Genomic DNA, 72,089 nt, shown 5'->3' on the forward strand with positions numbered 1-72,089 from the left:
TAAAAGCACATCAATTATATTGTATCAGCATATTACTAAGAAAATGTGGAAGATATTTTTATAAGTCCATATTCAAATAAATAAGACATTCTAATAATCTGAATACAAAACAAATTTATCAACTTGCCAAATAAATTGCTTTCAAAATCCCAAAAGCATTACTGATCAAAACAATAAAAAATATATTTAAATGTTTATAGGATAAAGATAATTGAAAGCACTTCTGAAAAAGAACTTGAAGCAGTAAAGTTTACTTCATTCTACATGATACAAGGAATAATACTAATAAATAATAATTGAGGAAGCAAAATATTGCTTCAGAAATAACTATGACACAAGTAGACTGAGTGGATATAGTTTTTCACATGACAGGTGGGTATATGACAGAATAGCTATGTCATATAAATGAAGAAATGCAGGGTCATAAGAAAAATATTAGGGAACACAAAGCAGCACTTACAATACACTTAAAGCTGTTTTCTGCTTTTCAAACATCACTGATCTTTTTGCTGTCACATTACTGTGGCTCTCTGTCTTCCCTTCTGCTTCTACGCTCTGGCTACACAGTGCAGCCTTGAACTGCTGGTCCACAGCAGCAACATGATTCATTCTCAGGGTCAAAGCTCTGGTCCACTATCGTCTCCACTTAGAAAGTACAATGCTTGTGGAAGAGTTTCAACAAATCAGGACTCCCAAGATGGACAGCTCCAGCAGGATGGGTTGGAAAGTAGCAGCCTGTTGGTTGTCACTTTTCTAGATATTGAATGGAGAATTATTTGACTTTTTTCCAGTCTGCCCTTGGAACATTCCAACTGGTCTTGTTGCTCTCCTAGCAATTCTGTGATTTCTGAGCCAATCTGGTCAGTCTTCGTGGTAATCCGATAAGAACGTTCAATATTTTCAGTGGCCGGGTTCAGACTTTCAGGGCCTTTAAGAAGCAATGCCCTGTGAGACTGAAGCCGATTCATACGTCCGTTCTCTAAGGTATATGTACCATATTTCAAGTTTCCTTGGCCCCCAGGTGTTGCTTACAAAGGTGAGATCCTCCCTTCCTGAGTTGGGCAAGGTCCTTCCACTAATTTTGAAGTTTAGACATCAAGGGGTTACAGAAAGACAAGGATGCATAACATAATTCCTCTTTCATCTCTGCCAGGGTTTCATCTGCTTCTTGTTTCTTTTCATCAAAATCTCTGATCGACTTTTTCTTCTCTTATCCATCGGGAGCCTTGGGGGCCAGTCAGCCCCAGGGGTCATGTTGATGAGGGCCAGAGAAGCAAGCACCAGGTCTTTAGTACTATGGGAGTACCATACTCATGTGCAGGGTTTTGCACTGCCTATGGTCTGTCCTGCCCCTGCCTCAGGGGTCACTGCATCCGCAGCAGCTGCTCGGACACCCCTACCAGCTCTTCATGGAGACCTCAGAAGATCTTATGCAAGTTCTCGAAATATTCTGAGGAGGTGGTTGAGGTGGCCACCGAGATTCTGCTCTCTGAGTTTGCTCCTAGCCTGGTGGTCAGCCACCGGGCCCCATGGCCATCACAGCGACCATCATGCACCCACCATCACTGACCTCCTCCTCTTGCATTTAAAGTTTTCTGCTGATGTGCATCTGGAAGGCAGCCTTGAAGGCTCAAGCTGTATAAAACAGCATTTCTTAATAAATTTAATCATCTCTGTTGGACAAAATACAAAAACACTTTAGGAAAACAAATGGAGAAAGTAACCCATAACCCATCCCCCCTGAAAAAATTACTAAAAGACTGTGTATTTTCTTAAGGAACTCTGCCAGAATAACCTTTGTGAACATTTCTTAGTTAGACATGACTTGAGGGAGAGGAAGCTTTCATTTGTGTGCCAGTAGTGCCAGTAGCTGATGATGTGATGGGTTAGCAATACACACTTCCTTGCAGATGCACTGTGATTTACTGTGAACTAATGACTGCTCTTTTCCTTGTAGCTATTCTTTTCAAAAATCAATTCTATCAAAGTAAGCTCAGCTTGTTGCCTTAGGAGATTTCCTTCATTTGTAACTAGGAAAGTCAAGTGAAATCTTTGCATTGCTGTGTTCATTACTGTAAGAGGATCTTGTGAAAGAATGACATGGAACTTTAATCAAGCATGCATATTCACATTTTCTCTTTCTATTTTTTTGAGTTTTTTATCGTTCTTTTTTTTTTCTTAATTCTCTTAAATATTGGTTAAAGCCACATTGATATATAAGAGATATCTGTGAACCAACGATGCCTTTCACTGGAAGTTAACAGAGAACTTTTTCAGCTTCTTGACATTCCTGACCTTTCTAGAAGACATTGTATTACTGCACATTCATAACCTAGAACAGATTTTACTTTGGAGTATTGAATATAGGTTCAAAATTTAAAATACCAATGATTCTGTTTATCTTTCATTTAACAAATACAGGAAAACAAGAAAGAATATATTTAGTGACATTAAAATATGCTGAAGCCAGATTGGAATTCTGAGGGTGTTTCATATTGTATCAGAATTAAAAAGTGAAAATTATGTATTTATATTTGAAGCTTCTTTATGGAATAAAACTCTTTCTATGACTTTGAAGTATACAAAGATTACTTGCATACAAAGGTTATTTTGTAAAACAAAAGAATGAGTATACATACATAAATACATACATACACATATTTACATATGTATTTAGTAGAGTTCATTGGCTACAACACAAATCATCTTAGGGCACTAAAAATAGTGAATGTTTTGGACACGTACTTTATAGAAAAAAGGAAAATCAGTGAAATGAACAAATCAGGGCAACTTTTGTGAAATCAGAGAGAAACTCATGATTGGGTATTTTTGTACTGTAGCAGCAGAAAATACAACACACAAAGACACACACAGGGTGTTCACAAAGTCTTGGTGCTGATTTGGTTTGTAGAATATTTATATAGCGATTTAATTCCTAGGAAATATATTAATATGATTTAAATTAAAATATCTTACCCAACACTATGATTAACAATGGCATCAGAAAAAAATAGCAGTGAAGGTCATTTCTTCAAGAAAAATGGGAAGAATTATTACCATAACAAGGTTTAGGATTTTCTCACAAGTAATTTCAAAAGAAAGCTGTCATGTCCCACTCATGAAAACTGCCTGACAACTATCATATAGAACCATTCTAATTTTGTTTTATTGATTTGAAATGCAGAAAAACAGAGACAGACACAGGTTTTCTATTGATTCACTCCTCAGATGTCAACAACAGTCAGCAATAGGCCAGGCGGAAGCCAGGAGTTCAAAACTTAATCTGGGTTTCCCATGTGGGTGGCAGGGACCTAAGCATCAACCTCTGCCTCCAAGACTGTCTTCCATCAGGAAGCTGGAATTGGATCCTGACTGGAACTTAAACCTGGATATTCCAAATGGATGTGTGCTTAAGTGCAGAATCCTAACCACTTCATCATGCATCCATTCCCCAAATAGGCACATTATTCCATTCAGATATATACATATATATATATAATTTTATCATATTTTCACTAAACTTTATATAGATTATATATTATATTATAGATTATACATTATATAGATCATATTTATATATAGATTATATAATACACATTATAATGGAAATATAAGAAAGAATTTATTCTAGCTCTCTATTCATAGAGGGGAGGATGGTTGCCCAATTGAGTCCCATGGGTTCTTTTCCTAAGCTCAGTATAGAAATTAAAAGCCAAGAAACAATTTGCAAAGAAGCAGAAAGTTTTATTTGATTGGCAAATGACAGAAAAATGTCTGGTTTGAGAGGAGACCAGGCAGAGTGCCCGAATGGGGCACTGGTTTTCAGAAAGTGGCCAGTGTTTTTAAGGCTTTTCTATCTCTTCACTGAGTCATTCTATGGGGGTGCTCATTGGATGAGGGGTTTCACCTACTGTATATTGATTGGCTTGGGGCTCATGGAGATAGTGGGGGTCTCTTGGAGACAGCCTGATTCTCCTTAGGGGCTCAGCCTCCTCCTCTGCTAGTTCTAGCTGAATGATTGCAATTAACTTACAGACTGATATAAAACCTCAAAGTCACGCATGCAGCACAAGAAGCTATAATGTGGGGCCAGTGCTGTGGTGTCGTGGGTTAACGTCCAAGAAGCAGTGCCAGCATCCCATGTGATGACCTGTTGGAGTGGCAGCTGCTCCACTTCTGATCCAGCTGCCTGATAATGTGCCTGAGAAAGCAGAGGAAGATGGCCTAAGTGCTGGGGCCCCTTTACCCATGTGGGTGACCCAGAAAAAGCTCTTTTATCCCAGCTTTGGATTTGCTCAGCTCTGGTGCCATTGTGGCCATTTGGGGAGTGAACCAGCAGATAGAAGATTGCTCTTTCTGTCTCTCTGCCTCTACTTCTGTAAATCTGTCTTTCAAATAAAATAATTATTTAAAAAAAGAAGCTATAGTGTGGGAGATGTTGGCAGGTCTGGAAACAAGCCAGCCTGTGAACAACATTCTGTGTATGTCTGAGGAAGCCACATCCCTCAATATATATAGAAAGTTTCTGTTATATGGCATTTAAGCAGAAGTATAACACAGTAGAATAATTAATTAAAAATGAATGTTTTATTGTTACTAGAAATGTTAAGCTTGACATTATTTGTAAGTTTTAGATAAGTAAGAATTTTAGAAGCAAATGTACATAAGTACCCTGTCCATAAATGCAATTTCATTATGTATAATATACCTAGGAAAAGGGTAATTATAACAGATGAGACTGGTAGGGACACCTTTGAACATATGAGAGAACAAATTGTATCAGATAAATTAAACATTTTGTGGTTAAGTATTTAAAATGCTTGAAATCTAAAAATGAATCATGATACTATAATGTGAAAACACTGTCATTGTACTAAGAAAATTACATTTTACCCATGCTGTCTCCATTTAATAGCTATAGTTCTTATAGAGAATTAGTTAAATTCTCTAAATTTAAGATAATAAATCCAACCCTATAATTTTTTCTTGAAGTAGAAAATAAAGGATGGATATGTATTAAAGAATGGAGTGATTTAAGCGATGAAAAAAAACTTTAGAATTGTATATTTTTTAAAAAATTCAAAATAATAATAAAAGGTGAATTGTGGTATGTTATATTAAATCAGTAGAAGCACAGACATGTGATTAAGATTTATTTATTTATTTATTTTTTATTTATTCAAGACAGGCAGAGTTAGACAGTGAGAGAGAGAGAGACAGAGAAAAAGGTCTTCCTTCTGTTGGTTCACCCCCCAAATGGCAGCTACAGCCGGCGCGCTGCACCGACCCGAAGCCAGGAGCCAGGTGCTTCCGCCTGGTCTCCCATGAGGGTGCAGGGCCCAAGCACTTGGGCCATCCTCCACTGCCTTCCCAGGCCACAGCAGAGAGCTGGACTGGAGAGGAGCAACCGGAACAGAATCTGGCGCCCCAACTGGGACTAGAACCCAGGGTGCCAGTGCTGCAGGCAGAGAATTAGCCAAGTTAGCCACAGCGCTAGTCAAGATTTGAGGTGGGTGTTTTAGTTTTGAATCTCTTTGCTAATCAAATGGTATCAGCATAAAATCTGCCTACCTGAAGAGTGTTAAAAACACATCTATTTTATAATAATAAATACTTAACAGAATAATATTACTATATTAATTACATCATTGTAATTATATGAATATTTAATATGTCCCAAACCACATAAATATTGATATTTATGTGGTATACATTATTACTTTATGCCTTGATTTACAGGATGTAAATATTTGCGAAAGTATCATTTAATTTGTTTAATATTTTGAAAATCTGTAATGCTCCAGCAGTCTGCCTTTTTCTGTTGATTAAGCACTTATGATATACAAGATACATTTTCTGATATTTAAACACATGAAACAACGCAGCAGGAAACCTTGCCCTCTTGGTGTTTTCATTTGATTGGAAAGCAAAACACATGGGCATAATAAATAATAAGAGACAAACAATAAGGCATATTTTAATAAGAGTGAAAATTTGTAATTTCTAAAAACAATAAAATAGGAAGGGACAAGAAACACAGTTTTTATTTGGGAAAAGAGTGTGATTTTCAATACAATGGTAACTGTAGCACTTATTGAAGAAATGTTAGCTGATTAGAGACTAGAAGAAATTGAAATTAATCATCACTGTGTGTTTCTAGATGAAGTAGATGTCCAGCAGAATAAGCCAAAGACTTTAAAACCTACCAAAGAATTACATAACAGAAAAAAAAACACTGAAAATACACATAATTTCATTTAATGGAATTGAAGGAAAGACTGAATTTATGTAACACAAACATGTCTAACTCAAAATTATTCTATTTACATTTCTTCTTGAAAAAAGTTCCCTCTGAACTTGACAAAGCAGTGTTATGACTTGGAAATAAGCAAATTTGTTAACTGTGATACATTATCTTTTTTGAATATAGCAAATATCTTCAAATCACTTGATAGAGATGTTGAAGTAATTCACAAATATATTGGTTTTACTCAACATACACATGTAGATAAAACAAGAGCAACAGTCCACTAACGTATAAATATTTTTTCCTAAAATACATAGTAAACAGTAAAAATGAGTATGAATTTTATATCTTCTTTTTTTAAAATTTTTATTTATTCATTTGAAAGCAGTGTTACCAAAACTGTGGAGAGAAACAGAAAGAGATCTTCCATCTACCTGGTTTACTCCTCAAATGGTCAAAGTAGCCAAGGCTGAACCAGGCCAGTGCCAAGGACTTGGAACTTCAATTGGGTTTTCCACATGTTTCTGCTAACTTCCTAGGCCCATTAGCAGGGAGCTGGATTGGAAGTGAAGCAGCTGGGATTCAAACAAGTACTTCAATATCAGATGCTGGCTTTGCAGGCAACGTATTAACCCACTACACCCAACGCTGGCCAAGTTTTGTCAATTCTAAAGGAAAATTAAGATTAGAAAGCCTACTTCACTAATTATTCCTAAATCACTTTTGACTTCTGTAAAAATCATAATTGTGGAGTATTTCAATAAATTTAGGACATTCAAAGATGAAAGAAATAATTTTATATGGAAGTTCTAAGTGCTTCCTGTACTTAGACATTCCTTTCTTTCCTAGGTTAGGGAAGTTCCCTGTAATTATTTCACTAAATAGGCCTTCTAATCCATTCTCTATTTCCACTTATTCAGGACTTCCTAAGAATTGTATGTTTGGTTGTTTCATAGTATCCCATAAATTTCCAATACTGTTCATAATTTGTAAAATTTCTTCCTTTTTTTTTATCTGACTGAAAAAATTCCAAAGATTTGTCTTCTAGTTCAAATATTATTTCTTCTCCTTCACCACATCTGTCTGTATGGCTTTCCAACACATTTAGTAATTATTAATTTGATCTGTTGAATTCTTCATTTCTAATATTTCATTTTGAATTCTCTTTAAAGTATCAATTTCAGGGAAAATTTTCAATCATGTCATGTGCAGATTTCTTGAATTAGTGGATTTGCTTCTGAATGCTTCTGAGTAATCCTATAATTACTGCTTTGGACTCTGTTTAGGGCATTTCATCAATTTTTTCATCTTCACATCTAATATTGAAGTGTTGTGTTTCTTTCAGGGTATAATTTTTCTCCCTTGTTATTGTTTCTCAAATTTCTGCATTAATTTTTAGGCATTTGTGGACATTCTTGTTGGTTTTTTCCTCTGATGGCTTTTATCTTTGAACTATGACTCTGTGGTTTAGTGGAATGTCTTCAGTTTCAGTGAATATCCAGAGAGCTCTGGTTAGACTCCATGCTGGGGGGGAGTATCCAGGTGACACCAAAGTTGGGCATGGTAGATCTCTTGTTGAGAGAAGTTGGGGGAGGAGTATGGTCACCTCTATCAGTGTGGTCATACCTTTACCTCCACCCTTTCAAGGTGTTCCAAGCCCAGGTGTCAGCCATCACTGCCATATGAACTGCACAAAGGATCTGTGAAGTCCTCAGTGTCAGCATCATCCTGCTTCAATGATCCACCCTAAGCCATCCTGTGGAGCCCCACACAGTGATTTCCCAGATACCCAGCTACACCCTTCACCTTCTCATTCAGTCAAGAGTCTCCGTACACAAGGCCCCCACCATCATGTGGTGCAGAGGATATGCTCTGCCTTGCTAGACTGTCAGGTCCACAGAGAGGTGGATGTTCCCAAAGTCAGCTGCCTGTGGTTGCTCCTCCTAGGCAGTTTGAGGCTCTGAGCCTGTGGTATGTTTGGAGCCCAGGGTTACCACCAAGTCCTACATGGTTGCCCAGCTCCCTGTTAATCGCCCCAGCCAGACTCAAAGTCAATGGGGAACACAGGTTTTGACTGATGCTAGAATATCTGGATCACACATGTGACAAGTAACTCTGGCTAAATGTTGCCTTCCCCAGCTCCATTGCACTTGGAGCTACTGACGCCTGTACTGCTGAGAAAATGGTGGCTTGTCTCAGACAGTTGCAATGTAAGCACACAAGGGCTACTATGGCTGCTGCTTATGCCCAAAATGGTATCACCTCTCTTTTAGCTGGTTGCTGGAGGCCATTGTAGGATGGATGGGATGAGAGAAAACCTATTCTTTATTTTACTGGGTCCACATGTGCCCTCTGTCTCTTAGGACTCCAGGCTGGACTCACACCATTCTCTTCCTCTGGCTATATCACCAGTGGTGTGGGTTGATGCAGTTTGATCTAATCTCTGTCTCTAAAGCTGGCACTTTCTTTGGTTGTTGGATGCTGGGGTAATGTGTTTTGTTCCTGTTCATCCTGGGACCCCACACCTTGCATACAGATCCCTGGTGTTCGTATTCCTTCAAGAGAATTCCATGGTGGTTTTCCAACTCTGTCCTGAGAAGGTACTTCCTACACTTTTTTAAACTACTTTTCCCTAACACAGTACATCATTCCCTGTCCCACCATCTTGGAATCAAGAAAACACTTTTTTTGCAATATATTTTTAAAATAGTTATTTTAGGTCAACATGCACATCAATTTTTAATTTTTTTTAAAAAGCCTATTTCACAAAGGTAACAGATCTCATTTATCTAATATATACATTTTAAAAACATAGTTATACTTCCCATCCTCTCCCTCAATCACACCCTCCCTTCTCCTTCCTTTCTTATTTTTCTTTTAATTTTTTGATGATATACTCTCAATTTACTTTACAGTCATAAGCTTAATGTCCACCAAATAAAGAATTCAAGAAGAGCAATTTGATTTTTCTGCACCTCAGAAGTATAGATATGGACTCTAAACAATAATCAAATCTCAAGATGTCAATGTCAATCATACACACTGCATTTTTCTTTGCGCTCTATATTATACTTACAGTTATGATATCAACCCATATTACTATAAGAGTTACAGCAAGTAGAATCTTTGCCCTCACATGTCTAGTGTTGGTCCCAAATTAATATGAAAGTATTTTAAAAGTATGTGGAAAATGTTTATTATGAAGAAAACAGTGCATGAATTTCAAAAAAATTTTTTTTTTTAGTTTAAGATTTATTCATTTATTTGAAAAGCAGAGCTACAGAAATGGAGAGACAAATATTCTGTCTGCTGGTTCACTCCCCAGATGGCCATAGCAGCCTGGGCAGGCTGAAGCAGGAGCTTCTTCTGGATCTCCCACATGGGTAGAGGGGACCCAGTCATCTACTTTTCCCAGGCCATTAGCAGGGGGCTGGATCAGAAGTGGAGCTGTTGGGACTCAGACTGGTACTCATGGGATGCAGGCATTGCGGAGAGTGGCTTTACCTGCTACGCCAAATGCTGCCCCACAAGTGGTGGTTTCTATAACTTTCATTGAATTGTAGAATCTGAATCCCTTTCAACAACTTTATAGTCTGTTTTATTACAACCCAATGGTCTGACATTCACTTTATTTTTTTTTAACTTTTATTTAATGAATATAAATTTCCAAAGTACGGCTTATGGATTACAATGGCTTCCCCCCCCCCATAACATCTCTCCCACCTGCATCTCTCCCCTTTCCCACTCCCTCTCCCCTTCCATTCACATGAGGATTCATTTTCGATTCTCTTTATATACAGAAGATCAGTTTAGCATACATTAAGTAAAGATTTCAACAGTTAGCTCCCACACAGAAACATAAAGTGAAAAATAATAGATTATTTTTAAATGATGATGAAATCAGATCAGACCTATTGTCATGTTTAATCCCAGTGAGAGTCAAGTTGGGAATTAATAATTTCTTCATTTTTTTTTTTTTACAGAAGATCAGTTTAGTGTACATTAAGTAAAGATTTCAAGTTTGCACCCCCATAGAAACACAAAGCGAAATATAATGTTTGAGTACTCATTATAGCATTAAGTCTCAATGTACAGCACATTAAGGACACAGATCCTACATGAGGAGTAAGTGCACAGTGACTCCTGTTGTTGACTTTACAAATTGACACTCCTGTTTATGGCATCAGTAATCTCCCTATGCACCAGTCATGAGTTTCCAAGGCTATGGAAGCCCCTTGAGTTCACTGACTCTTATCTTGTTTAGACAAGGTCATATTCAAAGTGGAGGTTCTCTCCTCCCTTCAGAGAAAGGTACCTCCCTCTTTGAAGACCTGTTCTTTCCACTGGGATCTCACTCACAGAGATCTTTCATTTAGGGTTTATTTATTTATTTATTTATTTTTTTTTCCCAGAGTGTCTTGGCTTTCCATGCCTGAAATACTCTCATGGACTTTTCAGCCAGATCGGAATGCCTTTAGGGCTGATTCTGAGGCCAGAGTGCTGTTTAGGACATTCGCCATTCTATGAGTCTGCTGAGTATCTCGCTTCCCATGTTGGGTCACTCTCCCCTTTATTTATTCTATCGGTTAGTATTAGCAGGTACTAGACTTGTTTATGTGCTCCCTTTGACTCTTAGAATTTCAAAAATTTTTACATTAAAGCAAACATCTTTAAATTCAATTCTCCATAAAATTTTTGAAAGGTCTGTTCACCATCATAGTTTTAATTTTCAGTGACAATTTTAAAGTTTACTGCATATGAGTTCAATTGAACATTTTTTATTTAATTATTGTTTTTAATTCTTGCCTACATTCTTTCTGAACTATGGTCTTTTTACATTTTATTTATTGAACACTGTATTTATTAGAGCATTAAGCCTATGAATATAATGTAAGTCAAAAATATGTTACCTCAGGCCCAACATTGCGGCATAATGCTTAAACAATGAGGTCATCCCCTGTGAGCACCAGTTCAAGTCTCTGCTGCTGCTCTACTTCCGATCCAGCTCCCCACTAACATGCCTAGGAAAACAGAAGATGATAGCCAAATTCTGTGTGGGAATCCCAGATGAAGCTCATGGCTCTGGCTTCTGCCTGGCTCAGCTCCATTGCAGCCATTTAGGGAGTGAACCAGCAGATGGAAGATTTCTCAGTCTCTCTCTCTCTCTTTCTCTCTCTCTCTGTATAACTCTACCTTTCAAATTGAAAAAAAAAAAGGTTAACTCAAACATAATAAAATATTAAGTAAAAAAAATCCTAAAGAAGTTAAATATGTCTTAAGATATGTTTTGACTTATAAATATAAAAGTCTAAACTTTAGGGTTTTGTAATTACTCTTTGATTAAAAGTGACATCCTTGAAACATCCACAAAAATCTAATTCAGTCTATCTTAAAATTAGAGTTGGATGGTTGGCACTGCGGCTCACTAGGCTAATCCTCTACCTGCGGCGCTGGCACCCCCGGTTCTAGTCCCTGTCAGGGTGCCGGATTCTGTCCTGGTTGCTCCTCTTCCAGGCCAGCCCTCTGCTGTGGCCCGGGAGTGCAGTGGAGGATGACCCAGGTCCTTGGGCCCTGCACCCCCATGGGAGACCAGGATAAGTACCTGGCTCCTGGCTTCGGATCAGCGCGGTGCGCCAGCCACAGCGCACCAGCCACAGTGGCCATTGTGGGGTGAACCAACAGAAAAGGAAGACCTTTCTCTCTGTCTCTCTCTCTCACTGTCCACTCTGCCTGTCCAAAAAAAAAAAAATAGAGTTGGATGTATATGTATAATTATTACCACAGTCACAATGATAACTACTTATTTTTTTACATTTATAAAGTCATTATATATGGTAATACATTTTTTGAATAAAATTTAAAATCACTTATTGGAATAAATACATGAATATTTTAAAATAATAACTTTTTAATAACTTTTAGGAGAAATTGTATGTTTTTTTTTTCTAATGAAGATTACAATGGTTTTTGGGAATGATACTAAGAAAATCAAAAAGAAAACAAGCACTGGGCCACACCGTGGCTCATTAGGTTAATCTTCCGCCTGCGGCAAAGGCATCCCATATGGGTGCTGGTTCCAGTCCCCACTGCTCCTCTTCCAGTCTAGCTCTCTGCTGTGGCTCAGGAGAGCAGTGGAGGATGGCCCAAGTACTTGGGCCCCTGCACCCACATGGGAGACCAGGAAGAAGCACCTGGCTCCTGGCTTCGCATCACTGCAGCGCTGGCTGTGGCGGCCACTTGAGGGGGGGTGAACCAACTGAAGGAAGACCTTTCTCTCTGTCTCTCTCTCTCACTGTCTGTAACTCTACCTGTCAAATTAAAAACAGAAGAACAAGCACTGACTGAATGCTCTGCCAATTCAATTCTATTTAATTCAATATTCATGCATGAAGTATTTGTTGAGATTTTGATATACAGATAACGGGTTATGTTTATTTGGTGCTCATACTGTTATGCTTAGAATTGTACAAACATGATTTTATTTCATTTTCACAGCAATATTATATGCATTTTCCCTAGCAGCTTCATTTTACAGAAAAGAAACTGAAGAATTAGAAGGGAAAATAATTTGCTCAAGGTTACTGAACTAATCATTAGGCTAAGGTGTTAACCTCTCATCTGATTCTAGGGGCTTTGTTTGGCTTTGAAGAAAGCAATTCAATGACCTCATTTTTTTGTTGTTGTTAGAAATATTAGTTTGAAATCTAGAAATCACAAACGTAGTTCCATGTTTAGTACTTTTTTAGGTGGGGACGATCATTTGATGAATGCATTTAAGTAGAATTTAACATAAGTTTGAGAATGAAAGAGAGGAAAGAGAGTCTAATACTTTGGACTTTTGGGTTAGGCTGCTCCAGACAATGTTGCCATCCTCTATGGGAATGCCAATTCCAGTCCCAGTTGCTCTTCTTCTGAGCCAGCTTCCTGGTAATGCTCCTAGGAAGCCAGTGTAAGATGGTTGAATTACTTGGCCCCCTGCCACATATGTGGTAGACCTGGACACTTTCATGCTCCTGGATTTGGACTGGCCACCATGTGGCTATTGCAGCCATTTGGGGAGTGAATCAGCTGCTGGAAGATGTATCTGTCTCTCTCTTTCTCTCTCTCGCTCTCGCTCTCACTCTCACTCTCCGTCTCTCTGTGTGCATGTGTATATTTGTCACACCTCTCTCACTCTGCCTTTCAAATAAATTAAACAATCTTTTTATTTAAAAAGAGGAAGAGATTAAAACTTTAAACAAAGTTTAGTGTTCAAGAGCCCAGGAAATAGGTTCATCAGAGAAGATCCACATTCTTCATGATTGAAAGGTTTACGTGTGCAACTGATGATAAAGTATTACCAGACACTAGGAAAAATCAAAAGAAAAACAATTCAAAACGTATTTCAGATACATATACCATCAGACAGACAGAAAGAAACACATTTAACATGTGTAGTTGTTTTGAGAGACAAAAGATTGAACTGACACTGTGTTATAGTGGGCTAAGCCTACTGTGGCTAAGCCTATCTGTGGCACTGGCATCCCATGTGGATGCTGGTTCAGGTCCTGGCTGCTCCTCTTCCGATCCAGTTCTCTGCTGATGGCCTGGGAAAGCAGTGGAGGATGGCCCAAGTGCTGGGGCCCCTGCTCCAATGAAGAAGCTCATGGCTCCTTGCTTCACGTCAGCTCCACTCCAGCCTTTGCAGCCATTTTGGGAGTGAACCAGTGAATGAAAACCTTTCTCTCTGTCTCTCCCTTTCTCTGTAACTCCAACTTTCAATTAAATAGAATCTTAGAAAAAGCAAAAGACTAAACAAATGCTTTGCAGAAAATTTGGTTAAATTTTTTAATTTTATTTTAATTAATGGTCTTTTTTTTTTTACTTTTATTTAATGAATATAAATTTCCAAAGTACAGCTTATGGATTACAATGGCTTTCCCCCCATAACGTCACTCCCACCCGCAACCCTCCCCTTTCCCACTCTCTCTCCCCTTCCATTCACATGAGATTTCATTTTTGATTATCTTGATATACAGAAGATCAGTTTAGCATACATTAAGTAAATATTTCAACAGTTTGCTCCCACAAAGAAACATAAAGTGTAAAATACTGTTTGAGCCGGCGCCGTGGCTCAATAGGCTAATCCTCCACCTTGCGGCGCCGGCACACCGGGTTCTAGTCCCGGTTGGGGCGCCGGATTCTGTCCCGGTTGCCCCTCTTCCAGGCCAGCTCTCTGCTATGGCCAGGGAGTGCAGTGGAGGATGGCCCAGGTGCTTGGGCCCTGCACCCCATGGGAGACCAGGAAAAGCACCTGGCTCCTGGCTCCTGCCAGGATCAGCGCGGTGCGCCGGCTGCAGCGGCGGCCATTGGAGGGTGAACCAACGGCAAAGGAAGACCTTTCTCTCTCTGTCTCTCTCTCTCACTGTCCACTCTGCCTGTCAAAAAAAAAAAAAATACTGTTTGAGTACTAGTTATAGCATTAAATCACAATGTACAGCACACTAAGGACAGAGATCCTACATGAGGAGTAAGTGCACAGTGACTCCTGTTGTTGACTTAACAAATTGACACTCTTGTTTATGACTTCAGTAATCACCCTAGGCTCTTGTCATGAGCTGCCAAGGCTATGGAAGCCCCCTGAGTTCATCGTCTCTGATCATATTTAGACAAGGCCATGGTCAAAGTGGAAGTTCTCTCCTCCCTTCAGAGAAAGGTACCTCCTTCTTTGATGACCCGTTCTTTCCACTGGGATCTCACTTGTGGAGATCTTTCATTTAGGTTTTTTTTTTTTTTTTTTTTTTTTTTTTTTTTTGCCAGAGTGTCTTGGCTTTCCATGCCTGAAATACTCTCATGGGCTTTTCAGCCAGATCCGCATGCCTTAAGGGCTGATTATGAGGCCAGAGTGCTGTTTAGGACATCTGCCATTCTATGGGTCTGCTGTGTATCTCACTTCCCATGTTGGATCATTCTCTCCATTTTTTATTCTATCAGTTAGCATTAGCAGACACTATTTTTGTTTATGTGATCCCTTTGGCTCTTAGTACTACCATTATGATCAATTGTGAACAGAAATTGATCACTGGGACTAGTAAGATGGCATTGGGTACATGCCACCTTGATGGGATTGAATTGGAATCCCCTGGTATGTTTCTAACTCTACCGTTTGGGGCAAGTCAGCTTGAGCATGTCCCAAATTGTACATCTCTTTCCCTCTCTTATTCCCACTCTTATATTTAACAGAAATCACTTTTCAGTTAAGTTTCAACAATTAAGAATAATTGTCTATTGAGTACAGTATTCAACCAAAAGTATTAAGTAGAACAAACAAACAAAAAATACTAAGAGGGATAACATATTAAGTTGCTCATCAGCAGTCAGTGCAAGGGCTGATCAAGTTAACGTTTCTCATAGTGTTCATTTCACTTTAACAGGTTTCCTTTTTGGTGTCAGTTAGTTGTCACCGATCAGGGAGAACATATGGTATTTGTCCCTTTGGGATTGGCTTATTTCACTCAGCATAATGTTTTCCATATTCCTAACAGGGATCACTTTAGTTAAAATTTAAACACCTAAGAATAATTGTGTGTTAATTACAAAGTTCAACCAATGGTACTAGAAAAAAAATGCTAAAATGGATAAAGTATTACATTGTACATCAACCGTCGGGACAAGAGCTGATCAAGTCACTGTTTCTCATAGTGTCCATTTCACTTCAACAAGTTTCCCCTTTGGTGCTCAGTTACTTGTCGCTGATCAGCGAGAACATATGATATTTGTCCCTTTTGGACTGGCTTAATTCACTCAGCATGATGTTTTCCAAATTCCTCCATCTTGTTGCAAATGACCGGGTTTCATTGTTTTCATAATTAGTGGTCTTTTAAAAATTTTTTTTAAGTTATACAAGTTTCATGTTTTTCATTTATACAGATTTAGGAACATAGTGATACTTTCCATCTTACCTTCCTCCTGTCTGTGCTGCAACCATTTTTCCTCCTCCCTCTCCCATTCTGACTCAATTTTTTTAAAGATTTTTTTTTAATTTGTTTTAGAGGCGGAGTCAGACAGTGAGAAGGAGAAACAGAGAGAAAAATCTTCTATCCACTGGTTCACTCCCCAAATGGCCGCAATGCCTGGAGCTGTGCCGATCTGAAGCTGGGAGCCAGGAGCGGTTTCCCATGTGGGTGCAGGGACCCAAGGACTTGGGTCATCCTCCACTGCTTTCCCAGGGTATAGCAGAGAGCTGGATGGGAAGAGGAGTAGCCGAGAATAGAACCAGCGCCCACATGGGATTCCGGCGCTCCAGGCAGAGGATTAACCTTCTGCGCCACAGCACTGGCCTCCTATTCAATTTTTACAAAGATCTGCTTTCAGTTTACTTAATGACCATAAAGTTAAGCCTACACCAAGTAAAAGAGCTCAACAAAATATATGAAGAAAAAAACCACTGTTTTTCAACAGAAGAGGCAATGTTTATAAACAATCTTCGTATCTTAATGATTTTTAAGCACTCGATGGTTTCCATTTAGTTACAGATTAAACAGAACTGAAGAAAAAATTAGGGAATCTCAAGATAGCTGAAATAAACTCTCCAGTCTGGAATGAAAATATTAAAAAAAGAAAATAAAGTGTAAAGAAATATACATAGACTCAGCAGAGTGGTAAGTCCTAACAGACTTTAATTTTTTGATTCAACATCACTAAATTCAGCCCCAAGCAAGACATAAAGAATGTACATCCAGTTAAAGAATAATGGAACTGAAAATAACAATTATAAAAACTTAAAAGCAAGTAAAATATAAAGAACAAATATTCTTGAGTAATGAAAATTAGGCTAAAAAATAGCATCCTAATGACTGATATTGTGATCCAGTGTGTTGAGAAAGGCCCATTTTGAGGTTCTGGCATCCCATTTAAGAGGGTTGATTCTAATCCTGACTGCTCCATTTCCAATCCAGCTTCCTAAAGTGCCTGAGAAGGCAATGGAAGATAGTCCATGTCCTTGAATTCCTGCCACTCACAAATGAGACCTAGATGGAGTTCCTAGCTCCTAGCTCTTGGCTTAAGCCTAACCTAGACCTGGCTGGTACAGCCATTTGAGGTGTGGACCAGAAAATGGAATATCTCTCTCATTCTGTCTCCTCCTTTCTTCTTTCACTCTTTATTGTTATTCAAATAAATAAGTAAATCTTCAAAAATTGTATACTGGAAATTTGTGCAAAGGATACACATTAAGTGCTATCAGCAAACATGAACAAAAATTGGAAACTAGGTAAGATAATGGAAAGATAATTAGCTTTATTGTGGGATATGTTAAAGATATATAAATGTTTATGATCTAGCTTATCATGCTTACAATTTCTTTTGCATATATTATAATTAAATAAATCAGAGAGGGAAGAAAGAAAAGCCTAACTTGATCATTATAGAAACCTAAAAAAGTAGCAGATCTTTGACTCAGCGATTAAACCACAGCTCAGGCTACCCAAATCCTGTATCAGAAAGTCTGATTTAAGTCCTGGCTGTTTAGCTTTCAATGCAAGTTCCTGGTATTTCACACCCTTGGAGGCAGCAAGATGATGGCTGAAGTACTAGGGTCCCCTGCCATCCATATTGAGTTTCTAGTTGTTTGCTTGACGTAGAACACCCCTAGCTATTGGGAGCATTTGAGGGTTGAACTAGCCAATGAAACTTCTCTCTCTCTCTAATAAGTAAGTAAATAAATAAGTTTTTTGAAATAAATAATTCCATATTCAATAACATTATTTCATTATTATATTTATGTTTATAATTACAAAATTTTAGAAATATGATTTATATACTCACACTGCATATAGCATGAGTCTATAGCTATCTATGTATTTACTTTTTTAAAAATTTTTTTAAACTTTTATTTAATAAATATAAATTTCCAAAGTACAGCTTATGGATTACAATGGCTTTTTAACCCCCATAACTTCCCTCCCACCTGCAACCCTCCCATCTCCCACTCCCTCTCCAATTTCATATGCATCAGGGTTCATTTTCAATTATCTTTATATACAGAAGATCAATGTAGTATATATTAGGTAAAGATTTCAACAGTTTGCACCCACACAGAAACATAAAGTGTAAAATACTGTTTCAGTACTAGTTATAGCATTAATTCATATTGTACAACACATTAAGGTCAGAGATCCTACATGAGGAGTAAGTGCACAGTGATTCCTGTTGTTGACTTAACAAATTGACACTCTTGTTTATGGTGTCAGTAATCACCCTAGGCTCCTGTCATGAGTTGCCAAGGCTATGGAAGCCTTATGAGTTCACTACCTCTGATCTTATTTAGACAAGGTCATAGTCAAAGTGAAAGTTCTCTCCTCCTTTCAGAGGAAGGTACTCCTGCTTTGATGGCCCATTCTTTCCACTGGGATCTCACTCACTGAGATCTATAATTTAGGTGTTTTTTTTTTTTTTCTTTTTTTTCCGGAGTGTCTTGGCTTTCCTTGCCTAAAATACTCTCATGGGCTCTTCAAACAGATCTGAATGCCTTAAGGGCTGATTCTGTGGCCAGAGTGCTGTTTAGCACATCTGCCATTCTGAGTCTGCTGTGTATCCTGCTTCCCATGTTGGATTGTTCTCTCCCCTTTTAATTCTATCAGTTAGTATTAGCAGACACTAGTCTTGTTTATGTGATCCCTTTGACTCTTAGACCTATCATTATGGTCAATTGTGAACTGAAATTGATCACTTGGACTAATGAGGTAGCATTGACACATGCCACCTTGATGGGATTGAATTGGAATCCCCTAGCACGTTTGTAACCCTACCATTTGGGGCAAGTCAGATTGAGTGTGTCCCAATTTGTACATCTCCTCCCTCTCTTATTCCCACTGTTATATTTAACAGAGATCACTTTTAAGTTAAGTTTACACACCTAAGAATAATTTTGTGTTAATTACAGAGTTCAACCAATATTTACTTTACCAGAGTTTTATTTTTTGTGTGTTCTTTATGCTGTTTCCTAAAGTTTTTTTTTTCATTTCATCTTGAAGTGCTCCCATTAGAAATTCTCACACAGTAAATTTAATTTTGATAAACCTCCTTATTTTGTAATGCTTTGAGTATCTCTTTATTTCTCATTTATTTTTGAAAGACAATTTTACAGAAGATAGTATTCTTGATCAGTTTTCCTTTCAGTACTTTGACCATATTATCCCATTCCCTCCAACTGTTTCTGCTGAGAAACATATTGTTAATTCCATGGGATTCCATTTGTGTATAATGATTTACTTTTCTGTTGCTGTTTTCAAGATTGTCTCTTTTTCTTTGACTTTTAATTAATTAATTAATTGTTTAAAGATTTATTTTTTTTTAACTTTTATTTAATGAATATAAATTTCCAAAGTGCGGCTTATGGATTACAATGGCTTCCCCCCCATAATGTCCCTCCCACCCGCAACCCTCCCTTTTCCCCCTCCCTCTCCCCTTCCATTCACATCAAGATTCATTTTCGATTCTTAAAGATTTATTTGAAAGTCAGAGTTAAACAGAGAGAGAAGTTCAGGCAGAGGAAGGGAGAGAGAGGTCTTTCATCCATTGGTTTACTCTCAATTGGCCACAAAGGCCGGAGCTGAGCCGATCCAAAGCCAGGAGAAGGAGCTTTCTTCTGGGTCTCCCACATGGATGCAGGTGCCCAAGCACTTGGGCCATCTTGCGCTGCTTTCCTAGGCCATAGCAGAGAGCTGGATCGGAAGAGGAGCATCCAGGATTAGAACTGGTGCCCAAATGGGATGCCTGCACTTCCAGCAACAGCTTTACCCAGTACTGAAGAGCATTGTCCCCATTCTTTGACTTTTTAAAGTTTGGTTATTATGTACTTCATGGAGATCTATTTGCATTCATATTAGTTGGACATTTTTAAGCTTCTTGAATTTTGATGCTCATTTCTGTCATCAGATTTGGTAAGTTTCGTAACATTGTTTCTTAAAATAAATTATCTTTCCTTTTATGTCTTCTTTTTCTTGTATTTCTAAACTGTATACAGTGATCTCCTTATTGTTGCTCAATAAGGTATGTACCCTTTCTTCATATAACTTCATTTGTTTTCTTTTCAGCCCTCTACTTATCAATAACTTGTCTTTTAGCAAGTTGTTTCTTCTATTTCATCAACTATCCTCTTGAGTACCTATTATTCTTTTTAAATTATCTCAATTTTATTACTCTAGAGTTTCTAATTTGTTCTCTTTTATTGTTTCTGTCCCTGTTGAAATTCCATTCAGTTCATGTTTTATTTCTGATTTATGTTTTTGTTCCTATCAGTATTCTCTTAGAGTACATTGAACTTCTTTGCAATGTTTTATTTTGTTACTTATTTTAAAAATTCTTGGCCAGGTATTTCATAAGTTTCTGTTCATTAGCATGGGTTTTCAGAGATTAGACCTTGATTGGGGCATGTTTCCACATTTCTTTGTGTGAATTATAATTTATTTATTTTGTTGCTATGCATGCACTTGAAGAAAGAAACACTTCTTGTCGCTCCCCCATTCGCGGAGGAGAGACACTGGACCATGCGCTGTTCTTTTGGCCCGGCCCTTCCTGGGTTAGCTGCCGTTCCCTCACTCACGGAGGAACGACACCATCCCCGGTTAGCTGCCAGCCCCCCGCCTCCGCAGAGGGGGGGCACCCCCGCCGCTTTCCCCGCTTCCACGGAGGAGCGGCACACCGCCGGCCGGCTCTCTCAGGGGCTGCTCAGATGTTCCTCAGGTGTTTCTGGTGCATGTTGTCTCTCTCTTCCTTTATAGTCCTCTTCCACCAATCCATGCTCTGCTGCCCACACGCCGAGCACGCTGCTCTCCTCCAATCAGGAGCAGGATCAGCTCCTGCAGTTTATCAGTCGAATTGGTGAGGCAGCTGCGTGGAAGTTGTTTGCTCTCTCTCAGCGCCATATTGTGGGAGATCAGATGCGTAGTGTTAGTCTTAGCAGTTCCAGTAATTTAGTCTAGTCTCAGTTGCTCCCCACAACTTCTGATATCATACAGTGAAAGGCCTCCCCCAATTAGCCCAGCTAGATATTGGTGTCGGGGGGAGCTCTGAAACCTTTGGCGGGGATACTAGATTTTTTTGGTTTCTCTTTCAGGATCTTGTAATCTCTCGCTCTATTTGATGTCTATTTTTAGTACTTAGGATCTTCAGATTTTCAGATATTCCAACAGTATTCCATGTTTTCTTTTATTCCCTGCAGTTTTGCAGACACACACACACACACTCAGCCTACTCTTTTAGTGCTGTTTGATAGGCAACATAGAACCCACTTCCCCAGGAAGCCATATTAAAAGTTAGACTTGGATACACGTTTCCCCCTTTTCCTTCCCTGGAGGGAGAAGCTGCAAGTTAGGCTTTTTTATGTTGCACTTAGCTGTGACACTTGAAGGAAGCTTGCCATACTTGATAGGAAATTTTATTTCCTACCAGATCAAGATGTGTACTCTGTTTTGAGCTTGCCTGGTGTTCTGTGACTTAAAGACATTGGTTTATGAAGTTCTTATAAAAGTTTTCTAGACCGTAAATGATTATTAAGTCAGCATCTCTATGGTGGAAAGAGATCTGGGGATAACCATTCTGACATTCTGCTGATATAACTCTAGGTTATTTGTAGTTTAATTGGTGAGTTGTAACATCATTTCATTTTTTGCTCTGTATAATATTTTATTCAGAATATTTTCTCACAACCTTTCCCTGTTCCTAAGCTTTGTGTACACATAGAATGATTTATGCTAAACGGTAGGTTTTTGTTAAATACACTAGAATTTTGATGTATACTTGTTAGAGGATAACTATTTGATTAGTATCCAATAAATAAAAAACTCCAAGCATTAAGTCTTTACTACATGTCCATCACTGGCAAGAGTTATCACAGTTCATTGCTGGATAATATATTTTGTTATCTATGTGCTATTCCAAAACATCTATTTGAGTTATTTCAGCTCTAAATATTTCAAATAAATGCTACTGAGGACATTTGTATTGTGTAAATAATGTAGGGCTCTTATTCATTTGTACCTTATGATTGAATATCCAAAATTAGGGTTTTTAGGTCATGAAACTATAGTGTTAATTTATTTATACATATATTAAGTTATAAAGACGTATTTTCAATTGTTTAAAAGCTATTATATTAATTTATATTGGATTTTAAGATTCTAATTCATCCATTCAAATATACTGTCTCTCCATTTTTCTTACATAATTGTTGATTTTTTTTTTTTTCCAGACATGTGTACTTTATTTGCGAATGCAGGAGTAAGTTTTAATTCTGTGATCCTCTTAGACAGATAAGCTGGAAACATAAAAACATCTCAATGAAGAAGTTATTATGTTCTCCTAATAAATTATTTAAAAGAGTGAGGCTGGCCCATTAATGGCTTTAGAAGTTGATAAACAGAGAGCTCTGAGGCTGAAAACCTCTTGCAGTTCAAATGGAAATCTGGAACTCATTTGTTTTATAGTACACTGGGATTGCTTGGTTAGTTACATGAACTCAATCATAAGTAGCATGTGGTTTTCTTTTACTTCATCTTTCTTCAATTAGTCAGACGATTGTAACTATTGACCACCTTACCAATAAATGATGTTTATTTATTTATTTTTTTATTTTTTGACAGGCAGAGTGGACAGTAAGAGAGACAGAGAGAAAGGTCTTCCTTTGCTGTTGGTGCACCCTCCAATGGCCGCCGCAGCTGGCGCGCTGCAGCTGGCGCACCGCGCTGATCTGAAGCCAGGAGCCAGGTACTTATCCTGGTCTCCCATGGGGTGCAGGGCCCAAGGACTTGGGCCATCCTCCACTGCACTCCCGGGCCACAGCAGAGAGCTGGCCTGGAAGAGGGGCAACCGGTACAGAATCCGGCGCCCCAACCGGGACTAGAACCCGGTGTGCCGGCGCCGCAAGGTGGAGGATTAGCCTAGTGAGCCACGGTGCCGACCTCAATAAATGATGTTGAGAACTTTTTTGTTTATAGCTTACCATGTTTGATATTACTAAATTATCATTACTGATAAATGCTAGACACTGAGGAATGGTGGCCTATCGTATAAATATAGTAATTTATTTGTTTTTCACAGTGAGGTTGGAAATAGATCATTAAATGAAGACTATGGCTGCATACTGTCATCTAACAAAGATCTTTGTTTTACACAGAAAGAAGCATTTTATTCTCTATAATTTTATTAGAAAATATTGTATGAACATAAAATTCTAAATAATATGGGGGTATTTGAAGAGAACAACGCAAATTCTCCCTTAAGGGCCTGCACTATGCCCTGCAATGCTGGCATCCCATGTGGGTGCCAGCTTAATTCCCAGTTTCTCCACTTCCAATTTTATATTAATTTTTATATTATATTTTATATTAATTTTTAATATTAATTTATATGAATCTTTGGTATGATTTATTCTTGGCTAATTAACTCAGAGAAGAAATGAAAAAGAAAAGTGTTTTGATATCTAGGAACGTAATTAAGCCCACTGGAGATAATAGGTCTTCTTTAATAGTCACAATTTTCAGTGAAAATGTTAACTAAAAGCAATTTTTCCTTATCCTTGAGTTCCTCATCCAAGTATCAAAATAATTTTCACTGATATTAAGAGTATGAGTAATAAGCAAGTGAAATGAGGACAAATTTTCACCTTTTGAATAAAAAATCTATTTTAGACCTGATTTTACTCAGCTTAGCAATTATTTCTGGGATGCCTGTTCTAAGTATATATAACACTTTATTTTTAGAATTTAAAAAATTGTCTGTTGCTATATTTTTTGCTACCCAAATACTAATCCTGAAGAGAAAACAGAATTGTTATTCAGTCTCAATCCATGCTGAAAAGCTATGACGTAAATAAATACTTATGGAAATAAGATATTATTGGGGTCTAATAAGTTATGATAGTCTTCAACCCAGGTCATATGCCAGATTGTTTAACATCTGTCACACTTCTCTTCCCCAGGAATTTTTCATGTTTTAATTTCTATCAGGGTGTAAAATACACTACAAAAAGAATATATATATATATATATATATATATATATATACACACACTTCGGTCTGAGATTCCTGATGAATGTCTCGCATTCTAAGTCAGTTTTTAAATTAATTTACCATAGCAGTTTTAGTCCTTCAGTTCTTATAATTACCCAAATCAGAGGGTTGTAAAGCAAAATGTTAAGAATAGAACACACTTGTATAAAAAGAATGCTGCCTGCTTCTTTGTATTAAATTGCCCCAATAAAGAATGAATTGGTACTTCATAGTCATTTAATTAGAAACAGAGTATTTTACTTTTATCTCTTATATCACATCTCACTAAATAGTGACTTTAATGGTTCTTATCACTTAATTATGTCAACAATTAAGAGATTGTTAAATACTAAGCTATAACTTGTCTTGTTGAGTTTGATTCATTTTACTGCCCTTCTTGGTTTTCTATAGATTCATTTAAGTATTGAAATGCAAGCATTGATATAATGAAATAATGATATAGAGATGCTACAAATTTGAATGGATAGGGTATAATCTAATTTAAAATAAGTAAAAATAAAATGCAATATGTAATTTAAGTATATCTAATTAATTCTGTTTATATTATATTTTGATGGTTCAGAACTTGTTCTTTGTGTTTTGATAGTCATCATTTGAGTTCTATGTCTGGAATTGATGAACACATGCCCTGGAGGTTTTTTTTTTTTTTTTTTTTTTTAAATCTCTAAATGAATAAAATGTCATTATTAAAAGAGGACATAATCATATAATGGGAGATATGGTTTAAAATTATGTCCCAACCTAACACGATCTAAATGCATTAATGAGATTAAACTCATAAAATTCTAATCATTGATCAGTTAATTACTCAATAAAAGTTAAATTAATTGTATAATATAATCTCTATCTTACCAGTATTTAGCTGCCTCCTTGCCTCCACAGTATCTTAGCATTCCCTAAATTATTACATTTTCTGTAAACCTGGAAAATTCTGATTCTTATTGAACATCCTTCTGTTTGAAAATATTATCCATAGATTCCTATCTACTCTTTGTATATTAGTATGTCATTCAATGTAATTAAATTTTAGTCAAGGTACTATAACAAAATTAATTTTCACAAATTTATACCTATATACTGTGCTACTGTTTTGAAGTTTTCACACACATGCAAGTGCAGATATTACTGTAGTGAATTATTTTATATAGGACACAAAGAAAGATAATGCGTTCATTAGTGGATTTGTTTAACTCTGGTAACATGGATTGACCACATCAATATATTTAGAATACAGTTGGACAATTGAATCTGAGGTCCATAAAAGTAAATCTTTAATGTTTTGCTAAACCATTTGAAATATATTTGCGTATATATTTTCACTTTATCTGAAAGACAAAAACATAGAAACAGAGAAAGTATGACAGACAGATTTTCTTATGCTGGTTCACTCCCCAAATTCCTACAAGGGCCAGGGCAGGTTTTAGCAAGGAGATTAAAGCCCTATCCAAGTTTCTCATGTGAATGGCAGGAAACCAAGTTTGAGCCATCATATGCTGCCTCTAAAAATGGCATTAACAGGAAGTTGGATCATAAGTAGAGTACTTGAATAAACATTACAATATGGGAGGCAGGCATTCCATACAACAACTTAAGCAGCTGAACAAAAAGTCTCCCTATTTTACTAGAACATTTTATGAACAGATGGATTAGGGAGTTAAGGTACTCATCTCAGTTAATGGGTGGTGAATGTGTAGATATTATGTTTAAATATTTTACCATATAAGTGTTTGTCAGATTTCAGAATTTATATATTTAATCACCCTTTTTTAAAAACAATCTTTTCATGCTACTACCAAATTTTTGTAAGGACTAATCCATTCAAATAGTCAGAAATGTTCTAGGAAGTTAGAAAAAATCATAGTTCAGAAAACACAAACTGTATGTATAAAGTGAAGGAGACATGACTATAGAACTGTGCTTACTTGTTTTTGTTTCCTTAAGCTATATTTAAGAGTCAACAGAAGGTGTACCAGTAAGATATAGCACATTAATAATAGTGATGATAATAAATGCTAGCATGAATTTTTTATAAATAAGTGGATGAACTCTATGCTAAAACATATATTCTTATATTTCAGAAAGACAAAATGAAATTATTAATATTGTTACTATTTTATTCATACTGTATTATATTCCAAAAATATTTTCCTTGTTAATGCTTAAATAAATCTTCACTGGTAAATTAAATCAAGGTTTCCAATAATCATATCTTTCAGGTGAATATTACAAAATTTAATTTCTATTTTACATATATTTTATTTGAAACATCTTATTCTTCATTTTTAAATGCAACTAAATTCAGGTGGAATATAAAACTTATGAGGTAAGAAGTATTATAAATTGCATATCTTTTATTAAGCTACAACATTTCATTGTCTGGCACTTACTATTTAAGTAACTATTTTTACGTCTTAATTGATGTGTTCATAATTTTACCCTATCTATCTCTTTTCTGCTACCATTTGCTTTTGTTAAATAATCAAATGTGTTAGACCACTTTGTACACTAACAATATTAACAAATAATATGAAAGTCACACTGTCGACAGATAAATTTTATTTAGTAATTACATAAAAATATCTTATGAAATAAAGATCCTTGCAAGTTAAATTTTCAAAATCTTTGAATATACCTTTGACAGTTTTCAATGAAAGAATGTTTAGAAATTTTCAGAGCAATAAACAGAAGAATATGATTTAATTTTATACAATATTTAAGTAAATAATTTTGATATCCCTTCAGAAGTTTTGCATCCCTAATATTTTAATTCCTTTTTTGTCCATTTTTTTTAGTTTTGATTTTTGTGGTCTCTCATCTTGATGTGGTCTTACATCCAAATCAGTTATGTGCTTTATTATTTTAATAATGTAGTAACATCATATGCCTATTTAAATAAAGAAATAACCATCCAGCATGACTTAAAACTATACAGCTTATTAAATTTTGTGTAAGAAAGCATTATAGAGTCATATTCAACTTCTTTAATCCTTTTTTAACAATGGATTCAGATCATTTGACTTTGAGTTATATCACAGGACAAAGATCTGTACTTTTTGTAACAGTACATACTTGAAGTAGAACAAGTGGATCTCAAAATAATTCTAAAAAATGATACTGACCTGTTTCTCTAGGAACACATTTAATCTAAGGGTTAAGCTGATGCTTCAAAAACTTAAGGCAAATGAACGAAATCATATTTAAAAAATAAAAAAAATGTCGATTTTAGTGTGAGGCTTTATTTAAAATGTTTCATTTGAAACATATTGCTTCTATTTCTTCTTTCCATATGTACTTTAGATATACACAGTATGTGCACATAGATTTAATTAAGCAGATTATTTTGAGCAGCTGAGTCATAAACTGAGATTTGGGGGAAAAATAAGCAGTAGACAGTTTGGCATGGCACAGCTATTTAAATCATCTTCAAGTTGTTTTTCTTTGAAAATTCTCCCAATTTCTGGTCAAATGCAAAACGGTAAATTAATATGTTTAGGAGGAGGCATCCCTCTTTTTTCTAAGAAATTCAGTAGATCACAACTCTCTGCAATGACTTTGAATAGCCCTTTGTCTCTACTGTTGAGGAACAGCTTATTTTTTTGTTGTTGCTGTTATTGTCTTTTCTGTGCAAATTACTGAACTCTTTACTTAGTATAGAGTTGGTGTTCTGTGTATAAAGTTAATCAAAAATGAATCTTAGTGGAGAATGGAACTGGGGGTGGGAGGCAGGTGGTAGAGTGAGTGGGAGGGTGAGTATGGTGGGAAGAAAAACTATGTTCCTAAAGTTGTAATTATGAAATGCATGAAGTTTGTATTCTTTAATGAGAGGTTTCTTTGGGGGGAAAATAAATAAACAAATTTTAAAAATATTTTAAAAAAGAACAAAGAGGCATGAATTTGCACAAGGCTTCTACATTGTTCTTCGGCCTGTCTGAGCCCTACTTATTTTCTTGGGAATGAAACTCCTGAATAACAAACATAAAATGGAAAGTAAAAAGAAATCACATGTGACCCAAGAATTCTGCATTAACAGAAGGGAGAAAATATTACAACATTCGAGTTACATTTGAATAAAGAAAATGCATTCCAAAATTACACTCATTTCAGCTCATAGGACAAGAATCCAGTGTTTTCTGAGAATAGGAAAAAAAGTAGACTTAGAGAATTATCACATAAGGCAACTTGCAGATGAAGCAAGTTGGAAGTCCAAAATAAATGTCAAAATATCAAATTAGCTAATCTGCAGCACTAGTTAGATGCAGCATCTTAAAAATGAAGAAGACTAGAACTATTAGCCTTTCTGAAGCATTGCTTTGCATTGCCTATGAAGGAGAATCAGTTATATAGAGATCAGCTGTGCCATCTGTAGATATGGAATTGAAGGGATGCTACAGTGACTGGTAAAAATGAACATGGGGGCAGGCCTTTGCTCTAGCAGTTATTATATTTTTTTAAAGATTTTATTTATTTATTTATTTGAAAGAGTTACACAGAGAGAGGAGAGGCAGAGAGAAAGAGAGTGGTCCTCCATCCACTGGTTCACTCTCCAATTGGCCACAATGACTGGAGCTGTGCCTATCCAAAGCCAGGAGCTAGGAGCCTCCTCCAGGTCTCCCACACTTGTGCAGAGGCCCAAGGACTTGGGCCATCTTCTGCTGCTTTCCCCAGCCATAGCAGAGAGCCGGTTCAGAAGTGGAGCTGCCGGGTCTTGAACCGGCGCCTATATGGGATGCTAGCACTTCAGGTGAAGGTGTTTACCCGCTTTGCCACAGCACCAGCCCCTCTAGCAGTTATGATAACTCTGTTCTACATCAGAGTGCTTAGGTTTGGTTGCTGCCTCAAGCTCCTGCCTCCAGATACCTAATGCAGACTGAAAAGCTGCAGTGATTGCTCAAGTAGTTCAGCTACTGCCACAGGCTTAGGAGATATGGAACGAGGTCTTGACTGAAGGCTTTGGCCTTGGTACAGCCTCAGTGTTGCAGGCATTTACGGAATGAACTTGTGGATAGGATCTCTCTTCTTTCTTCTCTCTCTCCTCATACATAAAATAAATAATAAAAACATACCAAAAAGATAGGGAAAAACAAAATAAAGAGATGTATGTGGGTGTCACTCCCCCTCTTCGTGGAGGAACGACACTAAACCCTGCCTAGGTTTCCTATCCGAGTCATGGCACCATTATGTCGCTCCCCCTCTTCGTGGAGGAACGACACAGGACCCTGCATTGTTCTTTCGTCTGCTCGGCCCTCCCCGGGTTTGCTGCTGGTTCTTCCCGGGTTGGCTACCATCCCTTCCACCTCCGTGGAAGGGCGGTTCCCCCTGCCACTTTCCCTGCTTCCGCGGGGGAGCGGCACACCGCCGGCCGGCTCTCTCGGGGGCTGCTCAGATGTTCCTCAGGTGTTCCTTCAGATAGATGTTCCTGGTGCATGTTGTCTCTCTCCTCCTTTATAGTCCTCTTCCACCAATCCCAACTCTGCTACTCACACGCCCAGTACGCTGCTCTCCTCCAATCAGGAGCAGGTCCTGCTGCTTACTGGGTGAACTGGAGGCAGCTGCGTAGAAGCTGTTTACTCCTCTCCCAGCACCATATCGTGGGAGAGCAGATGCATAGAATAAGTCTTAATTCCAGTAACAGTATAGTCCGAGTTGCTCCCCACAGATTCCCCTTTCTTTTTATTTTTGGCGTTGATACGCGCCTGTGTTCGGTGCCCCGCAGCGCATACTCTGCTCTGCTTGCTGGAGTTGCCCACAGGTGCTTACAAGCCCTACCAATCAGGCAAACCGAATCCGGGTCCTCTCTTATCCATGTTGTGAGGAGGTTTTTAGGCGCTGATGCGTGCCTGTGTTTGGTGCCCTGCAGTGCATGCTCTGCTCTGCTAGAACTGCCTGCAGGTGCTTACAAGCCCTACCAATCAGGCAAACCGAATCCAAGCCCTCTCATTGCCGTCTTGTGGGGAGACTTATTGGTGTTGATAACGTGCCTGTCTTCGGTGACCTGCAGCTGCCCACAGGTGCTCATCGTCTTACTAATCAGGCAGACCGAATCCAAGCTCTCTCATTGCCATGTTGTGGGGAGGCCTTATTTTTCTCTATTTCTCTATCTCCAGGCATTCCTATCTCTCCTATTTTACTTCTACCTGCCAGCATTCCTATTTCTCTCATTTTACTTCTAAACTTCTGTTTCTCTTATCCCCGCGGCTTCTCGGCACCTTGCCCCGCAGCGGCTTCCCGGCTCTGCGCAGCTTCCTGGCCTCGCGTGCTCCACTGTCTCCGCGCCCTTTGCGCCCGCACCAGGGCCTTCGTGCCAGCCCCGCGCTTCCTACTCGCGCCCCATGCGCTCTCCCTGTTTGTGCCCCGTGCGCTCTCTCTGCGCGCGTGGCTTCCACAAATCACACAGCCTAGCTTACATTTCCGCTTCTCGGTTTTCAGTCTAAGTTCCCCGGGCTAACCTGACGAAATGCAACCTATAGCTTAAGTCTCCACTCCCGGTTTGGCTTCCCGTCTTTTGCTCCCTGGGCTAATCTGACGGATTCCAACCTGGCTTACGTCTCCACCTCTGGTTTTAGCCTTTCGTCTTTTGCTCCCCGGGCTAACTTGACGAATCCCAACATAGCTTTCGTCTCCGCCTCAGCCTGCCCCCACGGCTTCATCCTCCCTAACATATTTCTCTACCTGGTATGTTTCCTAACTTTTCTTCCAACAATATTCCCCTCTCATTTCCCCTGGCTTCTCCCCACAGTCCGTATCCAAGTCTGTTTGTTCTAGCTTTCACTTTCGCTTTTAATCTCCTAGCTTCTCCGCCATAGTCCACATCCGAGTTTAAGTTTCTTCTTGCTTTCACTTTCAATCCTAGCTTTCAATCCTAACTTCTTTCCCACAGTCCATATCCGAGTCTATGCCTAGGCTTTCAATAGCTTCTTCCGGCACCTTTTCCGTCAGGCTTTCCCCTAGGCTCTTTGCTAGTCTCTCTCTCCGGTATTTTCCCGCTTCTTCCCTAGTCTCTCTCTGATATTTTCCCACTTCTTCCCGCTTCTTCCCTCCTAGGTTTCCTATCCGAGTCACGGCACCATTATGTTGCTCCCCCTCTTCGCGGAGGAACGACACAGGAACCTGCGTTGTTCTTTTGTCTGCTCAGCCCTCCCCGGGTTTGCTGCTGGTTCTTCCCGGGTTGGCTACCGACCCTTCCACCTCCGTGGAAGGGCGGTTCCCCCTGCCACTTTCCCCACTTCTGCGGGGGTGGAAGGGTCAGTAGCCAACCCGGGAAGAACCAGCAGCAAACCTGGGGAGGGCCGAGCAGACAAAAGAACAACGCAGGGTCCTGTGTCGTTCCTACGCGAAGAGGGGAGCGACATGTGGGAAAGTAGGCATGATTACCCTTAACAGATATTAAATCTAATAATAAAGCCTCTAATCATGAGAAATACATTTTAGCACATAAATGGTAAAGAAATTAAAGAAATATTATACAATTCAGAATTAGATCTATACTGACACAGAAAAACTATAAGTAATATTATTCTATCTGTAATTGCTGTGGCAAAATTGTTGTTTTAAATAAATGACTTTTAGCTAACTGGATAGCCATTTAGAAAAATAAAATGAAAGCTGTTTTTCACAAAATATATAGGAATAAAACATCAAACTGAGGCTGGCACCGTGGCTCACTTAGTTAATCCTCCACCTGCGGAGCCGGCATCCCATACGGGCAACGGGTTCTAGTCCCGGTTGCTCCTCTTCCAGTCCAGCTCTCTGCTGTGGTTCTGGAATGGAGTGGAGGATGACCCAAGGGCTTGGGCCCCTGCAACCACATGGGAGACCAGGAGAAGCACTTGGCTCCTGGCTTCAGATCGGCACGCGCAGGCCGTAGTGGCCATTTGGGGGAGTGAACCAATGGAAGGAAGACCTTTCTCTCTGTCTCTCTCTCTCACTGTCTAACTCTGCCTGTCTAATAAAAAAAATCAAACTGATCAGAGATTTAATTATAAAAATTGAAATACACACATACAACAAGAAAATGTTTAGCTATTCATGTGCAATATGGATATACAGAACTACATGATTAGTATTACGTATGATTAGAAATTACATGCAAAAATACTGGTAAACGTGAACTAAAATAGTCTAAAGTAAACAGAAGGATATTAAACTGAGAAGACACGTAGATAAACTATACTTTTTCATGTGCATTTGTTTACTTATTGTAGGTAAAGAATTATCTATGGTACATTTTTGTTTGCTTATACATTTCTAAGCTCAGGTGCTGCTGCAGGTTTTGTTTTGTTTTGTTTTGTTTTTAAAGAAAATCTGAAGCATGCATTGTGGAGCAGCAAATTAAGTTGTTGCTTGTGATGACAGTATCTCAAATAGGAGTTGCTGCTTCAAGTACCCAGAGTTCCACTTCCAATCTAGCTTCCTGGTAATGTACTTGAGAAAGCATGCAAAGATGGCCAATGTACTTGGGCCCCTGCCACCCATGGGGAGACCAGGATGGAGTTCCTGGCTACCAGTTTTGGCCTAGCCCAGACCTGATTATTGTGGCCATTTGGGAAGTTAACTAGCAACCAGCAGATTAAATCTCTCTCTCTCTCTTTCTCTCTCCCTCTCTTTCTCTCTTTCTCTCCCCAGCACTCTGTTGTTTTGCCTTTCAAATAAATATTTTTTTAAAAAAAGAAGAAAATGAAAATCTGCAGCATATTTTAAGTCCAAGATTCAACAATTAACATAAAGAATAGGAACGCCTGTAAATTAATTCATATGGATGATGTCTAGCAATTCTGTGCCTTAAGAAATAATTATTTCTTCTTTAAGTAAAGGATAAAATAAATATTAGAGATTGTCTTTAAAGTAACCCCTTTTACATATATATATTTCAATTTATAAATTACCTATCATCTATTATGTTTTATTGTCAAGAGTTCTGTTATAGTGTTGCTTTATTACATATGGATGCTTGCTGTACATCACGATATTTCCACAAATACAGCTGACACTTATTGAGTAACACGCATTGGCTCACATACTTTATGTCATTTTTTTACTTCATTAAAACATTCCACATTTCTTTTATACACTGTAAATCCAATCTTTATGGCAGAACCAAACAACTTACACGTGTCTATTCAAGATTAATTTACAGATTTATGTATTCTAGATAAAATTATTTCAAATATAATTTCTCATAAAGACTTGATATTTATAAAACCAAGGCTTTTTGTGACTGAGGCAAATTTATAAGTAAACTGTTATCAATTTTCCAGACACTGTGCCTTAAGATGACATATCACAGCTTAATTTGATTAACATTTTAAAATATCTTTATGATCATTACTCAATAATGAATACATAATGAGACAATAAGTCAAATTTGAAACAGGTATAAGATAAAGATAAATAGTTAGAAAACCTAATTATGTACATACAGATAATTTACTCTTTTTTTATAGGTTCTCTAAAAGATGATGGAATTAACAACACAACTGAAATCATTAAAACGTTAACTTTATCAGTAAATTTGCTCTATTCTAATAATGTTAAATTTTCATGAAAAGATCTTAGAGAATATAAACAAAAACTGAATTTATAGTTTTGTTTCAAACATAATCTGCATTTAACAAAACTTCAATCACATAACTGTAACACTATTTATTTATATAAGCCTAAGCTAACAATGTCCCACCATAGAAAGATACTATTCTTCGAATCTCTGTAAGATTACAAACTAAGAAGTAGTATTTTCCTTATTCTGCAAATGAGAAAAGTGAAGAACATAGTGATTAATTAGTTTTCCCAAATTCATACAACTGTTGAAGGATTCAGAATTGAAGCCAGATTCCTACTAATATTTCTCTTCCTTCTCATGTAGTTGGAACAATGCATTTCACACATATGTCTCATTTAAAAACTCCCATTTTTCTCTTATTATTACCAAATGAGAAACAGTTTTTGAATAATTTTCTGAAGGGCTCATTGTTCACTAGGAATGCTATAATGATAGTTGTATGCTTTTGGAGAAAATATTTAATTATATGTTTCCTCAGTCTCATTTGGACAAACAACAATGATTTTATGTGCATCATAATGAGAACACAAAAATGATCTGAAAATTTCTAGGAAGGAAAGTAGATATAAAATATTGATATATCTTTGATAAATATTTATTCCTTAACATTCCCAGGAACTTGCAACTAAAATGGTAAATAAAACATGCAGACATCTAAGAGGATAGTGAGTGCTGACTCTAAAAATGCTGCTTTTGCTGCCTAGCACTGCAAACAGCATCCCAGAATACTATGGAAGGTCCTAAACAGAATTAGATTCATTTCCATCCCTGCTTTTTCCTTTAAATTCCACATTTAATTTATATTAGATAATCAAGTTTGACAGTTTTGTCTCTGATGTATTGTGTATAAAAGTTCCTTCCTTTTCCAAATAAACATCTAAAAATAGGTGATGAAGAATCCATAGGAGCTCAAATAACTCAATAGAAAAACCATGAGTTATGTCATTTAAAAATGGATAATAATTTGTACAGTTCTCAAAAAATATATGCAAATTACCAATAAGTGTATTAAAATACTTAAAATGATGAGTAATCATTGAAACGAATATCAAAATCACAATGAGATGTCATCTTACCCCAGTTGTCACACCACTCCCATAATGGTTAAAAAGTTAAAAAAAATACGGGCCACACTGTGGCTTAGAGGGTAAAGCTATCCTCCTGCAGTGCAGGCATCCTATATGGATGCCGGTTTGCATCCCAGATGCCCCACGTCCGATCCAGCTCTCTGCTGTGGCCTGGGAAAGCAGTGGAAGATTTTCCAAGCCCTTGGGCCCCTGCACCCACATGAGAGACCTGGAGGAAGCTCCTGGCTCCTGGCTTCGGATCAACGCAACTCTGGCCCTTGCAGCTAACTGCAGAGTGAACCAGTAGATGGGAGACCTCTCTCTCTCTCTGCCTATCCTCTCTCTCTGTAACTCTTTCAAATAATTAAATAAATCTTTAAAAAAGTAGAAAAAATAAAAAACAGTAGGGAGTGTGCAAAGAAAGAGAAACACCCAGTCACTATTGATGTGGATATAAATAAATGTAACCATTATGGAAAACAGTATGGAGCTTATGAAAAATACTAGAAATAAACTGCCATACTTTCCTGCTATCCTACTGCTGGTTTACATCCAAAAGATATGAAGCAATTATTCAAAAAAAATCTGCAGTCTATGTTTATTGCAGCACTATTCACAATAGAGAAGATATGGCCTTAACCTAAGTGCTTATTAACCAATGAATAAAAATTATATACATTCATGTGTATATATATATATATATATATATAATGTGGTATAAATACACAATTGAATATTATTCTAACATATAAAAGAAAGTCTTTTCATTTGGGCAACACAAATGAAGCTAGAGTACAATATGCTAAGTGACATATCAGCCATAGAAAGACACATATGTATGTTGTCTTTAAAGGTGGAAGCTGAAAAAAAAAAACATCTCATAGAAGTGCTAAGTATAATAGTGGCCACAAGAGTCTGGTAGGAGTACGAGCAAAGGATGCAGCATGGACATTCTGCAGCACAGTGAGTGAACCATGGCTGACAATTAATAATTATGTATTTCAAAATAATTAGAGAAACAAAGGTACAGAACCTACTTTTGTAAGCTAATAAAGACATTAAAATAAGGGATGAGATTATTGATAATCTTAGGTGACAGAATACTTTTGGTGGAAAATATGATATTTCTCTTTTTCATTCAACAACAGAAAATTAATTGACATTATAAAGTTGACTTTAGCAGTCATTGAATGAAGAATAAATGACAAATTATTTTTAACAGTTTTGCTTTACTTACTGGAATTGCATTTAATTTCCATATTCCCATGAATAAGGAAGTTCACATGATATTAAAATTAAAACACCTAGATGTCAAGCATTTGAATTTTTAATGTTATAATTTTGGCATTCAGATATTAACTATTGAGCCACACTCGTATGTAAATGTCTTCCAAATTATGGTGATATTCTGATGAGGCAGGAATATCATGGAACGTCATAGCTGCCTTATAGGGAACTAGTCAAGTCCTATAACAGAGTATATATAAATATGGGAAATCATGATTAACCAAATATTGTCATTGCATTGCCCATGCTATTGTGTAGTCAAAATTATATAAAACTTCAAGCTGTGGTAGAGTTGTGGATGATTTAAAATAATTTTATATTTTTCTTTTTATTCACATTTTAATTATATTTGTATATATTAGAAAAGAAAGGACATGGGTACATTTATGCACATATTTTTGTTTAGATATAAGAACATATGTATATATATGTGTATATATATATATATGTATGTATATATATTTACATTATGTGTAAAGTGTCTCAGGTCTAGAAATATTTTATCTTATAAGAAAGTTTGCAGTTGGCGCCAGGGCTATGGCATAGTGAGTTAAAGTCATGTCCTGAAGCTCCGGCATCCCATATGGTCACGGGTTCTATTCCCAACTGCTCCTCTTCTGAACCAGATCTCTGCTGTTGTCTGGGATAGCAGTAGAGGATAAAATCCTTGGGTCACTGTACCCACGTGGGAGAACTGTAAGAAACTCCTGGCTTCAGACCAGTGCAGCTCTGGCCCTTGCGGCCATCTGGTGAGTGAACCAGCGGATGGAAGACCTCTCTCTGTGTCTCTACCTCTCTCTGTAACTCTTTCAAAAAAAGAAAATAAATCTTTAAAAAAAAGTTTGCAGCAATAAAATACAAATGCATGTAATTACAAATTAGTTTATTGCAATGCCCTTACTGAATTATAATTTATAACTGAACTATAGCAAAAATTATGCATAAAACTTCACTTTCTGATTCTGCTATGAAATTTTATTTTCATGTGTATAATTGATAAATATGTATATCAAATTAGGCTTTTTAATGTTGGATTTGAAAGTGAAGTTTTTTAAGGCTATTTATTTTCTTCAAGAAGTATTTAATTATTCTCACTGTTTTTTGTTTATTTGTTTTTTTAAAGATTTTTTTTTTTATTTTACTTGAAAATCACAGTTACATAGAGAGAGGAGAGGAAGGGGGAGGAGGAGGTAGCTACAGAGGGAGAGGTTTTCAATCCACTGCTTCACTCCCCAGATGGCCACAATGGCCAAAGCTGCGCTGATCTGAAGCCAGGAGCTTCTTCTGGATCTCCCATGTGAGTACAGGGGCCCAAGAACTTGAGCCATCTTCTACTGCTTCCCCCTTGCCATAGCAGAGAGCTGGATCGGAAGAAGAGCAACCAGGTCTTTAGCCGGTGCCCATATGGGATGCCAGCACAGCAGGCGGCAGCTTTACCTTCTACGCCACAGCACCGGCCCCTATTCTCACTGTTTTAACACAAGTGTGTCAGTCTGTATTCCTGAAAAAAACAATAATAGTACAATTCAATACATCTGCAAATACATTTTAAAAGCATACTTTCAAGAAATGTGTAGTGATAGGTGTTTTCTGTAATTTTCTATAATAAACTTTTTATAAAGATGTTTTTAATTATTTGGAAGGCAGAGTTACAGAGAGAGAGAGAGAGAGAGAGAGAGAGAGAGATGTCTTCCATCTTCTAGTTTTCTTCCAATATATTTGCATTGGCCAGAACTAAGGCAGATTGAAGCCAGGAGGTAGGAACTTCATCCGGGTCTCCCACATGGGTGCAGGTGTCCAAGTACTCAGAGCATCTTTCTTCTTTCTCTGCTTTCCCAGGCAGATTAGCAGGGAGTTGGATTGAAAATAGAGCAGTTTGGACATGGCCTGGCATCAATTTGTTTCAATTTTTTTTTTTTTTTTACTTTATCTGACAGGTAGAGTTATAGACAGTGAGAGAGAGAGAAAAGCCTTCCTTCCATTGGTTCACTCCCCAAATGGCCACTATGGCCGGCGCTGTGCCACTCCGAATCCAGGAGCCAGGTGCTTCTTCCTGGTCTCCCATGAGGGTGCAGGGGCCCAAGTACTTGGGCCATCCTCCCCTGCCCTCCCAGGCCACAGCAGAAAGCTGGACTGGAAGAGGAGCAACCGGGACTAGAACCTAGTGCCCACGTGGGATGCCGGCACTGCAGGTGGAGGATTAACCAGTGAGGCACAGCGGTGACCCTGGCAGCCATTTGTGATGCTGGCATTGCTGCTGGCAGCTTATCCTGCTGTACCACAGCACACACCCCTATTTTATATTATGATAAAATATATTCAAACTGCCTTTTTAGAATCAAATTAGTAAAATCCAAATTTAAAAAAAAATAAAATATTAATATTAATAGCAAAATATTACTTTAAAGATTATTTATTTTGGAATTCAGAGTTAAAGAGAAAGAGGGAGAGACAGAGAGAGATCTTCCATCTGTTAATTCATCCCTTGGATAGCTACAGTGGCCAGTGCTAGAGCAGGCCAAAGGAGCTTCATCAGGGTATCCCAAATGGGTGCAAGGGCCCAAGGACTTGGGCCATTATCTGCTGCTTTCCCAGGAGAATACGCAGGGAGCTGTATTAGAAGTGGAGCAGCTGGGACTCAATTTAATGCCCATATGTTATGCCAGCATTTTAGACAGTAGCTTTACCATTTTACCACAGTGGTGGCCCCTATACAAATCATTATTATAACAAAATACATTCAAATCCCTTTTTAAATTCAAAATTAATTAAACCAGATTGTAAAACTCAGATACTAATATAAATAGCAAACTATTATTTTAAAGATTTATTCATTTATTTTTAAAGTCAGAGTTACAGTGAGAGAGGTACAGATGCAGAGAGAGATCTTTCATCCACTGGTTCACTCCCCAGATGGCTGCAATGGCCAGTGCTGGACCAGGATGAAACCAGAAGCCAGGAGGCAGGAGCCAGGAGTTTCATCCTGATCTACCATGTGGGTAGTAGGGGCCTAAACACTTGGGTTATCCTCCATTGATTTTCCCAGGTAATTCATTAGCAGTGAGCCAGATCAAAAGTGGAACTACCTAGACATGAACTGGTGCCCACATGGGATGTCAACATTGTGGGTGGTGACTTTACCAGCTACACCATAGTGTTGGCCCCAAAATATTTTAGGAACTGTGCATTCTATTATAATACTGAACAACACTCTATTTAGTCTTAAAATTATTAATTTAATTCAATATAGTCTTTACTACATTCATGAGGCACTAATGCCTTATATTTAAAAGAATGTGTTGTGATTATGCTATTGCTGGATTACATTCCGAATATTAATTCTTTATCAGATGCATAGTTTGTAATATTTTATCCCATTCTGTTGGCTGCCTCTACACTTTGTTGAGTGTTTGCCTTGAAGTGCTGAAGGTTCTTAGCTTCATGTAATCCCCCTTTGTCTATTTTTTATTTTGCTGCCTGTGCTTCTGGGATCTTGTCCAAGAAGTCTTTGCCTATGCCAATGTCTTGTTGCATTTCCTTATTTCCTCTATGTTTTCCTCTGCTAATTTGATGGTATCAATTCATTGATTGAGTCCCTGATCACCTGTGGATTAATGTTTGATTAGGGTAAGATAGGAGTCTTGTTTCTGAGTTCTTCATGTGGAAATCCAAATTTCCCAGCAACATTTTTTGGAGGGATCCCTTTCTCCAGAGATTGACTTTAGCTACTTTTTCAAAGGTTATTTTTTTATACATTTGTGCATTATTTTCTAGGGTTCTATTCTGTTCCATTTGTCTGCATGTCTATATTTTTGCCAGTACTAGACTGTTTTGATTATAATCTCCCTGTTGTATGTCTTGAAATCTAGTATTGTAAAATAATGCCAATTTCTTAGAACTTTCTCCTTGAAGGAACCATAACTTCTTAAGTGATGTCCATCTATATTTGTATATTTACATATTTTTCTTTAAAATGAATACAATAAATCTCACATTTCAATGAAAGCACCTATTTTTGCCAATAATAACATGCATGTTTTCAAATGAAAAAATTAATTTTTAAACTAATATCTACCAGTCTGAGTTCAGAGCTTCCCAATTCTTAATTTTCCTGATGAGATTATTGATGATGTTAACTAACACGAATATTTAAGTTCCCTTAAGATATAACTCAATATGAATGAAAAGTATTATTCAATGAGCCACTATTTCCGAAATGATCTTGTCAGAGTGTCCAGCCCTGACCCCTGATTTCAGCCTCCGATCAATGCAAATCTTGGAAGGTACTGGTCGTGGTTTCCTGCAACTTATGTGGGAGAGCTGTATTGAGGATCTAGCTCCCCACTTTGTGCTCAACCCAGGTCAGTCCAGGACAGGCACTGGAGTGTGAGCCAATGAAAAGGTCTCTCCTATTTTTTCTGTAGCCTCTCTGCCTTTCAAAAACAACAACAACAACAAGTAAAGTACAAAGCTGACTAATGACTTTTAAGGTAACAGTCATGGAAAAGTTCACTGATACATGGAACATGGCTAATGTCTGTTAGGAAACTTCCACTTAAGTTTTTCTTTGCTACCAATATTCATGATTATCAGAAAAGAATGTTTAAATACTATTTTCATCCACATTTGTGAGAAAGGGTAATTCTCTTCATGTACTAAAAGTAGAATAACAAATCAAAAGCAGATTTAGATTAGAAATTTGAAAAACTATAAAACAATGCCACTTTTCCAGTTCATTACTGATGTTTTAAAGTTAATTATTTTAATAAATCTAAATTTAATATGTTATACTGTGGTGTGCAATTTATAGTTGAATAAATTCTTAAATAAATGTATTTAGAATTTCTCACTTTCAATTTCTACTATGAGAAATATTGATAATACAACCTAAAAATAAAATCTCCATTTCAGGCCGGCGCCACGGCTCAGTAGGCTAATCCTCCACCTGCAGTGCTGGTACCCTGGGTTGTAGTCCCAGTCGGGGCACCGGATTCTGTCCCGGTTGCCCCTCTTCCAGGCCAGCTCTCTGCTATGGCCCGGGAAGGCAGTGGAGGATGGCCCAAGTCCTTGGGCCCTGCACCCGCATGGGAGACCAGGAGAGGCACCAGGCTCCTGGCTTCGGATCAGTGCAATGCGCTGGCCGCAGCGCGCAGGCCGCGGCGGCCATTAGAGGGTGAACCAGTGGTGGAAGCCACCTATTAATAATGGAAATGAATGCGGAAAGCTGAGCTTTTTTCATTTTATAATCTAGTATAAACCAAATTCTTATTGTTAATAGTTTTTTCACTATTTGTGTGCTCTGGATTTGTTCTTTTATTAAGTAATACTGTAAACTTTGATTACATTTTAAAAATAAGCACTATTAGCATACATTCAATACACACCTATTCACCTTTCAAATAATACATTTTGACCACACAAATACTTAAATCATTCTTTACATGTAAATAAACCAAGCACCATTTAACCACGACAAAGGAATATTATTATAGTTTACCTCATTGAACAACAACAACAACAACAACAACAAAACTTAGAAAAAACTCTTGGAAAACAGCACAGCCGATTTTTTTTTTTTAATGTTTTGTCATTTTCTTGAAAGCAGTTAAAAATATTGTCAGAGTAATCTCCTGGGCTTCAAAAATTTCCAATTTCCAGCTCAAAAGAAAATCTATCTGTTTTTATTTTTGTCCTTTCTCTAAGCATACAAGACCTTTGGATTTAAAAAGCAAAAGACTGAGATAAAAGGAAGTTTGACAAAGTGTCTTCCGTTTGTTAGTATTTCCATACTCTCTTCAATTGTTTAGCCTTGGTAGGTAGAATATATTAAATGATAAAAGTTGTGACTTTACAAAATGTCTCTTGGATTATCAGGTATCTTGAGAAGAAAATTCTTCATTTAAAATCAGAAAGCAGTGATTTTTACTCTTGTTGCTGCTGTTAGGAATAACGTATAATTCAAATTAATATTTTCGGTTGTTAAGAGAGACTGGTATTTCTTGTTTTGGAAAGATGAATCTACCTTCTTCTTCTACAGTCAGCTTACAAAATCTCTAATGCTTCATGAATATTGAGGCCAATTTTAACACTTTGGATGAAAAGATCAATTAAGATACATTTGTTATTCCATTTCGTTTTGATGGAAAGAGAATCCTCAGAGAACAAAATAGAACTATTTCCATTTCCTAGCAAGACAGGGCTTGTTAAGTATCGGTTTCCTTCTTGTGCACAGCTTAGCAATTTGTGCAAACATTGATCCTATCTCCCAAGTGGGAATGTGGCAAGCTTCTCATTCTTGTCCCTTCCTCCTTTGATTTCAATTCGCTAAATCCTCTGGGGCTTTGTGGTAGCAAATGTATAAAACACTGTATTGTTTGAGGATTTCTACTTGTGTTAGCTATGAATTTTCATTAAACTAACAACATTTTGAACAGCACTTGATCATTAATTAATTTAAACTCGTAAATGACTCCAAAATGAACCAAACCAAAGTGTTTTCTTGTCAATAAGGTATCCTTTCTGTATACAAATAGAGACCTTTCTCTATGTATTTTTAGTACCAGTATTACATTTCAGTGTTTTCTTATATACATAATTCTAAAGATTCTTTCATGTGGCAGGGTAGGGGAGGATGGGGCCTGGGAGAAGAGTGACTTTTTATTTTTGAATTTAATTTAACACGTAATATTGCACATATTATGTTGTGTAGAGCAAATCTTCAAAACATATTTAGGCAACCAGCATCTCTGTTACCTGACCGTTCCTTTGTACGTGGAGGTCACCAGAATCTCTCTTCCTGTTCTTTATATGGAATATTAAAATATATTTCTCATAGTCACTCAATCATACTGCAACATACAAGAGCATGTTACACTCCTCTCATTGTGTTATAGCAGCCACTCCCTACATGCTCCTGTACATGCTTTCCAATTTCTTGTAGTCACTGTTTTAAATATGTATATATATATTTATATATAATAATGTATAATTTTGTAACTTCCGCATACGAAAAAGAAATTGTGGGATTTCTCATTCTCTATTGGTCTTATTTTACTTAAGGCAATGAGCTCCAGCTCCATTAATTTCACTACAAGATAACATTCTATTGTGTATATGTATACCATCCAGAATATGAAAGAAACAGAAAAATCAACAATAGCAACAAGTTCAATTAGAAATAAATCAGAGATATGTTTCTGAGAAAAAGAAATGTAAATGGACAATAAATACATATAAAATGATCAATACTTACACACTTTAGGGAAATACAAATCAAAATCATAATGAAATATCATCTCATTCTTGTTAGAATGACTATTATGAAACATACACACAATAAAATGCTTGTGAAAATGTGGAGAAAAGAGAACATTTTTACACTATTAATGAGAAGGTAAATTTATGCAGCCATTACAGGGAACAGTCCTGCAGTTCAATAAAAAAAGTAGAAACATATTTTACCACTGACCCACCTATCTCCCTTCTGAGTACATATACAGCAAGAGTATTCAGCATATTAAACATATCTGCGCTTTCGTGTCATTATGTATTATTCACAATGGTCAAGATATGGAATTACCCAGTTGTCCATCAATAGATGAATGGACACAGAGTTCTGATATGAACATTGGTCTTTTAATGTGACAAAGTAAGCAGAAACTGAAGGGACTGTGATGTTTACTGCTCTATATGTTTCTCCAATAAATTTTGGGTATGTTAGTGAGAGTAGATTTTTAATCACCACAGTTTTTTTTGCAGTTTCTAGTTTACTTAGTAGTTTTGAACTACTTAGAACATGCCCTATATTACTTTTTCCCACTTTGATAGATGAAAATTTAGAACAATGAAGATCTATAGGAATGAATTTCTGAGAATCAAAAAAGTATGACACATTTAGAATTAATTCTGAAACTTTTTTTTCCACTGGCTAAATATCCTGTTACACATGTGTTGCCTTGATGTTACAGAAACTTGGTTTTGTGTACTAGTTTTATTAGTACCAGGTGGCATGAATTTGGTTTTCATGCTTCATATATAAACTACCTTGAGAGTATTATATATGTTTCCTTTGTCCTACTTGCAAGTCTGTCTTCATGTTTGAATTTATTTGTGTATATGTCTCTAAATTTTATTTTAATAATTAACTGGAGTTCTAATTCTACATATTTAATTGATTTTTGTTTGTAGAAGAGATACTAATAATTGAAATTTCAAATGTTTTTACAAATAAAGATACTAAAAGATTTGCCTTATGCAAGCCATAAATCTTATTTTTTTTATCAATATTTGGCACTTAAGGGTTATTGTTTTAAATAGTTTGAAACAGTTTTCGATTGGTTTAAAAGTATTTATTCAATTTATTTGAAAGGCAGAGAGACAGAGACAAAACAGAAATAAAGAAATTGTCCATCAGCTATTTCACTGCAAAAATTTCCCAAAAGGTTAGGTCTATAGGAAGTCAAAGCCACGAGCAGGAACACAGTGTCTCTCACCCAAGCACTCTGAGTCACACATGACATCTTAACTGTTATGCCAGACCCTGCTCTTGACACACAGTTTTGCAATGATTCTGTATACTTTCTTTCTCTAGTAGTCATGTATACTGAGATAAATAAAGAGCAAATGGTCACTTACATGGAAGAAGATAAATTCCTCACAGCTGTATTAATGCAGGTGGCATTCAATTTAAAACATCAAATATGCAATTTGTACATTGAGTTGTTAACCTGAAACGTTATTTGCTTCATTCTCAGGTAAAACATTGAAGTCATAAAAAAGTATGCCTGAATTATTATAGCTTCACAATTTGGTATGAATATTGAACGAATAACTAATTTTGGGGGGCTGTAATATTTCCACATTAGTTATAAGATGTTGAAAATATACTGTATATATATAAAATAATTTAGCTTTGTATTTCACACATAAGTAAGACATTAAAACAAGAAGCTAATAAAGAATAGAATGAAGAATACATTTTGATGACATATACATATGAGGCTATGAAGTTCTACTTCATGATCAAGTGGCAAGTAGAAACAGGAGACTTAGGCCGGCGCCACAGCTCAATAGGCTAATCCTCTGCCTGCGGTGCTGGTACCCTGGGTTCTAGTCTAGGTCAGGGCATCTGATTCTGTCCTGGTTGCTCCTCTTCCAGTCCAGCTCTCTGCTGTGGCCTGGGAATGCAGTGGAGGATGGCCCAGGTACTTGGGCCCTGCACCCGCATGGGAGACCAGGAGAAGCACCTGGTTCCTGGCTTTGGATCAGCGCAGTGTGCCGGCCACAGCAGCCATTGGGGGGGTGAACCAACGGAAAAGGAAGACCTTTCTCTCTGTTTCTCTCTCTCACTGTCCACTCTGCCTGTCAAAAAGAAAGAAAGAGAGAGAGAGAGAGAGAGAGAAAGAAAGAAAGAAAGAAAGAAAGAAAGAAAGAAAGAAAGAAAGAAAAGAAAGAAAGAAAGAAGAGACTCAGCAAAATGTTTAGCATGTCAGTATTCAGGAAATATTCACTCCAGAGCAAAAATAAGTAACAGAAGCATAGAACTCAAATTTGTCATAATATTTTTCAGGTTTTAAAATCTTTGCTTTATTTCAATATTTGAAGGATTAAATTACTCTAACATATTTAAGAAAGTAGGTTTGTATATTTTCTCATAGGTTTAAAGCATTATGCTACTTATTTCTCATGTGTTAGTGTAAATTTTAAAATATTTACTTGTATGTATTTATTAAATATTTTAAAGAGAGTAACAGAGAGACAGATGTGGAGGATAAGGAGAGAGAGAAATAAGATTTTTCATGTGTTGGTTCAGCTCACAAATGACTGCAACAATCAAGTCTGGGCTAGACCAATGTCAAGAACCTAATACTCCATCTCCTGCATGGGTGGCATGGGCCCAAGCACTTGAGCCATCTTCATCTGCCTCCCCATGTGCACTGGCCTGAAGCTGAATTGGATGTGGAGTAGCTGGGACTCAAACCTTTCCTGCAATACGGGATGTCCGCTTCACAAGCAGCAGCGTAATAGATCCACAATTCAGATGATGTATTTTTGCCATAGAGATAATTAAGAAAATATAAATGGAGAAGAATGTAAATAATACAAAGTAATAACAGCAAGTCTTTATGAGTTATTCACTTATAAATAACTTAGATTTAGATCTTCTCAGCCAATTTTTATAACAACCAATTACGTGGAAAATACTGAATCCCCCATTTCAGATAACCTGTTGAAGAGACATCTAAGGCACTAGCTCAAAAATGTTAGTGAACTTGTCACTAGCATGGGATAATAAATGCCGTGGAGATAATGGACTACAGACATTTGTCAGGATTGGAAAGTAGCTCAGTTGTGGCAACAGTCAGCATTATGTTTTAACATATGACACTACGTGGATTAGTTCCTCTTATTTAGAACTGTGGATTGTTTCTTATAAGAAGTATTGGTCCATTCAACTACACAGCAGGGCTTTTAACTTAGTATTTGATCATTATTGGCCTCTGCCTTCAGATCAGCGTGGTCCACCGGCCGCGGTGGCCACTGGAGGGTGAACCAACGGCAAAGGAAGACCTTTCTCTCTGTCTCTCTCTCTCACTGTCCACTCCGCCTGTCAAAAAAGAAAAATAATAATAAAGTAACTTGTGGTAACTTTAAAAAAAAGAAATTAAAGAAATTAAAATAATGCTGCATGTATATCAATTAGGTGAAAGCACTTCGATTAGAAATGTGAATAGTTGTATGGAGTACCTCTGTAACTATGTGAGTATTCCTTTTTGAAAATTTGTTTAAAAATGCAATTGACCTAAATATATTTTAGTACATGTGCTTTCATTACAATTTCCAATCATAAATTACCTTTACTTTTGAAAAGTTTTTAAATAAGTCCATTTACTACAATATTTATTTCATTTCTTTATCTCAAAATTTTGTCAATCATGTGTATTTGCCTGCATATGTTATTGTACCAAATTTTATGCATTTATTTCCTCTTAATTTTGAAGGATGGTAACTTAATAAACAAAAAATTTGGGTGAATTTTTAAAAATAAATCAATTGAACATTATATTTTTCCTGTGATGAATGTGAAAAATTAGCATGCACTATTTTTCCAGAACCTACTGGGATAGCCCTCAATATTTGCTAGTAAAGATCATAAATATGAATAACTTTACACAGCAACTCAAGATCTACACTCTTGCAAACCATATACAGAAAAATTTTTACTACAAGAAATAAACTTCTATATTGTATTCTATATTGTATTCCATGATATCCTAATTTTTATGTTAAACCTGGATTTGTTGTGAATTTGTAATTATTTGGGTGCTTCAACTTAAAGAGAACACTTATAGTATGTTTTTTCATATTTCTGTAATTTTTAGAAAATAAACTATATACATATATATGTTAAATTGATATATTTTGTGTATAATTAATATATAAATAAGCACATGAAAGAGATACTGCACTCTCATATATGAGAGTTTGGATGTTATATCATTTACTGTCTAGCTATAAATATTGCTTCATTGAATTACATCCTGTACATTACAGTATACCCTTCTTTCCAAACATTAAAAACACCATAATACAAAATAGTATAATATTTAGGAACAAATTTACCAAAGAGAACATATTTTTTTACTCAGAAAACTGAAATTATTAAAATAATTTTTTATCTAAGTCATTGATAATTCATCTCATATTCATGAATCAGAAGATAAAGCCACATGAAAGTGACAATTCTTCAAAATTGATCTGCATATACAACACTATCCACATAAAATGCCATCTAATTGATGACCTAAGATATCTATCTCATTATTTAAAAAGTAAGCAGAAACTAAAATGTATGACTCAAAGCATAAAGTTTCTCAAATAAAACAGATTTGAGGCTTTGAAGAATGCAATGGTTTCTGAGAGATGACAACAAAAGAACAAAGACTACATCAAGTAGATTTCATAACCTTTTTTTTTTTTTTAGATTTTACTTCAAAGGACAACAATAAGAAGATTAAACCAAGAACTAAATATGAATTTTATTATAAAGCATGCTGCTGATTTGGCACTAGAAACTACAATATATAAAGGTTCATGCAATTGGAAAGAAATATCATAATTCAAAAAATCATATTATTGACAAAGCCATTTCTGTAAAGAAGATATACAAAATGACAAATTGTCACATGAAGAGATGCTTAACATAATTTGCTGTCAGGGAAATGCACATCAATGCCAAAATCAGTTCCCATTTCACATCCACTAAGACAACTAATTACAATCAAAAAAGAGATAATCACAAGTGAATTTATTGGCCTACATTTGGGCAAGCTGCCATATTCTATAATTTCAACTGTATTTTTCTTGTGCTACTTTTAAATACTAAGTGAAAAATTAAATAAAACAATGCATTCATATATGATGAAATAGATTATATGTGCATTAAGAAGTTCATTCAACTTGACATTTTTTAGATTCCAATAGTTTTCATTCAATCTTATAAATTGTTTTATTGAATCATATTAATCTCTCCCAGAAGTCAGTAAATGCAATCAAAACATAGAATTGTAATTATTGTTATAATGATACATACTCATAAACTCTTTCGTTTTCTTTGTAATTCAGTGCAAACATCAAATTATTGTAATCAGAATATGCTTGGGAGATGCAAAATTGAAATGAGCATGTAATGAGATTTTAAAGAAACATTTAGAAAATGCATATAAGGTTGTTGTTATCAATTTAGAATACATGAGGTAATACATTGTCTTTGGTGTCTTAACTAAAATATTTACTTATTACTTATATTATTAATAATTGAACTCCATAGACTGTGGCATTAGATTCTCTCCTATGCTTATTTTCTTTATGAAGTCTTCTATTGGTAGAGAGACACAGTCAAGATAATAATACATTGATGCTTTCAATTGTAGTTGCAGGCTGACAACTGCAAAGAATGGAGGTGATTGGGTTTTAGGGTTAAGACTTTGGGTAGGGCAAGCAGGATGCAAGGAGCTGCAACTGTTCTAATTTGTTTGGGGTCCGACTGAAAGAAATGCTAGACAATGTGAAAATGACTCTGTGGGAAGAAGAAGAGAAAACAGAGACACTGCTTCAGCCACCCATGTAGCCCAGCCAGCAGCCAGCTGTGAGCCACCATCTTATCATTTCAAGAAAGGGATGAGTACAACAGATGGGGAAACATCAATGTAGGGACACAGGAGACATGAACAGTAAAGGAACATGACACCTCCAAAAGAACAAGATAATCCTTCAGAATTAGATCCTGTACTGAAGGAAATTTATGAAATGATAGATATGGAATTCAAAATAATTATTCTACGACAACTCAATGAGATGCAAGAGAATGCAGGTAGAGATTAAAGAAATTCATATGGAGACACAGGAGATCATGAATAGCTAAAGAAATTTAGTACAACAAAAACAAAGCTGGAGGCATCACAATACCAGATTTCAGGACATACTACAGGGCAGTTGTAATCAAAACAGCATGGTACTGGTACAGAAACAGATGGATAGACCAATGGAACAGAATTGAAACACCAGAAATCAACCCAAACATCTACAGCCAACTTATATTTGATCAAGGATCTAAAACCAATCCCTGGAGTAAGGACAGTCTATTCAATAAATGGTGCTGGGAAAACTGGATTTCCACGTGCAGAAGCATGAAGCAAGACCCCTACCTTACACCTTACACAAAAATCCACTCAACATGGATTAAAGACCTCAATCTAGGACCCGACACCATCAAATTATTAGAGAACATTGGAGAAATACTGCAAGATATTGGCACGAGCAAAGACTTCTTGGAAAAGACCTCAGAGGCCCAGGCAGTCAGAGCCAAAATTAACTATTGGGATTGCATCAAATTGAGAAGTTTCTGTACTGCAAAAGAAACTGTCAGGAAAGTGAAGAGGCAACCAACACAATGGGAAAAATATTTGCAAACTATGCAACTGATAAAGGAATAATAACCAGAATCTACAATGAGATCAAGAAACTCCACAACAATAAAACAAACAACCCACTCAAGAGATGGGCCAAGGACCTCAATAGACATTTTTCAAAAGAGGAAAACCAAATGGCCAACAGGCACATGAAAAAATGTTCAAGATCACTAGCAATCAGGGAAATGCAAATCAAAACCACAATGAGGTTTCACCTCACCCCAGTTAGAATGGCTCACATACAGAAATCTACCAACAACAGATGCCGGCAAGGATGTGGGGAAAAAGGAACACTAACCCACTGTTGGTGGGAATGCAAACTGGTTAAGCCACAATGGAAGTCAGTCTGGAGATTCCTTAGAAACCTGAATATAATCCTACCATACAACGGAGCCATCCCACTCGTTGGAATTTACACAAAGGAAATGAAATTGGCAAACAAAAAAGCTGCTGCACCTTAATGTTTATTGTAGCTCAAATCACAATAGCTAAGACCTGGAACCAACCCAAATGCCCATCAACATTGGACTGGATAAAGAAATTATTGGACATGTACGCTATGGAATACTATACAGCAGGAAAAAAAATGAAATCCTGTCGTTTGCAACAAAATGGAGGAATCTGGAAAACATCATGTTGAGTGAATTAAGCCCGTCCCAAAGGGACGTATATTATATGTTCTCCCAGATCAGTGACAACTGACCAACCACAAAAAAGGAAACCGTTTCAAGTGAAAGGGACACTATGAGAAACAGTGACTTGATCAGCCATTGTCCTGACTGTTGATGTACAATTTAATACTTTATCCCTTTTAGTATTATTTGTTCTAGTTAATATTAGAACATAAGTTCTTTTTTTTAACTTTTATTTAATGAATATAAATTTCCAAAGTACGCTCTATGGATTACAATGGCTTCCCCCACATACCGTCCCTCCCACCCACTACCCTCCCCTTTCCCACTCCCTCTCCCCTTCCATTCACATCAAGATTCATTTACGATTATCTTAATATACAGAAGATAAGCTTAGTATACATTAAGTAAGGATTTCAACAGTTTGCTCCCACACAGAAACATAAAGTGAAAAATAATAGATGATTTTTTTAAATGATGATGAAATCAGATCAGACCTATTGTCATGTTTAATCCCAGTGAGAGTCAAGTTGGGAATTGATAATTTTTTTTTTTTTACAGAGGATCAGTTTAGTATACATTAAGTAAAGATTTCAACAGTTTGCATCCCCATAAAAACACAAAGTGAAATATATTGTTTGAGTACTCGTTATAGCATTAAATCTCAATACACAGCACATTAAGGACAGAGATCCTACATGAGGACTAAGTGCACAGTGACTACTGTTGTGGACTTTACCAATTGACACTCCTGTCTATGGCATCAGTAGTCTCCCTATGCTCCAGTCATGAGTTTCCAAGGCTATGGAAGCCCTCTGAGTTCTCCAATTCTTATCTTGTTTAGACAAGGTCATAGTCAAAGTGGAGGTTCTCTCCTCCCTTCAGAGAAAGGTACCTCCTTCTTTGAAGACCTGTTTTTTCCACTGGGATCTCACTCACAGAGATCTTTTGCCAGAGTGTCTTGGCTTTCCATGCCTGAAATACTCTCATGGGCTTTTCAGCCAGATCCAAATGCCTTTAGGGCTGATTCTGAGGCCAGAGTGCTATTTAGGACATCTGCCATTCTATGAGTCTGCTGAGTATCTCACTTCCCATGTTGGATCACTCTCCCCTTTATTTATTCTATCGGTTAGTGTTAGCAGGTACTAGACTTGTTTATGTGCTCCCTTTGACGCTTAGTCCTTTCATTATGATCAATTGTGAACTGAAATTGATCACTTGGAATAGTGAGATGGCATTGGTACATGCCACCTTGATGGGATTGAATTGGAATCCCCTGGTATGTTTCTAACTCTACCATTTGGGGCAAGTCAGCTTGAGCATGGCCCAAATTATACATCTCTTCCCTCTCTTATTCCCACTCTTATGTTTAACAGGGATCACATTTCAGTTAATTTTTAACACTTAAGAATAACTGTGCATTAATTACAGAATTAAACCAGTCATATTAAGTAGAACAGACAAAAAAACTACTAAGAGGGATAATGTATTAAGTTGTTCATTAACAGTCAGGGCTATGCTGATCAAGTCACCATTTCCCCTAGTGTCCGTTTCACTTCAGGAGGTTTCCTTTTTGGTGTTCAGTCAGTTGTCACTGATCAGGGAGAACATATGGTATTTGTCCCTTTGGGACTGGCTTATTTCACTCCGCATGATGTGTTCCAGATTCCTCCATTTTGTTGCAAATGAATGGATTTCGTTGTTTCTTACTGCGGTATAGTATTCTAAAGAGTACATATCCCATAATTTCTTTATCCAGTCTACCATTGATGGGCATTTAGGTCGGTTCCAGGTCTTAGCTATTGTGAATTGAGCTGCAATAAACATTAGGCTGCAGACCGCTTTTTTGTTTGCCAATTTAAATTCCTTTGGGTAAATTCCAAGGAGTGGGATGGCTGGGCTGTATGGTAGAGTTATCTTCAGGTTTCTGATGAATCTCCAGACTGACTTCCATAGTGGCTTGACCAGTTTGCATTCCCACCAACAGTGGTTTAGTGTCCCTTTTTCCCCACATCCTCGCCAGCATCTGTTGTTGGTAGATTTCTGAATGTGAGCCATTCTAACCAGGGTGAGGTGAAACCTCATTGTGGTTTTGATTTGCATTTCCCTGATTACTAATGACCTTGAACATTTTTTCATGTGCCTGTTGGCCATTTGGATTTCCTCTTTTGAAAAATGTCTATTGAGGTCCTTGGCCCATCTCTTGAGTGGGTTGTTTGTTTTATTGTTGTGGAGTTTCTTGATCTCATTGTAGATTCTGGTTATTAACCCTTTATCTGTTGCATAGTTTGCAAATATTTTTTCCCATTCTGTCGGTTGTCTCTTCACTCTCTTGACTGTTTCTTTTGCAGTACAGAAACTTCTCAATTTGATGCAATCCCAATAGTTAATTTTGGCTTTGACTGCCTGTGCCTCCTGGGTCTTTTCCAGAAACTCTTTGCCTGTGCCAATATCTTGAAGGGTTTCTCCAATGTTCTCTAGTAACTTGATGGTGTCAGGTCGTAGATTTAGGTCATTAATCCATGTTGAGTGGATCTTTGTGTAAGGTGTAAGGTAGGGGTCTTGCTGCATGCTTCTGCACGTGGAAATCCAGTTTTCCCAGCACCATTTATTGAATAGACTGTCCTTACTCCAGGGATTGGTTTTAGATCCTTGATCAAATATAAGTTGGCTGTAGATGTTTGGGTAGATTTCTGGTGTTTCAATTCTGTTCCATTGGTCTATCCATCTGTTTCTGTACCAGTACCATGCTGTTTTGATTACAACTGCCCTGTAGTATGTCCTGAAATCTGGTATTGTGATGCCTCCGGCTTTGTTTTTGTTGTACAAGATTGCTTTAGCTATTCGAGGTCTCTTGTGCCCTTATATAAATTTCAGCACCAATTTTTCCAGATCTGAGAAGAAGGTCTTCGGTATCTTGATTGGTATTGCATTGAATCTGTAAATTGCTTTTGGGAGAAAGGACATTTTGATGATATTGATTCTTCCAATCCATGAGCATGGAAGATTTTTCCATTTCTTGGTATCCTCTTCTATTTCTTTCTTTAAGGTTTTGTAATTTTCATCGTAGAGATCTTTAACGTCCTTGGTTAAGTTTATTCCAAGGTATTTGATTGTTTTTGTAGCTATTGTGAATGGGATTGATCTTAGAAGTTCTTCCTCAGCCATGGCATTGTCTGTGTATACAAAGGCTGTTGATTTTTGTGCATTGATTTTATACCCTGCTACTTTGCCAAACTCTTCTATGAGTTCCAGTAGTCTCTTAGTAGAGTTCTTTGGGTCCCCTAAATACAGAATCATGTCATCTGCAAAGAGGGATAGTTTGAGTTCTTCCTTCCCAATTTGTATCCCTTTAATTTCTTTTTCTTGCCTAATAGCTCTGGCTAGAACCTCCAGAACTATATTGAATAGCAGTGGTGAGAATGGACATCCCTGTCTGGTACCAGATCTCAGTGGAAATGCTTCCAACTTTTCCCCATTCAATAAGATGTTGGCTGTGGGTTTTTCATAGATTGCTTTGATTGTATTGAGGAATGTTCCTTCCAAACCCAGTTTGCTTAGAGTTTTCATCATGAACGGGTGTTGTATTTTATCAAATGCTTTCTCGGCATCTATTGAGATAATCATATGGTTTTTCTTCTGCAGTCTGTTAATGTGGTGTATCACATTGATTGTCTTGCGCACATTAAACCATCCCTGCATACCAGGGATAAATCCCACTTGGTCTGGGTGGATGATCTTTCTGATGTGTTGTTGCATTCTATTGGCGAGAATTTTATTGAGGATTTTTGCATCTATGTTCATCAGGGATATTGGTCTGTAATTCTCTTTCAGTGCTGCATCTTTTTCCGGCTTAGGAATTAAGGTGATGCTGGCTTCATAGAAAGAATTTGGGAGGATTCCCTCTTCTTCGATTGTTCTGAATAGTTTGAGAAGAATTGGAGTTAGTTCTTCTTTAAATGTCTGGTAGAATTCAGCAGTGAATCCATCTGGTCCTGGGCTTTTCTTTGTCGGGAGGGCCTTTATTACTGTTTCAATTTCTGTCTCAGTTATGGGTCTGTTTAGGTTTTCGATGTCTTCCTGGTTCAATTTAGGTAGGTTGCATGTGTCCAGGAATCTATCCATTTCTGATAGGTTTCCCTGTTTGCTGGCATACAAGTCCTTGTAGTAATTTCTGATGATTCTTTTTATTTCTGTGGTGTCTGTTGTTACGTTTCCTTTTTCATCTCTGATTTTATTGATTTGGGTCTTTTCTCTTCTTTTTTTAGTTAGTTGGGCCAATGAGGTGTCAATTTTGTTTATTTTTTCAAAAAACCAGCTCCTCGTTGGGCTGATTTTTTGGAATGTTTTTCTTGATTCAATCCTCTTGATTTCTTCTCTGATTTTAATTATTTCTCTTCTCCTACTAGATTTGGGTCTGGTTTGCTGTAGGTTTTCTAGATCCTTGAGGTGAATTGAAAGCTCATCTATTTGGTGCCTTTCCAATTTCTTGATGTAGGCACCTATTGATATAAACTTTCCTCTTAACACTGCTTTTGCTGCGTCCCATACGTTTTGGTATGTTGTGCTGTTATCCTCATTTACTTCCAGAAAGTTTTTGATTTCTCTTTTGATTTCTTCTATGACCCATTGTTCATTCAGGAGCATGTTGTTCAATCTCCATGTGTTTGCATATGCTCTAGGGATTCCTGAGTTGCTCATTTCCAACTTCATTCCTTTATGGTCTGAGAAGCTGCATGGTATGATTCTAATTCTTTTGAATTTGCTGAGACTTGCTTTATGGCCTAGTATGTGGTCAATCCTAGAGAAGCTTCCATGTACTGCTGAGAAGAATGTAAAATCTTTAGCTGTAGGATTGAAAGTTCTGTAGATATCTGTTAGATCCATTTGGGCTATAGTGTCGTTTAAATCTACTGTATCCTTGTTGATCTTCTGTCCTATCGATCTGTCTATTTCTGAGAGTGGAGTATTGAAGTCCCCCAGTACTATTGTATTGGGGTCTAAGTCTCCCTTTAAGTCCGTTAACAAATCTTTTAGATAAACCGGTGCCCTGTAGTTAGGTGCATATACATTGATAATTGTTATATCTTCCTGTTGAATTGATCCCTTAATCATTATGTAGTGTCCCTCTTTGTCTCTCTTAACGGTTTTTGTGGTAAAGTTTATGGTGTCTGATATTAAGATGGCTACGCCCGCTCTTTTTTCATTTCTGTTGGCATGGTATATCTTTTTCCAGCCTTTCACTTTCAGTCTGTATGGATCTTTGTTGGAAAGATGTGTTTCTTGTAAGCAGCAAATAGATGGGTTTTGTTCCTTAACCCAATCAGCCAATCGGTGTCTTTTAACTGGACAATTCAGGCCATTCACGTTCAATGTGACTAATGATAAGTGGTAACTTTGCCCTGCCATTTGCCAAAGATAAGTTCTAATATATGCTTTGAATTCCCTGTGATCTTTTGCTGTGAGGTTTCCTTCCTTGGTTTCCTTCCTTTACCTTCTTTCATATTGATGACCGTGTTTCTTTGTTTCTGTGTGTAACACATCTTTAAGCATCTTTTGCAGGGCTGGACGAGTGGCAACTAATTCTTTCAATTTCTGTTTCCTATGAAAGGTCTTTATTTCACCTTCATTCACAGATGAGAGCTTGGCAGGATATAATATTCTGGGCTGGCAGTTGTTCTCTCTTAGTACCTGGGCTATATCTCGCCATTCCCTCCTAGCTTGTAGAGTTTCTGATGAGAAGTCAGCTGTGAGTCTGATTGGAGATCCTCTGAGAGTAATCTGACGTTTCTCTCTTGCACATTTTAGGATCTTTTCTTTATGTTTCACTGTGGAGAGTTTAATTACAACGTGTCGTGGTGAGGATCTCTTTTGGTCGTGTTTATTAAGGGTTCTGTGAGCTTCCTGTACTAGGATTTCTCTGTCCTTCTCCAAACCTGGGAAATTTTCTGCTAATATCTCACTAAAAAGGCCTTCTAATCCTTTCTCCCTCTCCATGCCTTCAGGAACTCCTAGAACCCGAATGTTGGGTTTTTTAATAGTATCCTGAAGATTCCCGACATTATGTTTTAGATTTCTAATTTCCTCTTCTTTTCTTTGGTCTGACTGTATCCTTTCCTGTTCTCTGTCTTTTAAGTCCGATATTCTCTCTTCTGCTTCACCCATTCTGTTTGTAAGGCTCTCTATTGTGTTTTTCATTTGATCTATTGAATTCTTCACTTCAGTCACTATCCCAGTTTCCTGTTGTACTAGTTGTTTTGTTTCATTTTGATTCCTCCTTAATATTTCATTTTCACGAGAGAGATTTTCTATCTTGTCCATTAAGGATTTCTGTAGTTCAAGAATTTGTTTTTGAGAACTTCTTAATGTTCTTATCAATTTTTTGAGATCTGCTTCTTGCATTTCTTCTATGTCATCATCCTCATAATCTTGAATTGGGGTGTCTTTTTCATTTGAAGGCTTCATGGTGACTTCCTTGTTTTTATTACCTTGGTTTTTGCGTTTGTTATTTGGCATATTGGAGATATTTGGTTTCTTCACTGTGGTGCTTTTTCTTGTTATACTATGACTCTAGATTAAGTGGACTATCTGTTTTTGATGGAGCCTTAGGGCTTGAGATGGGTGTGGCCTGAGAGCTCTGTTTGGTGTGCCAAAGGTGACACTCCCAGGTTAGGCGTGGTAAACCTCTCTCTCTCTCTCTCTCTCTCTCTTTTTTTTTTTTTGATTCAAAAGGGAAGTTATTCTGCACAGCTGAACGAAGTTGGAGGTAGTTAGCAGGCAAATGATATACCCACAGGATCCAGAGATCAGAAGCTCTTTCCCAAGGACCACACAGGGAATCTGTTCGGCCCTCAGAGTGGGCTCAAATTCTCCTTCAGTCTCCCACTGGGTTGCCAAAGTTACGGGATTGTAGCGTCTCTGGAGAGTGCTCACGTGAATTCCATGAGTTCTCTCCTGCACCGTCTCTTTTTTCACAGTCTCAGTTCAGTAGCACCACAAATTTACTAGGTCCTAATCTCCTGTTAATTTGCCCCGCCCAGAGTCAGGTTTTTCTGCTAGGCTCAGGGCCAGTGCAGACCTGAGGTCGCTCTGCCTATGACGTATGTCCAAGATGGCGCCTGCTCTTTGTCTTGCTCGCCCTTGAGAGGTGAGCGGAGAGAGAGAAACCTGTGTCCGTACCAGTCACCTTTTTTTTTTTTCCTCTCTCTCTCTTCCAGTTAGCCTGAAGTCCCCCCCCGGGGGTCATTTCCTCTAGTCTCCTCTCTCCACTTGCCTGCCGGTGTCTCGGGCTATTGAGGTTCGGCTCACCTCGCATTCCAGCGCTGATGTGTTGAGTCTGCTGCTGGTGTCCCGAAATGTGGGCTCCCACGCTCTCCACACAGGTCCGCTCCCCTTCCAGCGCCGATGTGTGGACTCAGAGCCCTGGACGTCCCAAGTCTCCCCGCTGTTGTCTGTGTGGCACGCACTCCCCTTCGAGCACTGGCGCGCAGAGCCTGCGGCTTGCGCAGCTCGGTCCCGCGGCTCGGCTTCCGCGCGGTGGGCGATCTTGTTCTCCCAGTAGGTCCTCCGATTCACGGCCACTCAATCCAGAAGAGTTTCCTCTGCAATATTTTCCTGGTTCTTTTTTCTGAGGCTACCGTAACTCCCCTTTTATTAAACTAAATTTTCCCGGACTATCGGTGCACGCCCTCACTATTCCACCATCTTGGCTCCGCCCCCATATGCCATATTTTTTAAAGATTTATTTATTTATTTATTTGAAAGGCAGAGTTAGAGAGGCAGAGGCAGAGAGAGAGAGAGACAGACAGACACAGTCTTCCATGTGCTGGTTCACTCCCCAGATGACCACAACTGCCAGAGCTGCACTGATCCAAAGTCATGAGCTTCTTCCAGGCCAACCATGCAGATGCAAGAGCTGAAGAACTTGGGCCATCTTCTACTAATTTCCCAATATATGCCATCTTTTTTATCTATTAAATCTGCTGATGGACACCTTGCTTGATTCCAAATTTTGGTTACCATGAACAGTGCTGCTATAAACATGATGGTGCAGATATTTGTTTGATTCATTTTGTTCAAGTCTTTTGGGTATATACCCGGTAGTGAGATTGCTGGATCATATGACAATGCTATTTCTATTTTTTAAGAAATCTCCACAGTTTTCTACAGTGTCTACACTAATTTACATTCCCACCAACAGTGAGTTAGTGTTTCCATTTCTCCACATCCTCACCAGTGTTTGTTACTCTCTGTGTTTTGGATTTTAAACATTCCAACCAGGTTGAGGTGATACCTCATTGTGTTTTTTTTTTAAATATTTATTTATTTGAAAGGCAAAGTTACAGATAGGCAGAGAAAGAGAGAGAAAAAGAGAGAGAGAGAGAGATATCTTCTATCTCCTGGTTCACTCCCCAGATGGCTGCAAAGGCTGGAGCTGCACCAATTAGAACCCAGGAGCCAGGAGATCCCCCCTGGGTCTCCCACGTGAGAACAGGGGTCCAAAGACTTGGGCCATGTTCCATTGCTTTCCCAGGTGCATTAGCAGGGGCCGTAGATCAGAAGTGGAGTAGCTGGGGCTCAAACCTGTGCACATAAAGTATACTGGCATTGTAGGTACCGGCTTAACACACTACACCACAATGCCAGCCACATGATATTTTAGTTCTTTTAAATCTCAAATTCTCCGCTTCCCTCCAGTCTGTTGGTTTCCCAATAAACCCTTTCCCTTAAAAGTAAAAAAAAAAAATTGAACATGAAATAAAATATATTCCAGATAAGCAAAAACTGAGAAGATTCACCACAATGAGATTAGTCTTACAATCAATTCTGAAGGGCACCTTGTATTCAAAGTAAATATGAAACACATGTTATCACCAAATTCCCCAACAGAGTAGTTAGAAAAAATTATCTAATCGACAAAATGATAGGTCTTAGTTCCTATCTATCAATATTAACCATGAATATAAATGGAATAAATTCATCAACCAAAAGACTTAGCATGGCTGAATGGATAAAAAACAAAAACAAAAACAAAAACAAAAACAAAAACAAAAACAAAACACTATCTGCTGCATACAAACAAATTCACTTCACAAAGATACACACAGACTTAAAGTGAAGGTTGGAAAAATATATACCAGGCAAATGGAAACTAAAAGTGAGCAGCCATAACTCTCCTGATATCATATAAAACAGAGAGAAACCTGACAGAACAGAGGGAAGGGGCAAAGAAGAAAAAAAGAGGGTGAAGGAGAGTGTAAGCGAGAGAGAGATCAAGACAGAGAGAGAGACAGAGATCAGAAGACAGAGAAAGAGAGCCACATGTTCAGGAACAGTTCCTTTTAAAACTTAGCCAGGGGGCTGGCAGAGAAGTAGGAACAGTGAATCCCACTAAGATGGGGGTGGGGCTGACACTGGTGGTTGGGCCATGTGGCTACCTGGCTTCCAGCAATGGCAGAAGGTGGGGGATGGGGGGGGTAGAGCCTAGGATGGTGTAAGGATGTAGATCGCACCATAGATAAGACTGTGTCATTTTACTAACATTCCCCCCTTTTTGTTCTTTATAAAGCAGGAGTTGTATGGGATTACATTAGCCCCAAAAGCCCAGGAGATGTAGAGGGACCATTATCTGTCTTTAGAGCCACTTCCTGCTGACATGGGGTGACGAGGTACTCTTCTCTGCCATGGGGCAATATCTCAAGCCACTATCTCCTCGATGGGGAGCTGAGTATATCCTTGTACCAGCAATTGGATGACAGCCTGGCTGGTGAAGGTCTTGGTTTGTTCCGTTATCAACTCCTGTAAACATTTAAACAGATACTGTAGTATAAAAGACAGGGTGAGAATAGCAACCAATGGTCCTAGGAGTGGTATTAACCAAGTAATGGGAGGATTTCATAGAGGAGAGGAAATGAGGGGGGTCTCTGGACCCTTGTGAAGACTGATAAACATAGCTTAGAGCTGATCCAAACCAAGACTGTGAGAAAAGCCACTCATCTTTTTGGAGTAGACGGGTTTGACTGTGGAGAAATTCTGAACAATCGTACAACATTAAGTGGGGGAGAGGACCATCAAAACACACAGGTCAATCATAGAGCCATTGATGTAAGAGTAGAGGCTATGATTATAAAGGAATGAGGCCCAAGTGGGCTATACAGAGTCTAGAACAAAGGACAGAGTCATTATTGGAGAACGTAAGAGAGCTGCTGTCTAAACTACAATATGTTCTCCTATTGAGAGGCAAGTAGAAACTGACAGAGAGGCCTGATAATAAGCAGGTGGTTTTTAAGACCTTGTCAGTTAAGAGGCCCAGACATAGCTATCTCTTCACATGGGTACACCCTAAGAAAGGTGTGAACTTCCTTGAGGAAGTCAACCTGTTGACTTCCATTACTTAGATGGCCTGGGAGGAGAGCTGTCCAGGTAAAGGCAGGTGGCATCTCTAACAGGAAATTTACAATTCTGCCTGCAATGTTATTGACCCTACGTGGCCGCCCCTCAGCAGCGGTGGTCACTTTGGACACTGGGCCAAGTGAAGGGATTTCAGCTTAGAGCCAACAAGATCTGTGGCTCTGACCAGGTGTCCTTCGACTCCAGGGCAGTTCCATTTCCAGTGATCCAACTCTTGCTGGTAGAGCTGCCAGGGCTCTTCACAAGCTGACTTCTGCTGAAACCCTGGCTTTCCACATTGAAAGCCACCACAGTGGACTGGCCTGTTGTGTCTCTTTGAGGGTAGATCACTGTACAGAGCTGCCTGTAATAGGCATGCCACCTATCTTTACACTGCTTCTGATGACTAGCTTTCTTTTCCTCCTGATTTTTGTTAAAGCAGACCAGAGGATGCAAGTCAAGGGGGGGGGGGTGCTCAAGTCCCATCTCTAATCTTTGTGGCCTAAACTAGAAGTCTGTAGTCATAGGCATGTTCTGATAGAGGTTTTTTCTGAGGAAGACAATGCCCATGAGGAAAGCTATGTCCTCACTTTTAAACTTTATCTCCCATTTTTTGGGCACCTTCAATTTTAAAGTATAACTTCACTGGATGTAAGATTTGTTTTGCTGTGTTTTCCTTTTAAGACCTAGGATATATCACCCTTCTGGCCTGTAGAATTTCTACTGAGAAGTCTGATGTCAATCTAAGTGATTTTCCTTTATATATTACTAGACACTTTTCAACTACAATCTTTAAGATTCTTTCATTGTCTTTAACTTTTGACAATTTAACAACAATATACCTTGGAAAATATGTTTTTTTGGTTGAATTTGCTTGGGGTTTTTTGAGCTTTTTATAGCTGGATATTCAAGACATGGGAAATTTTCAACTATTATTTCATTTAGCACGTTCTCAACAGCTTTTTCATTTTCTTCTCCTTCAGGAATACCTATTATATGAATATTTGTTCATTCAATGGTATTCCATATTTCATGTAGACTTTATTGATTATTTTCAAGTTGATCTTATTATTTTTATCTAAGATATTTAAATTCTGGTTCTTGGGGTCAGAAATTCTTTTCTTCACTTGCTCTTTTCTGTTAAAACTCTTAATCATATATTTTACTTCACTAATTGAAGATTTCATCTCTAATATTCCTACTTGTTTCTTTTTAATGGTTCTACCTCCTTAGCAATATTTTCACTAAGTTCACTCATTGATTTACTGAATTCTTTTATCTTTTTTTTTCTTTTTTTTAAACTTTTATTTAGTAAATATAATTTTCCAAAGTATAGTTTATGGATTACAATGGTTCCCCCGCATAACTTCCTTCCCATCTGCACCCTTCCCATCTCCCACTCCCACTCCCATTCCAATTACATCAAGGTTCATTTTCAATTATCTTTATATACAGAAGTTTGATTTATTATATATTAAGTAAAGATTTCATCAATTTGCACCCACACAAACATAAAGTGTAAAATACTGTTTGAGTACTAGTTATAGCATTAATTCACATTGGACAACACATTAAGGACAGAGATCCTACATGAGGAGTAAGTAAGTACACAGTGACTCCTGTTGTTGACTTAACAATTTGACACTCTTGTGTATGGCATCAGAAATCTCCCTAGGCTCTAGTCATGAGTTTCCAAGGCTACGGAAGCCTCTTGAGTTTGCTGACTTCAATCTTATTTAGACAAGGTCATAGTCAAAGTGGAAGTTCTCTCCTCCCTTCAGAAAAAGGTACCTCCTTCTTTGATGGTCCTTTCTTTCCACTGGGATCTCACTCGCTGAGATCTTTGATTTAGGTTTGTTCATTTGCTTTTACCAGAGTGTCTTGCCTTTCCTTGCCTAAAATACACTCATGGGCTCTTCAGCCAGATCCAAATGCCTGAAGGGCTGATTCTGAGGCCAGAGTGCTGTTTAGGACATCTGCCATTCTATGAGTCTGCTGTGTATCCCACTTCCCATGTTGGATCATTCTCTCCCTTTTTTATTTTATCAGTTAGTATTCACAGACACTAGTCTTGTTTATGTGATCCCTTTGACCCATAGACCTATCAGTGTGATCAATTGTGAACTGAAATTGATCACTTGGACTAGTGAGATGGCATTGGTACATGCCACCTTGATAGGATTGAATTGGAATCCCCTGGCACATTTCTAACTCCACCATTTGGGGCAAGTCCGATTGAGCATGTCCCAAATTGTGCATCTCCTCCCTCTCTTATTCCCACTCTCATATTCTAGTATTAATTAGAACTTATGTTCTAATCTAGTAGGAGAAGAGAAATAATTGAAATCAGAGAAGAAATCAAGAGGATTGAATCAAGAAAAACATTCCAAAAAATCAGCCCAACGAGGAGCTGGTTTTTTGAAAAAATAAACAAAATTGACACCTCATTGGCCCAACTAACTAAAAAAAGAAGAGAAAAGACCCAAATCAATAAAATCAGAGATGAAAAAGGAAACGTAACAACAGACACCACAGAAATAAAAAGAATCATCAGAAATTACTACAAGGACTTGTATGCCAGCAAACAGGGAAACCTATCAGAAATGGATAGATTCCTGGACACATGCAACCTACCTAAATTGAACCAGGAAGACATCGAAAACCTAAACAGACCCATAACTGAGACAGAAATTGAAACAGTAATAAAGGCCCTCCCGACAAAGAAAAGCCCAGGACCAGATGGATTCACTGCTGAATTCTACCAGACATTTAAAGAAGAACTAACTCCAATTCTTCTCAAACTATTCAGAACAATCGAAGAAGAGGGAATCCTCCCAAATTCTTTCTATGAAGCCAGCATCACCTTAATTCCTAAGCCGGAAAAAGATGCAGCACTGAAAGAGAATTACAGACCAATATCCCTGATGAACATAGATGCAAAAATCCTCAATAAAATTCTCGCCAATAGAATGCAACAACACATCAGAAAGATCATCCACCCAGACCAAGTGGGATTTATCCCTGGTATGCAGGGATGGTTTAATGTGCGCAAGACAATCAATGTGATACACCACATTAACAGACTGCAGAAGAAAAACCATATGATTATCTCAATAGATGCCGAGAAAGCATTTGATAAAATACAACACCCGTTCATGATGAAAACTCTAAGCAAACTGGGTTTGGAAGGAACATTCCTCAATACAATCAAAGCAATCTATGAAAAACCCACAGCCAACATCTTATTGAATGGGGAAAAGTTGGAAGCATTTCCACTGAGATCTGGTACCAGACAGGGATGTCCATTCTCACCACTGCTATTCAATATAGTTCTGGAGGTTCTAGCCAGAGCTATTAGGCAAGAAAAAGAAATTAAAGGGATACAAATTGGGAAGGAAGAACTCAAACTATCCCTCTTTGCAGATGACATGATTCTGTATTTAGGGGACCCAAAGAACTCTACTAAGAGACTACTGGAACTCATAGAAGAGTTTGGCAAAGTAGCAGGGTATAAAATCAATGCACAAAAATCAACAGCCTTTGTATACACAGACAATGCCATGGCTGAGGAAGAACTTCTAAGATCAATCCCATTCACAATAGCTACAAAAACAATCAAATACCTTGGAATAAACTTAACCAAGGACGTTAAAGATCTCTACGATGAAAATTACAAAACCTTAAAGAAAGAAATAGAAGAGGATACCAAGAAATGGAAAAATCTTCCATGCTCATGGATTGGAAGAATCAATATCATCAAAATGTCCTTTCTCCCAAAAGCAATTTACAGATTCAATGCAATACCAATCAAGATACCGAAGACCTTCTTCTCAGATCTGGAAAAATTGGTGCTGAAATTTATATAAGGGCACAAGAGACCTCGAATAGCTAAAGCAATCTTGTACAACAAAAACAAAGCCAGAGGCATCACAATACCAGATTTCAGGACATACTACAGGGCAGTTGTAATCAAAACAGCATGGTACTGGTACAGAAACAGATGGATAGACCAATGGAACAGAATTGAAACACCAGAAATCTACCCAAACATCTACAGCCAACTTATATTTGATCAAGGATCTAAAACCAATCCCTGGAGTAAGGACAGTCTATTCAATAAATGGTGCTGGGAAAATTGGATTTCCACGTGCAGAATCATGAAGCAAGACCCCTACCTTACACCTTACACAAAAATCCACTCAACATGGATTAATGACCTATATCTACGACCTGACACCATCAAGTTACTAGAGAACATTGGAGAAACCCTTCAAGATATTGGCACAGGCAAAGAGTTTCTGGAAAAGACCCGGGAGGCACAGGCAGTCAAAGCCAAAATTAATTATTGGGATTGCATCAAATTGAGAAGTTTCTGTACTGCAAAAGAAACAGTCAGGAGAGTGAAGAGACAACTGACAGAATGGGAAAAAATATTTGCAAACTATGCAACCAATAAAGGTTTAATAACCAGAATCTATAAAGAGATCAAGAAACTCCAAACAACAAAACAAACAAACCAGTTAAGACATTGGCCAAGGACCTCAGTAGACATTTTTCAAAAGAGGAAATCCAAATGGCCAACAGGCACATGAAAAAATGTTCAGGATCACTAGCAATCAGGGAAATTCAAGTCAAAACCACAATGAGGTTTCACCTCACCCTGGTTAGAATGGCTCACATTCAGAAATCTACCAACAACAGATGCTGGAGAGGATATGGGGAAAAAGGGACACTAAACCACTGTTGGTGGGAATGCAAACTGGTCAAGCCACTATGGAAGTCAGTCTGGAGATTCCTCAGAAACCTGAAGATAACCCTACCGTTCGACCCAGCCATCCCACTCCTTGGAATTTACACAAAGGAATTTAAATTGGCAAACAAAAAAGCGGTCTGCAGCCTAATGTTTATTGCAGCTCAATTCACAATAGCTAAGACCTGGAACCGACCTAAATGCCCATCAACTGTAGACTGGGTAAAGAAATTATGGGACATGTATTCTTTAGAATACTATACCGCAGTAAGAAACAACGAAATCCATTCATTTGCAACAAAATGGAGGAATCTGGAACACATCATGCGGAGTGAAATAAGCCAGTCCCAAAGGGACAAATACCATATGTTCTCACTGATCGGTGACAACTGACTGAACACCAAAAAGGAAACCTCCTGAAGTGAAATGGACACTATGGGAAACGGTGACTTGATCAGCATAGCCCTGACTGTTAATGAACAACTTAATACTTTATCCCTCTTAGTAGTTTTTTTGTCTGTTTTACTTAATATGACTGGTTTAATTCTGTAATTAATACACAGTTATTCTTAAGTGTTAAAAATTAACTGAAATGTGATCCCTGTTAAACATAAGAGTGGGAATAAGAGAGGGAAGAGATGTATAATTTGGGCCATGCTCAAGCTGACTTGCCCCAAATGGTAGAGTTAGAAACATACCAGGGGATTCCAATTCAATCCCATCAAGGTGGCATGTACCAATGCCATCTCACTATTCCAATTGATCAATTTCAGTTCACAATTGATCATAATGAAAGGACTAAGAGTCAAAGGGAGCACATAAACAAGTCTAGTACCTGCTAACACTAACTGATGGAATAAATAAAGGGGAGAGTGATCCAACATGGGAAGTGAGATACTCAGCAGACTCATAGAATGGCAGATGTCCTAAATAGCACTCTGGCCTCAGAATCAGCCCTATAGGCATTCGGATCTGGCTGAAAAGCCCATGAGAGTATTTCAGGCATGGAAAGCCAAGACACTCTGGCAAAAGATCTCTGCAAGTGAGATCCCAGTGGAAAAAACAGGTCTTCAAAGAAGGAGGTACCTTTCTCTGAAGGGAGGAGAGAACCTCCACTTTGACTATGTCCTTGTCTAAACAAGATAAGAATCGGAGAACTCAGAGGGCTTCCATAGCCTTGGAAACTCATGACTGGAGCATAGGTAGATTACTGATGCCATAGACAAGAGTGTCAATTGGTAAAGTCACCAACAGGAGTCACTGTGCACTTAGTCCTCATGTAGGATCTCTGTCCTTAATGTGCTGTGTATTGAGATTTAATGCTATAATGAGTACTCAAACAATATATTTCACTTTGTGTTTTTATGGGGGTGCAAACTGTTGAAATCTTTACTTAATGTATACTAAACTGATCCTCTGTAAAAAAAAAAAAAAAAAAAAAAAAAAAAAAAGAAAGAAAAAAGAAATTATCAACCCCCAACTTGACTCTCACTGGGATTAAACATGACAATAGGTCTGATCTGATTTCATCATCATTTAAAAAAATCATCCATTATTTTTCACTTTATGTTTCTGTGTGGGAGCAAACTGTTGAAATCCTTACTTAATGTATACTAAGCTGATCTTCTGTATATTAAGATAATCGTAAATGAATCTTGATGTGAATGGAAGGGGAGAGGGAGTGGGAAAGGGGAGGGTAGTGGGTGGGAGGGACGGTATGTGGGGGAAGCCATTGTAATCCATAAATTGTACTTTGGAAATTTATATTCATTAAATAAAAGTTAAAAAAATATGGCATATGTACATAATGGCATATTATTCAGCTATAGAAACAGAACACAATTCTACCATTTACAGTAAATTGATGTAATAGAGGGCATCGTGTTGAGTGAAATAATGTGTTTGTACAATATGAAGTAGTCTCCATATCTGATCAAATATCCATTAATGTATTTGGAAAAATTATACTAACATTATTCCATGAAGTACAAATTTAGCAAATAAATATTATTCTTCAGTTTACCTTTAACCTGTTCTTGTGAACCATAAGTTAAATTTGAGTCTCATATTAACATAACATCACTATAATCAATATTTACTTAGACTTCTGTGTTTTTAACACGAATATACACAATATATATCATCAACAATATGTGATCTGGCCGGTCAATCTTAATAATGTAGGGGCTATACTACAGAAATAAATGATAAGTGAAATTACAATCATTTCAATTAATAGAAACAATGTCACTTCATGTCTACATGTTTTGTTGCATATTATAGCTATCTATCAAAGATCTTTATCTTCTCTCAGATTTGATGTTAATTCCAACTCAAATAAAACAAAATTCATATCTAATTGTCATAATTAAATTTCAGTCAACTAAAATTGGAGGCATGAAAGAAGCTCTTGGCTCCTTGCTTCAGACTGGCTCAGCTCTGGCTGTTGCGGCCATTTGGGGAATGAACCAACAGATGGAAGACCTCTCTCTCTCTCCTTCTCTCTGTCTGTAATTCTGTCTCTCAAATAAGTAAATAAAATCTTAAAACAACAAAAAAGAAAACTTGTATGTGAGGAAAAAAATAGAGCAATTAAGTGTCAAGCATTCTACCATAGAAAATCAATGTTCAAATTAGGAACCGATAACCTCTACACAAAGTTCTAAGATTAAGTGGGAACTTCTTAGAAAGAATGTTTGCTTATTTGAGAATGTTTGTCTTCAGTTTATCTTGTTTTACTTGTCTTGAAAATAGAAATATTCATATCACCAAGTGAGGGATTCATGGCAATTATCATAACATGGGGAAAGAAGTTTACTTACATGGTATGAGTACATGTGGCAATTTATGACTATACAGAATGACATAGTGACCGCATACTTTACCACACAAAAAAGAGAAAATTTGAGGTGTTGTGGAATTTGTGGAAAGTTTTTTTTTTTTTTTCACATTCCTCTGACTCTTCAATCTGTCTCAAATTGGATACCTTTTTTTTTTTTTAACTTAATTTTTGTCCATAATATTGGTATCTGGTGGAGTTCTGCCCTTGGTCTTACACTGTCTTGTATAAAATCCTAAAGCTCCAGTTCTAATCAATTGTCATGATTCCTGTTCAGTTTTACTTTTATATGTGAACTTGAAGCTCTAACATTTTCATTTAGTTTAGTAAGCAATGATCCATATTTAAAATATTGCAAATAATACAGAATGTCCTAGGGAAAGGTAAACTGAACCACATACACATCTACAAATGTTCATTTTGAAAAAACTGCATATTTAACATTTCGTGATCTCAATTTGTTGTAATTCATGTCTTAAACCTCTCTTGATGTATTTCATGGGACAAAACACACCATGTGTATTTTAATAACTCAGCATCCTAGTGTTCTTTCTCTTCTTTTTTCTTTTTATAAAATATTTGTTTATTCATTTGAATAAAGAGAGAGGGAGAGAGAGAGAGAGAGAGAGAGACCAGGAACAAGAAAGTGGGAGAGCACTGTCTTCCAAGCACTAGTTCACTCTTCAAATGTGCACATTAGAAGGGGGTAGGCAAGGTCAAAGACAGGAGTCAGAAATTCCATACAAGTCTCCCTGGTAGGTTCCTAGGTACTTCTGTAATTTTCCTCTGCCTTCCCAAGTGCATTAGCAGGAAAGTGGATTATCAAGCAGAGCAGCTGGAACCCAACTGGCACTTCAATACATAATCCTGGTGTGGCAAGCAGTGCCTTAACCTGCTGCACCCCAGCATTGGTTCCAAAATCTGAGCTCTCTAAACAAAGAGTAATGGCAACTTGGATTAATGGATGATCTCATGTTAAAAATTGCCAGGGCATTAGACATAGTGATACATCCTAGAGCGATTCAAACTCTTATCCAGTGTTATTTGCCTATATTCACTATTTACTTACATTCAAGGGTTGTGTAGTAAACACATCTGCTGTTGATCTCAGAGAGAATATGTTCATATACCAGGATAAAGAAAATTCTTTTGCTCACTCTTTCTCTCTCCTTCTTTCTATTTCTGAAAAGTAGGTAAATACCTTCCATCTTTCCTATGTCAGGGCAAAATCTCATAATTTTAGATGCAAACCCAGTTGTACATGCAGGTACATTTGTCATTCATCATTTTGCTAAAAGGGCAATTGTGTTTGGGGATACCAGCACTACTAAGTTGCTTTGTAGTCAATAAAACATCAAATCTTTTATCAAAATATTTAATGGGGGCCGGTGCCGTGGCTCACTTGGTCAATCCTCTGCCTGAGGCACCTGCATTCCATATGGGTGTCAGGTTCTAGTCCCAGTTGCTCCTCTTCTAGTCCAGCTCTATGCTGTGGCCCAGGAGGGCAGTGGAGGATGGCCCAAGTGCTTGGGCCCCTGCACGTGCATGGGAGACCAGGAAGAGGAACCTGGCTCCTGGCTTCAGATCGGTGCAGCGTGCCAGCGATAGCGGCCATTTGGGGAGTGAACCAACTGAAAGAAGACCTAAGAGAGAGAGAGAGAGAGAGAGAGAGAGAGAGAGAAAGAGATTTAATGGTTTTGATAGGATATATAATGAAACTGTGCTCAGGAAGCTTATTACCTCAGTAACATATTAGATCAGTAACTTTCTAACTTAACAACATAAATTAAATCTTCTTTTCTTCTTTTAAAGATCTATTTATGGGGCCAACATTGTGGCATAGTGGATAAAGCTGCCTCCTGCAGTGCCAGCATCCCATATGGGTACCAGTTCAAATCTCAGCTGCTCCACTTCTGATTCAGATCTCTGCCATGGCCTGGGAAAGCAATGGAAGATGGCCCAAGTTGTTGGGCCCCTGTACCCACGTTGGAGACCTGGAAGAAGCTCCTAGCTCCTGGCTTCAAATTGGCACAGCTCCCAGCATTGTGGCCAACTGGGGAGTGAACCAGTGAATGGAAGACCTCTCTTTCTCTGTACCTCCTTCTTTCTCTGTGTAACTCTGGCTTTCAAATAAACAAACAAATCTAAAAAAAAAAAAAAAAAACAATGCTACGAAGTTCTTTGGGTTTTTAAAAAATAATAAAAGAGATGTATTTCTTCTTTGAAAAATAGAGTTACAGGGAGAAAGGGAGACACACACACAAACACACACACAGTGAGAGAGAGAAAGATCTTCCATCCACTGGTTCACTCCCTAAATGGCCATAACAGCTGAGGATTTACCAGACTGAAGCCCCAGACCAGAAGCTTCTTCCAGGTCTCCTGTGTCAGGGACCAAAGCACATGGCCATCGTCCACTGCTTTTTCAGGCCGTTAACAGAGAGCTAGATCAGAATTACAGCAGTAGGACACGAACCCCTGTCCATATAGGATGGCACAATTACAGGCAGTGGCTTTACCTGTTGTGCCACAATGCCTGCTCCCAGATTTTCTTTTCTGTCCAAATGTTTTTTTTTGTTTGTTTGTTTGTCTTAAGAGATAAGAAACATAGTTTCAGTTTTAAATATTCTGGAAATTGCCATTATAACTTTAAATATTATATTTAGCAATTTATTTCTTGGGCTAAAATTTGGCCAATATATATCAAATATAAATTATTATATTATCTTATATTTCTAGTAGGTATTATCTTTATGTAACTATTTTTCTTTTATTTATTATTTTTATTTATTTGAATGTAGAGAGAGAAGGACTTTCCATTCACTGGTTCACTCCCCACAAATCACTGCAAAAATTCGAGTTGCTCTAGACTGAAGACAGGACAAAGGTTCTCAGTTTGGGTGAGCTTGTCCTAGTTTGGTGACAGGGACCCAAATACCTGAGCTACCATCTGCCGACTCTCATGGTATACATTAGCAGGAAGCTGGAAGCAGAATAAGCCAAGACTCAAACCTAGGCTTCCCACACAGTATCTTAAGAGTGGTGCTAAATGCTCACCCTAAGTAACCATATTTCATGTTTAGAACTTTTTCTCAATATTCATTTAGATTGTTTTTCATGAAAGAAGAAGAAAATGTTAAATTTACATTTCTGTCAACACTAGCATCATCGTTATTTTTATGTTGTTAAGACTGAAAACACCTTCTGTTTTGTTATCATTCTATAAGTCATTTCCAAATACGAAAAAAATAAGGTAGGCCAAAACTGCCTAAAATAACTTTCCATGGTAATAAAAACATTT

General features: G+C 37.6%; 1 pseudogene; it reads right to left on the reverse strand.

Annotated features, from left to right (window-relative positions):
- Nucleotides 1–675: 675 nt before the first annotated feature.
- On the reverse strand, nt 676–30,906 carry LOC100346883 (vesicle transport through interaction with t-SNAREs homolog 1B pseudogene; annotated as a pseudogene).
- Nucleotides 30,907–72,089: the final 41,183 nt, after the last annotated feature.

This window comes from Oryctolagus cuniculus, chromosome 9, assembly GCF_964237555.1.
Source record: "Oryctolagus cuniculus chromosome 9, mOryCun1.1, whole genome shotgun sequence".
Lineage (NCBI taxonomy): Eukaryota > Metazoa > Chordata > Mammalia > Lagomorpha > Leporidae > Oryctolagus > Oryctolagus cuniculus.